Raw genomic sequence first — 72,089 nt, forward strand, 5'->3', positions numbered from 1 at the left:
AATCATCAAGTTTCCATTATTCATACATCAGTCTTCTCTATTATTTAGCAAGGTCTTTAATTAACAAATTTCTAATATACCATCTTGAGTCAAACAATTACTTTCTGATATTCAATATGGTTTTCAATCTTTTTGTTTTACATCTAACTTTTTATCCGTTATGACAGAACGGTTCCATTATGCATTAGATAAAGCAATGAGGCAACAGCTATTGCTCTTGATATATTTAAGGCTTTTGGTAAGTCTGGCATTCAGGTCTCCCTCCATCTCAGCTTGCTTCATATGGTGTTTTTAGAAATATTTTTGAGATGAATGATTCCTTTAATGACAGATGATGGTGATAATGATGATGATAATAATAATGATGATCATCAACATCGCCATCATTGTCATCATTATCATCATTATCTAAATTAAGACCTAAGATGTGCTGAGCATTGAGAGATATAAATATTTAAAAAGAAATTAATAGTAATTTTATCTTCAAAATGAATATTTTATGTTCAAAATGAACATAGTATCATCTTAGCATAAAAATTTTCAATGATTTATAAAAAAGTAATGTATGGTTTAGTTTTAAAAATTATTGCAGAGAAAATATTGTTTAACTAAAAATATTTATTTTGAGAAGAAACTTTTTTTTATTGGTCTTTTATAAACTTTTTCCAAGTCATCTTGGAAAAATGCTCCAATACTATTCTGCCATCATATGTTTGTCCAAATGTCTTTGGTAATGATCTTTGATAGTCTTGAGATCTTGATGGACAATCGCTCTCTTTGTTCATCACTCACAGTCAGAGGTTTTTAAGAAACTGGTTAAGATGTTTATTTGTATAATAGTTTTTCATTTTGCATACAAGATAATAAAGGGATCCCCAAGTTCCAAGTTGTGTTCAGATAAAAAGAAAATGTTTTAAAAAAACTAATGAATAAATTCTTTGATTAAAACTAAAGAATATGTTGAGATTAATAAAATTAAAGTTGACATTTGCAAGAATACTATCACTTCAATGTCAGTCATTATTTTTAACTAAATACATTTTCTATAAAAGATATTTTATAAAAAATAAAGAAAAAGATTTTATAAAAATAAATATATATTTGCTTATATATAAATAAAAAATATATATTATATATAAATAAAATAAATATATATTTGCTATTATATATTTGTTTTTTTATGTTTTTTTTAAAATAAGGATTATTTGTTGATCGAATGAAAGTAAACATGATTTGTAAACATTAATTTGAAAAGTTGACTATGAGGTATTCAGATTGCGACATTTATTATAAAGACCAAGAACCAAGAAAAAGAGCTTGCTTCGACTAAAACAACAATTTTTGTTTTTTTTTAAGCATTTTCTTTAATATGAACACAACTTTTCTTTGGAAAACTTGGGGATCCCTTTAACATTCAATCAATAAATCTGCATAGTTTTCAGCTTTATCAATTCCAAGAAAGTTTCAACTACATCTACAAAGGACAACCAAGTTTTATCTTGCCATCCATTGTTTCAATAAATTCTTTATCATTTATAATGTAGCTAATTTGTGACAATATAATATTTTCTTTCTAATAATTACGATTGTTCAACAAGTTGGCTGGAAAATTTGGTTTTTAATTTACTTTAAATATAAATAACTTCCACAACTTAATCTTTACAAACTTTTTATATTAGCAAAACGCTTTTAAATAAAGTTGCTAATAATTTTTAATTAAACAAAATTTTATTTATATTATTTAATTATATAAGATTTTTTTCTATAAGTAAAATAAAAAAATAAAATTATAAAAAAAACTTTAAATTTTATAAGTGACAACTTTAAGAGCACAGGTCTCTTTAATAAACTTTATATAAGAATCATTAAAGTTAATTCAATTAAAAAACTAGAAAGGTTTTGTTGAGAAGGAAAAAGACAAATCTTTTTGAATGTCGTTTGAATTTTTGATCTTTGCTTACATTTTTATATTATTAAAACTTATTATTTATTACTTCATTATTATTAAATAAAGTAACAAATCACTGCTAATGATTTTTATAAAAATATTAATGAATAATACATATATTTTTTTTTATATTTATATATATGTATTTTTTATAATGTCTTTAAATATTAAAATAAATTTATCAGCTTTTTTAAATAAACAATTTAATTATTCTTTCTTTTTGTTTATGTTACTGCGAAAAATTGTTAAGAATCTTTTTTTTTTAACTTTTAACTTTTTAATGTGTGCATTTATTAAACAATTGTCAGAGATAAGTTGTTACTTTACTTAAAAATATTTTGCATAATATTAGATCAGTAAACATTGTAAAGATAAATGATTTAAAGTTATTCCAAGCATAATTTAAAAACATGATAAATCTTTATAGTTTACTATTTATTTTAGTCAAGTTTTATTTTTATTTTTATCTTAGTTCTAGTTAAGTTATTTTTATTTATTTTTTTGTCGTTATTTTTTTTAAAGAAGATTTATTTGCTTCTTTTACAATAAGTTTTTTTTAATTTTCTTCATAGATAATTTTTTCAGCTCATTTTTATTTGTGTGGTCATATTATGACGTAAAATTACATGTGTTCCTGGCCAAGCTGAGTTGTAATAAACCTATTTCATTTCTGCTAACAATGGGTTCATTCATAATATTTGGCGTGCCTACTATGAGAGTGCTTAGAATTATTTTTGAATCCAGTGTCGCTTTTTTCTTGCTCATCTATCCCAAATGCATGGAAATTTAGTAAAACTTTTCTTGTCTGACCAAGGAGAAAGTTTACCATTTTTTAGATCTTAACAAGTAATTCAGGTGTGTTCTGAAAATATGACTAGTTAAAACACCATTTAATAAAGTTTTAGTGTTATGGTGTTATCTTGCAAATAATTTTAGTGTTATGGTGTTATCTTGTAAAATAGTACCACCATTTTAGTGTTATGGTGTTATCTTGCAAATAATAAGAATAGTTGATTGGTACAGAACCAAAAATATTGCCATTGTGCAAAGGGCAAATTTGAGGCTTTGCTTTGAGCTATCAATAAACATTCTCCATTCGGTTGTATTATATAAGAAATACCAAACTGTAATAGGAGACCTGGAATACCATTACAGAACAAATTAATGAACTTGAAAAAAAGTCTTAACAAATGATTCATCTCTTGTTTTAAAGTAGGAAACTTTTACAAAACTGTCGAAAAGGTTATTTTCTTTTAATCAAGAATGTTAATAAGTCTGCTGCTTGTTAGCAAGTCCTAAAAAATCACACTAAGTCATTGAGTTCTATCTGATTAAAACACTGAGGCAATTTTAGAAATGTTTTTTTCCATTATCTGCAAGTATTTACAAAGCAAAAATAGCAGTGGTTATCAATATTGGTGGTTCTCTTCATATGCTATGGGGACTAATAAAGGTAAAATTTTTTTTTCCTTTGTCCAATCTTGAAGTCTCTCTTTGTAAATATGACAAACAGTATGTGGAGCCATATTTACAAATAGAGACTTCAAGATTGGACAAAGTAAATGACATGTAAAAAAAAATCATCCACAAGATGTTTCTAGCATTTAAACAACTTTTTATTCAATATTTTACTTATTCACAAAGTGCACATAAAAAAATATTATAAATTTGGTAAATCTGACATTTTTATAACACCAAGGAACTGATAATCTTTTCTTTTCTTTGTTTAATTAGTTGAGTCAAAGTATCTGTATTTAGTAATTTAGGAAATAAAATTTAGTAAATATAATTTGCACAACAAGGTTTGTGTTGTATGTATAATTTATACTACATTGTGTATATCTATGTAAATCTATTTTATATGTGAATAGCAAACCAGAATTGCTTAATGGCCTATAGTTATTTAAAACCAATCACTTAATCCACAAACCAATCACTGAGTCACAAGATTTAACCACAAACGTATTCTTACTGAGTCACTACTTAATCTACAAACCAATCACTAGTTAACACTTAATCACAAACCAGTCACTGAGTCAACACTTAATCCACAAAACGAATTACTGAATCGACACTTAATCCACCAAATCTTTTTGCTTTGATAGATGCTTAGTCGTTGTTTTGAGAAAAATTACATAAATTTATTAAAAGTAATTGAATGTATTATACACACATTAATGTTCTGAAAATTATCAGCGGAGGGGACCCAAAATGTATTAAATAGCAAATTTTTTTTTTAGCTTCAAAGGAAATTACCTATAATTCATCTCTGTCTTTAAAAGAAATTCCTAATAGTTCATCTCTACCTTTAAAAGAAAAAACTAGTAGTTCGCCTGCTGTCTTGAAAGAAATTACCCATAGTTCATCTACATTTATAAAAAAAGGCAATGATGACCTTGCTAGTTCAAAAAAATCTGCAGAGGTAAAAACTTTTCTTTTTCAGATTTTGTATTTTTACGTTCATAAACTAACAAATATAACTAATAAATATCTTTTTAATGCTGTTTACTTTTAATAGTTAAAAATAGATCGTTGGGCAAAACTTCCTTTGATTGATACAGTACAGCGAATGATTCAGGGAAAGGTAACAAATTGCTTTTTAATACTTAGAGAAAATAAACAAATACTTCAATAATTTTAATTTATAGTTATATTCGCTGGTACTAAGTTACCTACCAAGATTGGTGGTTGAATCTTTTAATATTATCAAAACATGATTTTAATATTATCAAAACATTATTTTAATATTATCAAAACATTATAATTGTTTAAGATATAATAGTCTGATATTTTTGTTTTTTATTTTTTAAAGCCGTGTTGGTTAGAAGGTTATAGATCATTGTCAGAAAAAAGAAGTCTTCTGGATTTAGCAGTGAAAACTAATGATGGTAATAGCATATTAACAGTAAGATTTATTTTAAGTAATTTTTATTTAAGTAAAAGTCTTTCTAAATAGAATATAAACTTTGTGTTATGCTCTTTAGAGTGAAAAAACTTCATAAATAAATTGTATAATTTTTGTATAATGATTTATAATGCTTAGTACTTTTTTAAACACGATTTTTTAATTCACAATTAAAAATGTTATGTTGGGCACCACCACAAAACAATACAATATTTACTTTACAATACTTTTTTAATATGTTTTTTTAAAACAATTGAAGATACTATGTGGTGCACCACCACAAAATTGAAGATACTATGAGGTGCACTACCACAAAATTGAAGATACTATGTGGTGCACCACCACAAAATTGAAAATACTATGTGGTGCACCACCACAAAAGTCAAAGATTATTAATCATTTAATCAGTTTTAAATTACATAATCATTAGTCTTCTCCGTTGTAAATGACAAATTAGCAAAATTTTGCCTTTATATTGCATAAATATGTCATATAATAAATCTTAAATAAAAATTGTTATGAATAAGTAAATATAAAATATGATAAATAAAAATTGTTATGAATAAGTAAATATAAAATATGATAAATAAAAATTGTTATGAATAAGTAAATATAAAATATGATAAATAAAAAATGTAATGAATAAGTATAAAAGAACAAAATGGTCACATATAAAAAATGAAATCAATTTACCTGTTTTTGATAACCTGTTGATACTGCAGTAGTTGTTGCAGCAGTGGTTATTGGTGTTTTTAAATATGTTTAAGACATCACATTGTTTTTTGCAATGGTTTCAAAATATCTATTTAAAAGTTTAAAACAAAAATCAAAAGGCTATAAATGAAGAACATTAGAAAGCATCTGTAACATTTTCCACCTATCATACCTTAATTGGGATGTTTAATTCAAATTCAAAAAAGGTAATTAGAATCTGAGTCACTATTGAGGAACAAGTAGACATTATGGAACCACCTGTCAATACTTCCTGTGTTAATATATTTCTTTTAGAGAGGTGCCATCGCATAGCGCACCTTTATGATTTAAGTTCTTAAGTAATATAATTACTTAACCAATTTTCTATTTTGAACAGCAAAATAGGCATACCTGAAGGAGTTAAGCTTCAAAGAATCAATAGGAAAGTTATTTTATTCAATAAGGGTCATCAGTCTGACTCGATCAGCACTTAAATAAGTTTTGAACTCTCCTGGTAAATATGTTTTTAGCACTTCTCTATTAAAATTAATCCATTTTAGTTGGTGCTCAAAATGTTTAGCATAATCAGTTTGTTCAGCATCTCCAAATATCTTTTAAACAGAGTCATTTTTTTTCTACAGAGTTATTTCTTTCTTTTCTCTCTATAATTCAAACTATCCTATAAAAGGATATTCCTTTTTTGACATATTTTGTTTCACTACCAAGTTTTAATAACCGTTGGGAAATTTCTGCTCCCCATTATGTACTTTCAGTTAATGCAAATTAACTGCACCCATTGCCATTTTAAAGTACACTCATTGTCTTTTTAAAGTACATTTTATACATTCTTCAACTACTTCAGATGGTTACCTTCTTTTTGCAATTGACAATATTTGCTTGAAGTTGTCAAAGAGTAGCTTTTTTAGCTTTTGTAAGTGAGATTGAGTAGTAAAGTCCTCTATTATAAAAATCAGGTTTACAAAAGGTCGCAAATATCTTGAAAATATCTGTCTAATTTAATTTAGCGTACATATTAAAGCTGCCTCAGAAAACTATTTAGGCCAGTTTTCTTATTTTCCAAACTTGACCATTCAGTATCATATTGAACAAACTATTTAAAACACATGCTTTAAATCTAAATGTTTCAGAAGATACAGTTACCAGTGCACAGATCCTTCCAAGACAAGGCTTTTTTTGCCTGAAAAAGCAACAATCTAAGAAAAGTAATTTAATACAATACTCTATATATTCTTACTATCAGCTCACGACACCTCCACCTCAGCAACTCCCTTTGTTTACTCTTTATTTTACAATGTTTACTACTGCCCTTTTGTTTACTCTTTATTTACAATGTTTATCATCAAATATAGTTGAAAGGGAATTTCTAAGTATACCAACAGTAATGCCCTCTTTCATTTAATTTAATTTACTCTTAAAACTGACTGCGTAAAGGTGTTTATCAAGATAAGCAGCAGGATCTAAAGCCACTTGTTTCTATGATACCTGTATAATTTTCAGGAAGATGAACTTTAATGCAGATAATATAGTGTAACATATGACTTCAAATATAAGATATTCAAAATATTTGCCACAATGCTTCGGGGACACTAACATAATGACAATCTGACAAAGTATTTAGTTCATTCTTGTTAACTTGTTCATTTATCAAACATTGCATAATTGTCTTGTATATGTATTCATACAAATATTTAACTGCCTTTGCAAACATATAAGTTTTAATATTGACACGCTCCATATTTCTTTGATAACCAAAGATTGTTAGCATCATGAACGGTTATCAACATTATCTTATTATGAGGTCTATAGTGTGGATAACCATTATGAATGTGGCTAAAATTGGTACCTACTATTTTTGAGGGTGCTGAATTCAAAAATGTAGATGAAATAGTGAATTTTTGAGTAATAATGAATATTTTAATTTTTTGATAGTTATTTTTTTTATTTTAAAATGGCCAATCAAATTTTTTTTCTTCTGTTACCATGGGTTGCGCTTTCATTGATTCCCGGAGTTACCCAAGTCTCATGGATTCGATTTTTTTTTTCAAATGAAGTAGGTGATCCTAAGTTATTTTTTATAAAAAAGATGGTTTTGGTTTCTTAAAGCATAATAAAGATATGTCATTTTGAAATTTAGACAAAAATTTCTTTATTTGGCTTCTATTCTCTATTATAGATTTTATAGCGATACTTTTTGTGTGAATAATTTAAGTTCTAGTAGAGAAATATGACTGAAAATTTGTACCTGACCATTTTTAAAATGTTGAATACAAAGATGAAGAGAAATTAATGAATTTTCCTAATATTTTTAGAATAATTTTTGAATATTTATAATGTCGACAGTCCTTTTTTTTTCTTGTAACCGTACTGTAACTTGCATTTCACTTATTTTTGTAGTTGCCTACTCTCATTGTGAAATAAGATGTTTTGGAAAAGTTTTGGTCTCTGAAAGAAAATAAAAAATTACATCCTTGTTTGCATAACTTGCAGAATTCACGATCAATATTTTCAAAAGTATTCATGGAAATATAATTTACTATACAACACATTGAAACATATTTTGTTGTTCTAATAATTAGTATTATTTTAAATATTCGCGTAAAATTTTAGGTTACATGCTCAAATGTTGTGTTAAAAATTAAGAAAATAAAATGCAAACTTTTTCTCAAAACTCAAAAATGAAAAGGAATAACCCAAAAACTAAAAATCGAAGTTTATATCATTTAAATAATGAAAGTAAAATATTAATCAACTTTCACTGAAAAGATAAAACTTGTTCAAATAGAATTCTACATCTTCTTTTGAGATTTCGTGTTATGAAGCCCAGAAGATGTTGAAGGTGTTTTAACATCAGAAATTACATTCATTCTTGATTCCAGCAATTATCATCACTTGGCGAGTAGTATGACTAACTTAGATAATGTGGATGCATAAACTTTAAAATAATATCATCATTCTTTTTATCAACTTCAGAAACCATACCAAGCCAGTAAAATTGTTGTATTTGAAATAGGTATTGTGACATCATAAAATTGTCAATTTTAATAATTTCATATTTTTGTTTTTTGAAGAAATCAAATGTTAGAGCAAAATCATCATCATCGGATACCCTTTTCAATTGAATCCAGAAGATGGTATAAATTGATGGAAACTTCTTGTCCCAGAGAAGTGGTTGCTATTAAAAGTCTATCAGTAAGTTTGTTTCTTACTAGCTCCATTTCTTCAGCAGCGGCGTACAGAAACGTAATCATACTGATTAACTTTTGAAAGTATTCAAACATTACTTGAGAAGACCAAATATGACCAGTGGTCGGACTCTGCAAGATAGCTGTTGCAATAAGCCTTTTAACAGTGCCACCATTCCATCGCATGGGCTTGCCATGGCTTGTTGCAAAGAAATTCCAGATGCAACGAACAGAAAAATCTTGAGCGTGGTGACATTAATTGTAAAAATGTTTGCAGTTTTTATACTGCCCTGCACAGCCATCAGAAAAAGTAATGAATTTTTGTAATTGTGTGACAAAGATGAGTTTTTATATGATTAATGATTTTATGCATAACTTTATTGATAAATCCAACATCATGATTCAAATCATCTGAAATTACACAAAACAAAATATATTTCCAATTTCACTTTCATAGTAGATGACAATGGTTGAGAGAAAGATTAACTCTTGCTCCAATGTTAACTCTGTATCTCATCTTGTACTACAAAAGTGTAATTCTCTGCAAAATTTGCCAAGTCAATAGCCTGATCAGTACTAATTGTTTCTTTGAGATGCTTTAGATAGCTAGATTGTGATTTTGCTATAAATGAATGAGAAGTAATATTATCAAGTTTTTCACACACAGTCTTGACCAAATTCATTTAATTGAAGTTTTATTGTTAATGTTCAAGTTCCATGCTTTTTGTCCACTGTTTGAAATCCACTGACTGTTTATTTTCATCACTGTCATATTGTCTTTCGGTATCATCATTTTGTGTGAAATACTGTGGAAATAATTTTGGGCAGCTTGTATGCCAGGACAACTGATTGCATCGGTGAACTATGCAAAGTTTAGATTTTCTGATTTTTTTCTAGATTTTTTCTTCTTTCAACACTTACACAGTTCTTTTTCTTCTGGCATTTGCCTTGAAATACTCATTGTCACAGTAAAAAAGCTTTACAAGTTCTATAAACATCTTTGCTGATTCGATGCTGTTTAACCACATCAGGGTATGCTATGATGCCTTTTTTGTTCCAAACTGAAAACTCTTTCGCTGCTTTTCTGATATACCAAGATTTTGGGGTCAATGTCAAAATTTGAAGTTGCTGCCTTCTTTTAGAAACCTTAAATTTTTCTTTCATGCATTCAACTAGGAAGTCTAGATACCCAGCTTTGGTTTTCCTAAGAACTTCATTTTTTGGTGCAACGAGATCTAATGCAGTTTCATCCAGAGCAGTTCCCAAAGTTCTTAATAACTGCTTCTTCAACTTGCTTTATCTTTCTCTTTCAAAGCCAAGGTTCTGGTACGGTTCAGTGGAGAACATTCTAAGTTCGCATAAAGTACAGTTGACAAATTGATCTGTTGATTCAAGTATAATTTCTTTTTCCATATTATCTTCAGTTAAATTATTCCCAGCTCATTCTCTTCTGATTCTTCACATGATGCTAATTTATGTCTGCATTGTAGAAAAAGGTTTCCACCTGGAACACCTTTACTGGATAGGTACTTTGCTGTATCCAAGTTGATTTCATGAAGACTACCTAAAAAAGGAAAGAACTCTTTTGTATAAAAATTTTAATTAAATCTTAAAAAGTTTAAAGTTGTATGGCATTTGAATAGTGCGCTTTCAGAAGTTAGCTAAAAGGTTAAATATAGCTAGAAAGGTAATTTGGCTGCCAATAATTTCATTATTGTAACTCACAACATTTTCACAAGGCTAAAGTTATGATTACTAAAGTTATGATTACTAAAGTTATGATTACTAAAAGTTATGATTACTAAAAGTTATGATTACTAAAAGTTATGATTACTGAAAGTTATGATTAGTATTAAAGTTATGATTACTATAAATTTTCTGATATACCAAGATTTTGGGGTCAATGTCAAAATTTGAAGTTGCTGCCTTCTTTTAGAAACCTTAAATCTTTCTTTCATGCATTCAACTAGGAAGTCTACCAGCTTTGGTTTGAATTTCCTTAAGAACTTCATTTTTTGGTGCAACGAGATCAGATGCAGTTTCATCCAGAGCAAGTCCAAGCTTCTTATAATTAACTGCTTCTTCATGCTTTATCTTTCTCTTTCCAAGTGAAGGCTTGCTAGAGGTTTCGGTAAATGAACCTTTAGTGGAGACACTTTAAGTTCGGATACAGTTGAGCAATGATCTGTTGATTCAAGTATAATTTCTTTTTCCATATTATCTTCAGTTAATTTATCCCCAGCTCATTCTCTTCTGATTCTTCACATGATGCTAATTATGTCTGCATGAGAAAAAGTTTTTCACCTGGAACACCTTTACCGCATAGGTACTTTGCTAAATCCAAGTTGATTTCATGAAGACTACCTAAAAAAGGAAAGAACTCTTTTGTATAAAAATTTTAATTAAATCTTAAAAAGTTTAAAGTTGTATGGCATTTAATAGTGCGCTTTCAGAAGTTAGCTAAAAGGTTAAATATAGCTAAAATAGAATTTGGCTGCCAATAATTTCATTATTGTAACTCACAACATTTTCACAACAGAGTTATGATTACTAAAGTTATGCATCAACTGCAAAGTTATGATTACTAAAAGTTATGATTACTAAAAGTTATGATTACTAAAAGTTATGATTACTCAAAAGTTATGATTAAGTATTAAAGTTATGATTACTATAAATTTTCTGATATGAGCTTTGGGGTCAATGTCAAAATTTGAAATGCTTGCTGCCTTCTTTTAGGAAACCTTGGAAATTTTTCTTTTCATGCATCGACCTTAGGAAGTCTAGATCCCCAGCTTTGGTTTGAATTTCCTTAAGAAACTTCATTTTTTGGTGCAACGAGATCAGATGCAGTTTCATCCAGAAACAGCAGTTGCAAGCTTCTTAATAACTGCTTCTTCAACTTGCTTTATCTTTCTCTTTCCAAGTGAAGGCTTGCTAGAGGTTTTGGGTAAATGAACTTTTAGTGGAGACACTTTAAGTTCGCATAAAGTACAGTTGAGCAACTGCTGGATCTTGTTGATTCAAGTATAATTTCTTTTTCCATATTATCTTCAGTTAAATTATTCCCAGCTCATTCTCTTCTGATTCTTCACATGACTAATTTATGTCTGCATTGTAGAAAAAAGTTTTTCACCTGGAACACCTTTACACGCATAGGTACTTTGCTGTATCCAAGTTGATTTCATGAAGACTACTGGAAAAAAGGGAAGAAACTCTTTGTATAAAAATTTTAATTAAATCTTAAAAAGTTTAAAGTTGTATGGCATTTAGAGTGCGCTTTCAGAAGTTAGCTAAAAGGTTAAATATAGCTAAAATAGAATTGGCTGCCAATAATTTCATTATTGTAACTCACAACATTTTCACAAAGCTAAAAGTTATGATTACTAAAAGTCATGATTACTAAAAGTTATGATTACTAAAAGTTATGATTACTAAAAGTTATGATTACTAAAAGTTATGATTACTAAAAGTTATGATTAGTATTAAAGTTATGATTACTATAAATTTTTCTGATATACCAAGATTTTGGGGTCAAAATTTGAAGTTGCTGCCTTCTTTTAGAAACCTTAAACTTTCTTTCATGCATTCAACTAGGAAGTCTAGATCCCCAGCTTTGGTTTGAATTTCCTTAAGAACTTCATTTTTTGGTGCAACGAGATGAGATGCAGTTTCATCCAGAGCAGTTGAGCTTCTTAATAACTGCTTCTTCAACTTGCTTTATCTTTCTCTTTCCAAGCCCAAGGCTTGCTAGAGGTTTTGGGTAAATGAACTTTTAGTGGAGACACTTTAAGTTCGGATAAAGTACAGTTGAGCAATGATCTGTTGATTCAAGTATAATTTCTTTTCATATTATCTTCAGTTAATTTTATCCCCAGCCACTTCTTCTGATTCTTCACATGATGCTAATTTATGTATGCATTGTAGAAAAAAGTTTTTCACCTGGAACACCTTTACGCATAGGTACTTTGCTGTATCCAAGTTGATTTCATGAAGACTACCTAAAGGAAGCAACTTTTTGTATAAAAATTTTAATTAAATCTTAAAAAGTTTAAAGTTGTATGGCATTTAATAGTGCGCTTTCAGAAGTTAGCTAAAAGGTTAAATATAGCTAAAATAGAATTCTAGTGAATAATTTCATTATTGTAACTCACAACATTTTCACAAAGCTAAAAGTTATGATTACTAAAACATGATTACTAAAAGTTATGATTACTAAAAGTTATGATTACTAAAAGTTATGATTACTAAAGTTATGATTACTAAAAGTTATGATTAAGTATTAAAGTTATGATTACTATAAATACCTTTTATAACTTTGTTATGAGTATTAATGATATATATTAGTAATTATTAATCTAAAATTAAAAATAATTTTTTTACTGAAATTTGTTATTGTTAGCTGTTGTTTCAAAATTATATTTAGGCGACATAATCCATCCCAAAGCTATATTTATACATTACAGCAGGCGTTGCAAAACTATATTTTTCATGATAATTCACTTCACAAAACTTTATTTATATATCAAAACCAACCTTAATAAACTGTTTTTACACAATTAAACCCATGAGAAGTCAGGCTATTTGTTTAGTTACCCCGTTTTATGATTAAGTAATATTATACCATTTTAAAGTTCAAAATTATTCTAAAACATTAGGAGTTGTGTTAATTTCTCTTCATCTTTGTATTCAACACCTTTAAAAATGGTCAGGTACAAATTTTCAGTCATATTTCTCTACTAGAACTTAAATTATTCACACAAAAAGTATCGCTATAAAATCTATAATAGAGAATCGTAGCCAAATAAAAGAATTTTTTGTCTAAATTTCAAAATGACATATCTTTATTATGCTTTAAGAAACCAAAGCCATCTTTTTTATAAAGATAGCTTAGGATTACCTACTTCATTTGAAAAAAAAAATCGAATCCATGAGACTTGGGGTAACTCAGGGAATTAATGAAAGCGCAACCCATGGTAACAGAAGAAAAAATTTGACTGGCCATTTTAAAATAAAAAAATAACTATCAAAAAATTAAAATATTCATTATTCAAAAATTCACTATTTTATCTACATTTTTGAATTCAGCACCCTCAATAATGGTCAGGTAATAATTTTTAGCCATATTCTTCCACTAGATTTTAAATTATTCAATTAAAAGTACTACTACAAAGTTCATAATGGCGGAAGTGAAAAAAATAGGGCGTTTTAGGCCTAATTTCAAAACATCATAACTTTTGAACCTATTGGATTTGGGAGTCAAATTTTGCATTTTTTCATGTTTCATTAATAGGTACCACTGGTTTTTACTGGTCATTTTACTTCTCTTTTTTTGTTATATTGATAGGTACCACTGGTTGAAATTTGAAGAAATCTGAGAGGGTAACTGAAAAAAATTTCAGTATTTTGTCCCACTTTTACATGGAATTACCCATAATTCTTTTCATAAATGATTAAGCTTAAAATGGAGTGAATATTAGTAATTGTAAAATAAAGATGATGAAAGTAAAGGCGATTGAAATCTTAATTTGTTCTTTGAATTAAAACGTAAAATAAATCGATTATATCTATAGAATTAGTACTGTGAAGGAAATTAATTAATAATTGTTATCAAAAAATGTAGTTCACCTTTAGTATAATGGGCTTATAAAGTAATAATTAGCAAGCTATAAGGCTGAATAATTAATAAAGTTAATTATTGGAAACTTATCGATCTAATTGTGAATACTTTATAGAATGAACCAATAAATGATTAAACTTTTTGGATAATTTACAATTAAAAAAATTACATTGCAAACTAATCGAGTTAAAGAAATTAAGGTTTTTCATGAAATTTATATAAGTAATTTTTTTTTTAAAAAAAGCAGTTATTTAATGCAAAGATTATTTAACTAGTAAAAAACAATTTATATCCAACATCAATGAACCCTATAAACATTAGAATAAGTTTATGATTTAGACAAAAAGTAAATAAGTTTAGAATCAGCTATATTTTAAAAATTATGTAAAACTTTATTTTAGAAAAATTATAACTTTACCAATATAGTCAATTAGATCACTTTTGTGGAAAATAGTAATGAAATTCTTTTAACATGTTATGAAAATTTTAAGAGTAATAATATTAGCATTAGTAAAATGAAATTTTTCCTATTTTCTTTTATTTAAATGAAATTGATAAAGTATGCAATTTCTCAATTTATAAGGAATATATTAAAATTTTTTTCAAGAAAAATTTTAATTTATATTTTGTAAAAATCTAAATCAACTTAAGATAAATAATAAAATAATTTTTTCTTAAGGAACTTGGCAAAATAAAATATTGAATGTTTACCAAAAACATAGCCCTCTAAAATATTGAAGGTAAAATGATAAAAAAATGCCCAATGATAAAAAAATAATTATAACCTAATTTTAATAAAATTAAATGGATGATTAACTCTGTAATAAAATAGCATAATTAGTTGTCATTTAATTGATGGAGAGAATGAATGAATGGGAGAGAATGAATGGTTACAAAATTCTTTTTTGTTAAGAAAAAAAAATTTTAAATTGAAATAATAGTTAAGACACTATTTAAAATTGTAAGACGAAGAGAACCTATAGAGCTTTACAATAAAAAAAATTTTTAATATTTTTAAAATAACAGAAATAAAACAAAATAATAAATTTATTTATTGTATAATTAAACAATTTAATAATTAACTACAAGGCTATACTACTGTTATCATAATAGATAATAGATAACGATTAGTAAATAAGCTACCTTAGGGATACAATATAATTTTGTTTTAGAGTCCTTATCAAAACAAAAGTTTGTCACCTCTATGTTGAATTAAAGATATCCTAATAATGCATGTTCGACCTTTAAAATCTTACATGATTTGAGTTCATTTCATTGCAAGACAGGAAGGTTTCTATCTACAATTATAAAATTACTTTAGACTTTTAATACAAAAGGAATAAAGTTAATTAAAAAAACTAATAAAAAACTTTTAAAAGAATCTAAAAATTTAAAGTAATTATTTAATAAGTAGTGTTGATTAAGCAGACTCAAATAGTCTTCAAAATTATTAGTATTGGTATGAATCCAATACAGAGGGTTTTGTATTTCAAATGAAAAATTTAATATTTTTAATAAGTTTTTTCACTTGTTTATTATTTAATAATTTTGTTTATAAAGATATTCCTGAAATAAATCAGCTTTCTTTTCAGGAAAGTGCTTCATCTTGTAGTAATAATTTAATATTTTTTCATGATACAATGTTTTATATGATTATTCTTGTATTGGTTGTTTTTTCATGATCATACAATGTTTTATATGGTTATTCTTGTATTGGTAGGGTGATTTATTATTTTCTGTGATTATTAATAAAAATTATAGCAAATTTTTATTAGAAAACAATTTTTATTGAAATTGTATGAATACCTGCTATTATATTAATTATTATAACTATTCCTTCCTTATTTTTTTATTTTTTCATAGTTTTAAATATAAGAAATAATTTTATTTCAAATAATTTAGAATTAGCTAAAAATAATTTTAAACAATTTTCACAAAGTTACACAATATATTAAAAGTATAATATCTTCTTATTTGATCATTTTTTAATTACTAAAAATTCGGGATTTTGATTTTGATTTAACAGCTAAGGAAACAAACTTGTGGTAAAAAATGACAAAATTAAGGATAGATTATGTTAAAACGCATTAATTTAATAACGGGAATAAATTAAACCACAATACAGCAAATTAAAAGATTTAAAGATTTACAAATTACATTCAGAATGTTTTTAAAAACATTCTGAATGTTTTTATTTTATTTTTTAAAAACGAATGCTTTTATTTTTATTTTTAAACTGTAAAACATGCGCGGAGAGTAGCTACATCGACTATCTTAGAGCCTGATTCGCAACGAAGTGCTGCTACATCGACTGACAAATAGCCAGACTCGCAATGGAGTGAGGGTTCGGTTGACTGAGGGTTTCAAATATGCAACTCATTTTTCACCATCAAGTTATAAAGATATTTGGGTTCAAATCATAAGATTTTGGGGTAAAATTCCTTTTATTGTCCATAGAAATGCCAAACTGAGTTTTAAGAGAAGGGCATTTTTATAAAGATTTTAGAAAACAGAAAAAAATTTAATTTAAATAAAATAATGTGAAAAATACTCTAAAAACAATTTTAACAAAATATTTCTCAGCAGTCATATAAATATTAGTATTTTTATTACAAACAAGTGTTGTTTTAAAAACTTCTGTGAAAGTATGTTTCTTTTGAGATCCAGGTTGATATACTTTTAAATAATTTTTTTTTGACCATATTTGACCATAGGGATTTCACCCCAAATGCTAAAGAACCCAAAAATTTCTAAAGATTTTTAGGGGCAAAGACATCAATTCTAAACAATTAATAAATATTAGATTCATAAATATTTAATCATCCTATTTATCTTCATTAAAAGACTTTAAATAATTTTATATCTTTTTAGTACTGAACATAGAAGACAACAAAAAAGCTTCTTTAGATCTATCGGCTTTAGCAGAACAGAATCTATGTTATACTTGTATATGTTATACAAGTCTTACACAATTAATAAACTAAAAACAGTTCCAAGCCCAACAAAAACAAATACTGCACTTAATTTTAGTCATAATTTTAGTTTATTAGATGGTTTTTTCCAGTCCTTAACTTATCATCAAAAAAACACACATTAAGTAAATAGCATCTGTTTGAATTGAAGTTTATAAAACACACTTAATTAAATATAAAAAAATATATACTCTTTAACAATTTCAATAAAATGTATGTTTTATAAACAAATACAAAAAACATTTAGTTACTCTATCAAAAAGTGTTTTGTGTATTAAAAATCTCTCATAAAGTTTAAAGATATTCACTTTAAATGTAAATATACAACTATTTCAAAGTATTATGTGGATTCATCACAAACTTTTAAAGTCTAGAAAAAAAAATTTAACTATCTTGTTAAAGGGATTTTAAAAGCGCTCCTCATGTCATAAATTTATATTGTAATTTTAAAAATCAAATTTGACAAAAAGTTATTTTGACAAAAAATATGTTATATTTTATAAACAATAAGTCTTAAAAAAGACTCTGCAATCCTTTTTATAATAACAGATATGCTAACAAGTACTTTGTTAATGAAGGTACCTTATTGAAAAGTTGATATTTTAATCATTTGCAAAAAAAGTTTTATCAAAATTCAGTTGATTTTCAACTCTTGCATGAAAGTTAATGAAAGAACTAAATCAATTGTTTCTTAACTTTTGCATGGAAGTCAAGGAAATCAAAAGTCAATGAATGCAAAATTTTAGCTGTTTCTTAACTTTTATAATGAAAAATGAATTGAATTAACATAAATAGCATGTTGAAACCTTACCTAATACAAATACACACAAACACAAACACACATATATAAATAAATATATTGCACTAACAAAATAATTTCTTAAAAATAACTTAAAAATGTCTATATTATTTATATCTTATTGAACACCAGTGTGTTTATCTAAAATGACTTACTAAAACTAGAAAACCAAGATTCATTCAGGTTAACAAGAAACTTTAATAAACTGTTTTGGTTTTTATTGGCTAATCCACAAATCATTGATAAGCAACTCTTCAGCCTCTCATTGGCCATAATCTCTTTACTACTTAAACAATTATATGCATATACAGATGCACAAAACTCCATTACAGTCAAATGTGCAAATTGATAATAACAACCAAGATCAGTTTCAATCTTTTCTATAAATCCAAAAAAATTACCTTCATTTTTATAAAAGTCACTATAAAATGCTTGAACTTCTTCTTTGGAAAAAATTATTTTATTTTCAACAAACAATTTATATGCAATTTTGCAAATAATCAAAATATATTTTTTGTTGGAACTATCTTCCATTATCTCATAAACCAATTTATTGTTTTTAATAATGTGTTCTCGTAAAAAATATAAAAAAATATTTCCATACAAATCTGTCATTGTTAAGAAAGAATTTGAATAAAAATTTTTTGAATCACTTATCATTTTACACATCGAAGACAAATAAAACGGAACAGATGCCATGGCTTTTGCAATTGGAGACTCCTTTAAAGTTGTTTTTACAACTTCTTTTTTTTCTTCTATAACATGATTTTCTACATAATTATTTATTCCATTTTCATTAAACCCCATTATTTGAATGGTTAACTTATCGCTATGTTTTGCGGATAGACATTGGTACTGATCTATTGCATAAACTCTACCAGCAATAACATATTTGTATTTTTGAACTTCTTTTAAAGCATTAACAATAGGATACTTACAAGTTAAACTTGAATTTAATAACTCATTCATATATTTAAATTCATCTAATCCATCAATTATAAACAGTGCAGTATGATTACTAATGTTAATGTCATTAACAATATCTTTGTAGAAAACATTTAGCAATTCATTAATATTAGAAATATTTTGATGTTGATTAAGCCTCCTACATTCCAAATAAAACACAAGTTCAACATTTTTCCAAATTAAACCATTTGACCAATCAAGCAAACATTTTCTAAGCAACCATGTTTTCCCAATACCAGCTATTCCAGATATTAATATTACTGATTCTTCTTTTGTAAATATTTCACTATATGGAATTGGTGTATAATTCATTTGCTTTTCAAGAAAATCTTTTCGTTCAACACTAAAAACAGCATCCATTTGAGCATTTGCTGCATTAACAACACATAGATCAACAAATTTTTGTATCAGATCAACATTTGCAGATGCTTTTGATAATGGTTGAAGTTCACCAATTTTCCCATAATATTTAAGATAATATTTTTTTAGTTCAGCCGACATCCTCAACAAATCTAAATAAAACAAAACAATTTCTAGTAATGTCATGATCATGATTTTGCTAATGTTTATGATTATGACGATGATGATCATTATTACTATAATTTTATGCAAATGTAAAAGATTTATTACATTAAACTTGACATAAAACTCATAAAACTAAAAGTACTATTATTAGTATTTTATTTTATTTTTATATTTTATTTATTATTAGTAATTTCATTACAAATAAAGTTCTGAAATTTCTTAACAAAAAATTCCTGTAATTAATATGAATTAAATTAAATTTTATGAAATTGATTTTTATTGGTAGTTATGAAAATTGAAGATATTTTAAACCAAAATTATATTTTGAGTTAATTTTATCATATTTTACAAACATTTTTATTTGTTATCATTTGCTACTTAAACATAAAGTTGTTGGTTCAAAAACTTTTTAAATATAACTGATTATTAGTTAAAAAAACACTTTTCTTACTGAAATTTCTTGGAAATTTCTTAAAAAAATATTAGAATTTCTTAATAAAAATTTAATAACTTAAGCTAATTGTTAGCAAAATTAAAAAAAAAACGATAAACAACAACTTCAAAAACTTTAACACGAAACTATCAAAGACTATCATAAGATTCATAGGAGAAAATCATAAGGTTCATAGAAGGTAATCATGAGATTAATAGGAGGTTATCATAAGATTTATAGGTTACTATAAGGTTCAGAGGAGGTTATCATAAGATTAATAGGTTACTATAAGGTTCATAGAAGGTAATCATAAGATTAATAGGAGTTTATCATATGATTAATAGGAGGTAATCATAACGTTTATAGGAGGTTATCATAAATTCATAGGAGGTTATCATAAGGTATCAAAGATATTATAAGATTAACCTGACATCAAAAACATCAAAACACAATAAAAGGCCTCAATATTTCCTCAAAAATGTGTTAAGAAACAAATTGAAAAAAAAAAAAAAAAAATTAAAAGAAGGCTGAAATTAAAAAAAATTAAAAGAAAGCTTATAATTTTATCAAAAAACTTTGATGAAATTATAAGCTTGATAAAAGAGCAACTTCTCCGTTCAACAAAAGAACTATTGTACAAGTTCTCAAGTCAGAGATTACTATGCTAAGATTTTTAACAAAAATCTCTCAAAAAGTTCTCAAGTTAGAGATTTAGAGATGCTAAGATTTTTAACAAAAAAGGATTATAAGCTACTTGTATGAAGTCTTACAAAAATATGTAGAAGATTTGCTTAAAAAGTTTTATGGCTCAAGTGATGTCGAACTTATGCATGAAAAAAAGATTATGTAAGCATTGTAAAGAATATTAATAAACAAAAAACAAAAACAAACTTTATTTGTGTAATTTATAGAAACTGAGGAGCCCATTTATTAAAATTTAATGCGAAAAATAAAGATAATATGTTTTGTTTAAGGAACCAACAAAATGGTGTTTAATAGTATGACCTTTCCATTTCATTAAAAGATTGCGGTTTAATTCATCTTCACATAAATTTCAGTTTCATAAATTAATGTATAAAATCAAAGTTAAAATCAAACTAAAAAAATTATGTCTGTTGTATAAAATATTTATAAAAAAATAGCTTTAATGTTTAATTCAAACTCATATTTCATTCGTTTGATTTCATTATGAGGAGCCCATTTGTAAAACGCGTCCAAGTTTGAAAACAACAAAAAACTAAACTACTTTTAGTTGCGCATCAACAGAAATTTTTCTTCATCCATTTTTAGGACCAAAAATTTTTTAATTGGTTCCATATTTAAATAGATGATAGCACTGTTCCTAAATTTGACCGCCAGGATAAAAGTAATGTCACTCAAACAAATTATGGTTTAATATAACACTTAGGACCATAAAAGTTGTTTCTAATTGTTTTTAAAATCAAAGTGACCGTGGCACATAGCTTTTTTGAATTTTTTAAGTGATTTTTTCTATTTTTAACTATTTTTTTAGATTTTAATTTTTTTTTGTATAATTATTTATTTTTTACACAACATGAAAGATTTTATTTAAATCTAATGAAAAAAGTAAGAAAAAAAAATCATTTTGACTATAAAACAGACAAAAAATTCAATATAAATTTTAATATATGACAATTACACTCAATTTCTGGCCATTTTTGAAGTTCATTATTTGCGCCATTTTAAAATATTAATACTTTGCGCCACTTTGTACAAAGTGTTCTGAAAAAAGGTTGATTTTTGAAAGAGTATTTACGCTTTATGTTAATTAAAACTAAGATAAGAAAGATCAAAAAATGTAATAGATCAAAGATTGAGAAAGATATCGTTCTTTAAGCTGCTGCAAATTTCTATTTTTTTATTATCTCATATGTATTTTTTAATATTCTTTTCTTATAAATGACTTGTTTTTTACTTGACTATTTTATGTTTTTTATTTTAGTATATATAATACATTATACATATGCTATATATTACATGCAATGCATGATTATCTTTATATAATCCTTAGCTTTATATAAAATGCTATCCTTATTTGATTGAAAAGGAATTTTTAGATATAAAAAATATCTACTTTATATATTTATAATGTCAACTTCATCAGTGTGTCTACAACAAGTTTGTTGGTGTTGTTGGGAGCAATACGGAATAAATTCAAAATCTCTACAATATGTAAACAGCACAGTGAAAGAGTTGATGAAATCATATGTGTTTCATGGATATTCGAAACTAATAAAAGATTTTCCAACAAATATATGTTCAAGTTGTTGTAGAAATCTGAATTTGCTCAAGACTGGAAAAAACCCAAGAAAGGCTTGGGGAGAAAAGATATCCAAGGTAAAGATAATATTTATTTAATTTTTTTTTTTTTATATAAAGTTATGCAATGGAGGTATATTTGTAATACTAATAATTAATCTTAGAATTTTTATTCTGTTTCTATTTTTTTAAATTAAATTTTTATTTATAACAAAGTTTTTTGGAATAGTATTAGTTTTTAAGAATAATGGAACATCAAATTAGTTTAACGAGTTAATTTTGAAATTATATGTTTAAACAAATGCATTAATATTTATATAAATTATATTTTCAAGATTGATTGGACAAAAAAGACTGGGAGGATGAATGTTTAAAATAAATTTGAAAACAGAAACAGAAATCAAAACTAAAAGGATTTTATGTTCTGACTGCATATTTCTCTAGCATTGGAGCAGGGTTACCACATCAGTGTGGGAAAGAAACAGCTGTTTCTCATAAGTTTAGCTTTTGATCTTGGTTATCTTTAAGCTGAAAAAGTTGCAACAGGAATACTTAAGAGAAAAATGGAAACTGACAAAATAGCATATGGATCCAACTTTTTTATATCAAAAAGTGGAAAACCACTAACTATAAAGGTTGGTACGACTGAAAACAAAACTGATAGGCGATCTATCAGACAATTATCTGTTTAAATTGTACAAGAATTGCAAACTGTTTTAGAACTCTCACTAAATAAAGCAAAAGATATGATAGCAGTTCTATGAAAAGTTATGGATAAAAGATCATCCATTGAATCAAATATCTTTGAAAAACTAAATGAAATCAAAGAATCCATCTCAAAATTTTATGAATTTGAAAAGGTAATGTATTATATAAGTATTGACTAATTACAAAATACCAAAGAAAAATATTTAAAATAATAATTGTTATTTACATTGAGTTCTTGGGACCAAATGAATCTGTTCTTCGTAGAGATTTTGTATTTGTCCAAGAAACATCAAATTTCATTTTAAACATAATTGAACAGCGGAAAATGGATCCATTTAGTACTTTTGTCTGTATTTCTTTAGACTCAGGGGGTTCATTCTTGAAAGTTATTGTAAATATATTTGATCCTGAAGATAATAATGTAAACTCTGGAAGTTTCTAAACAGTGGAGTTCAAAGATGCCAGATACTTGGAATCACAGAAAATGTTCCAGAATCAAATTATAATTTACAACTTATTCTGGAAAAACTAAACTTGCAGAATGTTCAACTCAATATAGCCTTTGATTTAAAATGTGCTAATTCAGTATTTGGTTTATCATCTCATGCTGGTTTGAGAGCATGTCTTTGGTACGAGGGGCTCTCAACAACAGAGTCAGGAAAATTGAGATCTCTTGAAAGCCTGGATTATTGGTACTCCAAATATGCTAAGACTGGATTCAATAAGGCCCTTATGAAAGATTGTACGAATGTAATAAATCCCAGAGTTATCTACTTAAAAGAAGATCCTAAAACTTTAATACAGTACTTTGTCGCTCCACCAGAACTACACCTTATGATAGTATTTGATTCATTACTAGGAACTCTTTTATTAGATTTATGGCCTGGTTTTGATGAGTAGTTGAAATTTAAAAATTTTGTTCAAAGAGGTTACCAAAGTCGAGGTTGGGATGGCATCATCTCAAATGCTATCATTAAAAATCTTAATGAATTAGAGCTTGCCATTAAAAACACTCATTATCATCTAACTCCCTTTGTTGAATGTCTTAAAAACTTCAGATCTGTTAAAGATGCGTGCTTTGGTAACACTTTAGAAACTGGAAATGAAGAATCTATATCCAAGTTAAAGAACTCGTTTATCTCTACACAAGAGCTGGCTTTAATCTTTGGTAAAAAACTAAGTTTGACTTGGAAAATTCATATTACTTTGTGCCATGTAGTTTCATTTGTCAAGTATCATAGATGCGGTTTGAAAGATATGCTGAACAATGTGGTGAATCATTACATGCCAAGTTTAAACCAATCTGGTCTAGATATAAAAGAAGTGAAGGACATTCAGAGCATAGCGATAAACTTTTGGCAGCTGCTAAACATTTTGGAGGAAGTAGAATAACGTAATGTGTGTGTAATAAAACACACACACCTAATGTGTGTGTTTTTTCTTTTTCAATTGAAAAAATAGAACTTTATATTTATTGTTTCACTATATTATTACTTGGTAAAAAAATGACAATTAAAATAATAAAGAAATAAAAGCTGATATTATTTTAAAATTGTGATTTCAGCGCCGAAAAATGATGGTAGACTTATTGCTCCTCCCACTTTTGATGCATAGTTAAATAAGGCAACCAACTATAGTTTATTTTCCTGAAATATCTCTAATGGTTGGTTGCCCCCATTCTTATGCAGACCATAGTAGCCCCTATTTCCGACTACTATTTTAGTCCTTTAAAATAGCCAAGAAAAGTTAAAAAAAGCTATGTACCACGGTCATTTTGATTTTAAAAACAATTGGAAACAACTTCTATGGTCCTAAGTGTTATATTAAACCATAATTTGTTTGAGTGACACAACTTTTATCCTGGTGGTCAAATTGGGGAACAGTGATAGATTTAAATATATAAAACGTGGAAATAGAATTAACTCAAATTTTTTTTTTTATGACTTTTGCGCGTTTTGCAGATGAGCTCCTTATATAGTTACATATAGTTTCTATAAATTATACAAAATTAGTTGCAAAAAACTGGCCAGATTTTTAAGTTGTTTTGAAAATATTTCAAAAAACAAAAAACAAAAAACGCAAAAAAAATTAATTGGACCGATATGAGACAGTTACAAAAAAATAATGAAACTAGGAAAAGAAAATAACTTTTAATGTGAAAAAACTTAAAGCAAAATAAATTACGTTTAGAACAAATATTTTCGAAACATCTCTCTTTTATAAGTTTTTTTTTAAATTAAGCAACATTTTTTATATAAAGTAACATCTTACGAGTAATTAATAAGCAAACAAATGTTCTTTTATTTATCAAAGAGTATAATATAATTTTTATTTATATACTCAAATCTTATTTTCAGTGCTGGATTAAGAAGGGTTGGGGTTAGAGGGGGCTATAGATCCGGGCCCTGAAATAGTCAAGAAAACCTTTTTTATTAGCCATTTTTATGCTGCTGTGGCATATAAAAAAGGCCTCCAAAATAAAACAAGCCCCCAGCCCCAATAAGTCCAACAAGATTCAAATAAAACCAAGGCTAGTTTTAGTTTTATTTGAGCTTAATTATTTTATAAATAAAAAAGTCAATTCTTTTAATAAATATTTTATGCTTTGCGTAGTTTGAAAAGTTTAACATATTTGAAACAATTCTTCTTAGTAAGATGAACAAATGAATAAATTAAATCATTGAGTTACTGTAGAAATTAATTAACTAGATAGAAATCAACTTAAAAGGTAAGAAACACTTTAGAAAGTGAAACTGCTACACAATACCGCCGATGATGCTTAGTGAGTGGGCTTTTTCATTTTAGTATTTAAAACAAAAAAAAGTATAAAAGTATATAAGTAGAAAAGGGGTCCAACAACAACAACAACAACAACAATTATTTTTCATAAATCATTTTTACAATAGTTTTGATAATAATAAAATAATAATAGTAATAATAATATATTATAATAAATACTACTACTACTACTACTACTACTACTACTACTACTACTACTACTACTACTACTACTACTACTACTACTACTACTACTACTACTACTACTACTACTACTACTACTACTACTACTACTACTACTATTACTACTACTTCTACTAAATAATAATAATAATAATAATAATATATTATTATAATATAAGATAAAAAAATTAATACAAATTATGGTAATAGTAATAATACATATGTTTACAATAATTACAATGAAAAAATAATAATAATAACTAATATTATAATGGTAGTTATAAGCATAAAATTATTTATAATAATAAGTTAATGATTTATTTAAGATGGTGTCACACATACAGAAATCTGAGGAGTGACACCAATTTTTAAACATAATATAAGTATTAATAAGCAAAGAAATATATTGAAACATATGGACCGTAAACACATAGATTAAAGCACATGAAGCATACATTAAAACAAACATGTAGAAATCATAATTTGCAGATTTAATAATAATAAAAATAATTAAAAAAAAAATAAACGAAAAGTACTGATGAAAATTCAAGTAATGACGAAAAGAAAATTATAAGAATATTTTAATTGTAAGGATAATAGGTCTAAAGGTAAGAATAAAATTTTTTTCAGAACGTTTTTTAAATTAATATTGTTTAAGATGGAGTAAATGTATTTTAGGATATAGTTATTTTGGACTCATTCAAAATGCATGCAAGGCTCCTGTTCCATTCACAGATTAACACTAATTAACAATAGAATTTTTACCATACTTCTGGATTTTAAAAGATGGTACATTTAGTTTTCAATTGTGTATATTTCTAGTAGAGTAGGAATGTAATAGTCTACTTTCTGTGAACAAGTTTGTGATAGGAGATTGTGGGTTTTTATTTAAGGAGTCAAAAACAAAAAGAAGATTAGCATACTTTGCTAGTGCTGGAAATGTTGAAATGAAAATATTTATCAGTTACTAATATGTTTTTAATTCTTAAAAAATTTTCACTGATTTTCACTTTTGTTTTGAGAAATTTTTTTTGTTGATAACAAGTGAAAATTAATAAATGGGAGAGGGGGGCTTAATGAGCTTAGGGTGGATGGGAAAATTTTCTAAAAATTAATTAATAAACATCCGCCTCACCCACTTCTATCAATTACTCGAGAGTTCACACACACAAATATATTTTTTGTTAATTCACCTCCCCAAGGCCAAGAAGGCCACTATAGACGAGGAGGCTACTTAAGTGTGGTTATAACCCTCTCTCAACTCTATAACTCCGAAACACGAACCATGGCGAACAAGGTCGCTGCGCGGAGAAACAAGTTAAGCCCGGTACTACAAAAGATGTGGTGGGGATCGAACTCAGAACCTCTCGCTTATGAAGCAAGTGCTCTACCACTACACCACTACTGCATTATATATATATATACATATATATATATATATATATATATATATATATATATATGTATATATATCTTCTATATATATATATATATATATATATATTTGTGTTCTGCCATGACCTCAGGTGCGGTGCTTGTTCATCCGCGAGTTACTTTGCATGTTTATGTTTAGTAACCAGAAGCTTCTTGTATGTTTATTTCATAGTTAGTTTTATTAACTTTGATGATTATTAATAATTTGATTAAAAATGCAATTATTGTTGAAAGTCTTTTTGTTTACAAAATAAATTGTAAAAATTGCTTTAAAAGATTACATTAGAATAAAAAACAGATACTTAAAATTACATTTACTTAAAAAATACACACTTTTTTAAAAAAAAATAAGAATATCCTAATAAACAATAGAATTTTTACCATACTTTTAGGTTTTAAAAGATGATACATTTAGTTTTCAATTGTGTATATTTCTAGTAGAGTAGGAATGTAATAGTCTACTTTCTGTGAACAAGTTTGTGATAGGAGATGGTAAGCTTTTGTTTAAGGAGTCAAAAACAAAAAAGATTTGCATACTTTGCTAGCGCTGGAAATGTTGGAATGAAAATATTTATCAGTTACTAGTATGTTTTTTAATTCTTAAGGCCGATTTTCACTTTTGTTTTGAGAAATAATTTTTAATTATTTTTCAAAACAAAGGGGGCTTAATGAGCTTAGGGTGAATGGGAAAATTTTCTAAAAATTAATTAATAAACATCCGCTCCACCCACTTCTATCAATTACTCGAGAGTACATTTACATAAAAAATACATACTTTTTAAATAAAAAATAAGAATATACAAATAAAATCTATATTGTATAACAAACTTTCAAAATTTTAAAAATTTAAAAAATATATATTTTAAACATTTATTTTTGTAAACAAATAATGATAGTTTAAAAGATTTACGGCTTTGCAGATGTGGCTCTGAGAATGAGCCATAGTATTAAAATAATAGTTTGATAATATATTCTTAAAACAACTTACGCTTGGAATTTCAAAACTTAACAAGTCTCGAATAATACAAGTTTTAAAATATTTTAACAGATTACATCTAGAACATTATTTCACTTAGTCAGTGTATTCTTTAAACCAATAGAATTAGTTTGTTCGAATATTTGGCAGGTTTTTAGTGTTCACGAATATTCTTTTTATTCTTCCGCACCAAAATGTTTTGAAGACATTCAAGTTTATGTATGTTTCCATGTATGTCATCAACAAAGGTTTGACCATAAAACATAGAAACATGGTCGGCCATTTTTTGCCAACCTTAAGCACTTCTTGGTCAGCAGTTAAGTCAGTATTGCCAAATACCAACCCTAATTCTGAGGGTTAAGTCTATGATGGTAAGTGGTGGATCAACATAAACTAAAATCAATCAAGAAGTTGATTTTGAAGTTAAGCTTCTTCAAAAGTTCCCATCAACATGTTTTGACTAACACAAAAGTTCCCTCAACATATTTTTACTGGCCTTAAATAGAAGACTAATGTTTTATTTAACTATATTTTCTAGAGCTTGCTTTAGTTCTAGTGAATACTTAAGTTATATAATATAACTTATAAATTATTGTTAATTTATTTTTATTATATATATATATATATATATATATATATATATATATATATATATATATATATATATATATATATATATATATATATATATATATATATATATATTAGGGCTGTTCATGTGAACGCAGGAAAAAAAAATTTTTCTCGGATTTGAATGCATAGTTGTTTATTTTGTGCCATTTGACATAGTAATTGACTGTGGAAAAAATCTTTCCAATCAGATAATGTTTAGGGGGTGCTCAATGACCATAAAGTTTTACGAAAAACGTCAAAAACGTGTAAAAAGTTCCAAAGTTCCAAAAATTTCTAGAACCTGGTTAGTTAGATTTTTTCCACTGAAATATTGTCTGATTGCGTGCTATATAGATTAATTAAAGTGCAGCAGATTAACTGTCATCAGGGCACCAGACTAAAAAATGTTTGCTAGTGTTTAAAACAACTGTGTTTATATCATTTTGTTAAAATTTGTATTCATAATTTTAATACTATTATTTAACTCAATTTAGAATTTGTTCAAACAGAATAAAAAGGTTTACAAGTATAAATATTATTTTTATTTGGAATTTCAGTTTGACAACAAATGTATTAATATTTTGATAGTACCTAACCTTAGTAACCTATTACAGAAAACTAGCATGGTAGTCTGGTAGTGTATTGTTTGTTATTAAGTGCAGATAATAATAATTTCTAATTTGAAAATATTTATTTAATTTCTTTAGTAATAAATATTATAATATATTGCTGCAGCTGCATAAACCAACAACTGAATGATAAGTTTGTATAATATGGTATTGAGTTTTGATTTTCTCATAATATTTCAGTTATCATTGAAATGGCAGCATCATCTCGTGTTGGCAGCATCATCTCTACACGACTTCAAACCAAAATCTTTTTAATTGGACAACCAGAGCCAAATCTTCCAGATAAAGTTCTTCCCTTAACATCTGATGTTTTAAAAACATTTTTTTATCATCTTAATTCAACCAAAAAGTCAGTGCCTGAAAGTCTTAAAACAACTGTTGATGAACTGATTATTATTTGGAATAAAGCCCGTATTCCGACAGCATTTCATCCGAATGTAGTCTTAAAGTTGAAAACTTTAGTCCAGGAATTTAAATTAATAAAAAAAAATAAATCCAGATTGTCAGATTCTCAGAAATCGAGAGAGAAATCATTTACAGACACCATTGGCCTACTTTTTGACATTGCCCACAAGGATGCTGAAACCATGATCAGAATTGAAGAAGATAAAGAATTTTTATTGGATCAGAGATGTCAGAGAAAAATGGTGATGTTTGGAGAGGACAAAGAACTTTCAAAATTAGAAGAAAGAAATGAAGCAAGGAAACAAGCAGAGAGAGAACGAAAGCTAAAAGAAGAGCAAAGACAATCTGGTGCGAGTGCAATAGTTCCTGTTATTGAACCTTTACATGACGAAAGTTATAGTGATGACAACGATAACGATACTGTTGATAATGACAAAATGGTTGATAGAGATTTTGAGATAGAAATCCCTGTTTATTACAGACAACAAGTCAGTAAAGCAAGTTCTTCAGGGTCAGCTGAATCAAGTTTAGCAAGTACTCCAAAACGACAATGTATCTTAGATACAATTCTTGACTCGCCTGATGTTTCATCAACATTAGACAGAATTAATCTATCTGACACAAAATTTACTATACTAGCAGCAGCAATTGCAAGGGCTGGTGGACAGAACCTCGATGATGGATCATTGTCACGTTCTACAGTCCGTAGAAAACGAACCTATCATCGATCAAATATTGAAGCCACTGTTCGAACTGAATTCTGCGATTTGGACAAACCACCATTAATCGTCCACTGGGATGGCAAACTGATGATAGATCGTACAAATTCTGCAGCCCCTAAAGCAAACGTTGACCGGCTATCTGTAGGTGTGACAGGTCACAATGTTGACAAAATACTTGGAATAGCAAAACTATCAGCTGGAACTGGAGAAGCCCAAGCAAAAGCAGTTATTCATCTGCTTACTTTCTGGGACATAATTGGTGATGTTATTGGAATGAGTTTTGATACTACAGCCTCTAACACTGGCTCCAAAAATGGTGCATGTGTAGTTCTAGAGAAACATATAGGTAGAAATTTGTTATATTTCGCTTGCAAACACCATGTTCATGAGATCATAGTAGCAGGAGTGTTTGGATCACTATTTGGACCATCATCTGGTCCCAACATACCTCTTTTCCAGAGATTTCAGCAATATTGGCGCAAAGTTAATCAAGGAAATTTTAAACCTCTGGATGACATTCGAATGAAAATACCCCTGGTGCAAGAACTACAAAATGAAGTGATTGCATTCCTCAAAGAAAACCTGCATGTTAAAATGCCAAGGGATGACTACAAAGAAATCATGGATCTCTGTCTGTTAATACTTGGAAAACTGCCTGATCAAGAAGAGAAAAATTATCATTTCAAGATCCCTGGTGCTTATCACATGGCTCGCTGGATGGCCAAGGTTATTTATTGTTTTAAGATTTATTTATTTCGTGAAGAGTTCAAGTTGACCACAAAAGAGGAAAAAAATCTCTGTGAATTTTGCTTATTTGCCAGTTAATGACTTGTTTCTGTTTCAGCAACTTAAGCAGTTTGCAGTTGTGAATAAAACGATTTCCGAAGCAGCAGTCAAGAACTTTCAAAACCATTTGTGGTACCTTTCACCAGAATTGGTCCTAATAGCTTTGTTTTCAAACAAACTTCAAACGGAAGAGAAGCGAAAAATGATTTCCAACATGAAATTTCACGGTGAGAACTGGTCTGAAAGGTTGATCAAATTAAAGAACATTGAAAGTCTAGAGAAGAAATCTCTGGACATGCTGGTGACATCAGTTTCAGCAAGTGCGTTGCGGTCAATGAAGGTTGATATTGATTTTCTGTTCAGCAACGATCCAGCTACCTGGAATGATTCCCCAGAATACCAAGAAGGAAAAAATTTAGTATATTCATTGAAAGTAGTAAATGATGCTGCCGAACGATCTGTGGCTTTAATGTCGATGTTTAATGAACCGATTACAAGGAATGAATCTGAAATGCAGAGGTTAATTCAGGTGGTTGAGGATCACAGAAAGCGAGTGCCAGATGCCAGAAAGTGTACTCTGAAGAGTTATAGTCCTCGCTAGCATTAACATTGCACGAACTATAACATTACGATAATTAAATGTTAATTGCTCATATGTTTTTTTGTTTATAATTCGTATTTTAATCAATGACAAAGAGTCAAAAATCCTAGTGTTTTATTTTGGAAAAATTCTGATATAACAAAAACCGCAGAACTTTTGTCGTATTGCAGTATTTTATTTCATTAATTTCTCTGCTAATAAACCAGTTTAAAGTGGATGTGGATTGTAATTTGTATTCAGAATTTAATATTTAGAGATAATTAAAACTGATCAAATCTGAAAAATCTAATTAACCGGGTTTTAGAAATTTGTGGAACTTTGTTACTTTTTCCATGTTTTTCACATTTTTCGTAAAACTTTATGGTCATTGAGCACCCCCTAAACATTATCTGATTGGAAAGATTTTTTGCACAGTTAATTAATATGTCAAATGGCACAAAATAAACAACTATGCAATCAAATCTGAAAAAAAATTTTTTTTTGGACAGCCCTAATATATATATATATATATATATATATATATATATATATATATATATATATATATGTTTCCATGTATGTCATCAACAAAGGTTTGACCATAAAACATAGAAATGTGGTCGGCCATTTATTGACAACCTTAAACACGTCTAGGTCAGCAGTTAGGTCGGTATTGCTAAATACTAATCCTAATTCCAAGGGTTGAGTCTATGATGGTGGATTAACATCATAACTAAAATCAATCTAGAAGAAGTTGATTTTGAAGTAAGGCTTCTCCAAAAGTTCCCATCAACATGTTTTAACTAACCCAAAAGTTTCCTCAACATATTTTTACTGGCCTCAAATAGAAGACGAATGTTTTATTTTCAACATATTGAAAAAACTATATTTTCTAGAGCTTTCTTTAGTTATAGGGAATACTTAAGTTATATAATATAAGTTATTGTTAATTTATTTTTATTGTATTTGCAAAACTTTTTTACTAATGTCTTCAATAAGTGATTTATCATTGAAATTATAGTTCTTTATGTTAATGTTATTTTTCCAGTTAGATCTTTGATGACATGTAAGCTTTTAAGTAACTTAAAATGTTAATAGCATTAAAAAAATAGGTGTTTTGAGATATTGGGGGCCTAAAACAAATTATGTAAATTTGTTGTTTTAATAATTTTTAAGCATGCTCTTTTCTAATTTTAGTATTTTAAGTAGATTTATTGGATTCTGCTTCAAAAAAGCATAATAAATGTTTATTTATATATTTTTGCTGTCTTTTTTTATTTGATTAAAGTAAACGTTTTTCAAAAACTGGGTCATTTTAGGAAACTTATAAAAAGTCAATATAAAAGCCAATATAAAAATAATTAACTGCTAAAAATTTTTATCTAAAATTTTCCACGCAATGTTTTTTTAAGAGTCTTTTGTTTTTATAATAACGTTTTTTTAATATATAAAATAAACATGAAACAAAAAGGAAGATACATGGTTGAATGGACTATGTGATTTGATGTGGAGTTACCCGAAACAGAGTATAATCAGTTTAATGTTACAACAAATTTTATTTTAATTGAAATAAAAAACACATTTTCAGGCTGTAAAAACAGATATAGTAGGCTTTTTAAATTATAGTTGTTATGTTTTAGAAACCATTATATAGTGCCAGTTCATTATATTTTAACTAATTTAAATACAATTTATATAGGGTCAGTTCAATATATTTCAACTAATTTAAAGAAAAATTATGTGGCACGCCATCTTTGGTTTTTCTGTTTTTTATATTCTTTTTCTCTATTATTTCAATAGGTTAAACTTGAAAGTTCAGAGTACAACAGTTCCAAAGTACATAGTAAAAAAATGGATGTTTTCATATGGAACTGCTCACAACTTAAAATTTTTCAAAACTTCTGTCAACCGTTTTCTTTTTAACTTATTTTTGTTTTCTAATAACAATCAAATTAATATTGGTTGGTTGCAGTTGAGAGTGAATTAGAATAAATAATAATTAAAAATATATATGACAATCTGCTTCAAAATACTGAGGCAGTTTTTAGTAATGTTTGAAAAATCATTCTGAAAGAAGACTACTCACTAGTATAGAAGAACCAATTTGGGAATTTTTGCTTTAGCTAATTAAGTTTTTAGATTTTAATTATGTTTTCAGATTTATCAGATTTAAATTTATTCTTAGAGTTCTCTATATATCCGAAATCAAATCAGCTGACTATACACGGTTAAATGATTTGAGAATGTTGCTGCTAATTATAACATTTTTTAGTCATTATTCTGTTTGTGTCAGGTGCTTACGAAAAGCTTAATTATTTCAAGTATCCAATAACAACCGATATACATTAGTGTCTAGTTAGTGATATTTTTCCACATTACAAGAGCCTGAGCTCAAAAACACAAAAAGGTTTTATTTCTACAGGCTTGGAAATAAAGGCATACAATTTCACGTCATAGTATGACGACGCAAATACTATTTGATTTTGAAAACTTGACCACGGCTGTTATAATGTTTTGAAAATTTTTGTACATTTTAAAAACGCACAAAAAAATCTTAACTATGAAGAAACTTAAGATAAAAACTTATTGTAAAAGTAGCCAATAAATCTATCAATAAATTAAAACGGCTTTCAAAAAAGTTTGTCTTTTTCTTTCTTCTTAACAAAATCTTTCTAATTTTCGAGTGAACTTACCTTAATGATTCTTATATAAAGTTTATTAAAGAGACCATCGCTGTTTAAAGTTGTTGCTTATAAAATTAAAATTTTTTAAAATAAATTTGACTTTTTTTCATTTTACTTATAAAAAAATCTTATATAATTAAATAATATAAATAAAACTCTAAACAAATCCCACTTTAATTAAAATACTTTAATTAAAAAATAAGGACTTAGAATCAGAAACGAAAAAAGTTTAGCTAATAATAAGATTAGTAATGAAAGATAAAATTTTTGTGAAAACTATAGATATTAGTTGAGAAAGCTAATTCATTGCTTTATCTTGTGCTTTCTTATCAAGTTACAGAAAGTAAACAGTTTATTAACTTTTTGTAATAAAGAATATTTGATTTTGTAATTTACAGTTTGGTAAAGTTACTGTTTATTTACTACAATAATTAAAATGATTAGCTACTTTATTTAACAGCATCTTGCTAATATTAAGTTGTTAGTAAAGATAAACATGTCAAAGGTATTTATTTTCATTGTAATTAAAATCCAATTTTTTCAGAGCATTTGTTAAAAACTGTGGTTAAATTGTCAAAACGAAATACTATTTGCATATTCATATAAATTCTTGAAGTCGCTTGCCTTCCTTATCAAGCCTTTTCTATCATACTAAAAATAGATTGAAAGATATATATTTTTTTAATTGTTAACTAGTTTATAAAGTAGAAACGTACTAAAACAAGTTGTTTGTAACTAATTTTGACTTTTTTTAAAAAAATTCTTTTTCTTATTATAGAAGTCTTTAATACACACATGACAAAAATAGGTTTTAAGTTTTAGGTCAGAGTTCCCCAAATACTTTTATGGAACTTTTATCAGTGACTCTTCAGGATACTGAATCTAGAAGCTTAAAAATCAAAAGGTAGCCGTTTTTGAAAAAAACGATTTCAAACTTTTGTATATTATTTTATAAAAGGGGAGGGGGTGACAGTTGTAAAGTTAAGGTTTTCCTTATAAAAAGTCAATATCAACACTTTCTAATTATATTAAAGTTAATCCAGTATTGCAGGCAATTAAATTTTGATCATCTTAAGATGTTAATTTTCCTATAGAATTGTTGATGGAAGCATTCTTTACTTTATATAGTAATTTATTTGTTTAATATAATAATAGAATGTTTCAAACCCTAGTTATTGTTTCGTTATTGTTAATATTAAACATAAATTACTTTATTAGAAAAATGCCTAATTTATTATCTAACAATACAGTAAACAGCAAAGAAAAACGAGACCATTTATTGAATCAGAAAATTATTTGTTGCTGTTGTTTGAAGAAATGCTTAAAATGTATTCCAGTCACGAAGTTATTAGAGGCTTACATAAGAATGTATGTAAAACCTGAATATTCAATATCTGTGTACAGTTATCCAACAGGTATATTCCATATTATAATTAAATAATGCAATTATTTTATTAAAAAATACTTTCTGAAAATAATCATTATTTAAAAATTAATTTACTTTATGTAGGCATTTGTCCAACATGCAAAAAGTATGTAAACTTACTGAAAGAAAGTAAAGACATACCAAATGTAGTTATAACTCGATGGCAATCTTCCCAATTATCTAGATGTGTAAGCACTAGAAATTGTGAAACATGCACAGTTTGTTCAATAGCTAGATCCAGATTTCCACATATGAAAAAAACAAAGAAATTAGTAAGTTCGAATAGGATGTGTAACGTTTGCTTATGTGCGATTAAGAGAGGAATTCGACATCAATGTAATGAAAGGAACGTGTATACAAATCTTTCAGCTAAGTTATTTAATGCTTCAAAAAAAGTTCAGAAAAAAGTCACTTCAAATGTTTTAAGATCGATTATTAAAAAAAAGAAACTTAAGCATGGAATCCAGACACATCTAAATACTGGTAATTTGTTTATTAGATTTATTAGTGTTTTCGAATTGATTAAATTATCTAAAGTATTTTATTATTCAGGTGGGTTGCCATTACCTATAACTATTGGTGTTCCTCAATTAGTTATTAGGAAAGTCAAATTTGAAAAAACTGAAAAAATGATTATTCGACTTGGACTTTGGTCAATTCAAATCACGCATCCTTCTGAAATCCTTAAGGAAAAGTGGAATTCGATTTAAGGCGAATCTTGAAAAAAAACATTGCAAAAAAAGTAAACTCCTATCTGAATTTTATGTGAAGACAATTTTTGCAGAAGAAAAAAAAAAAAAGTTGTCAACCGATGTGTCAAGAGACCTTGTTTATGTTTGTCAATTAACCGAGCTGCTTAACTTTGTAATGACTTCCAGAAAGCAAAACCTTTTCCAAACATTAATACGAATTGGAATTGATTCAGGTAAAAACATTATTAGATGGAGAAATATTATGCAACTTATAGATAATATAGAACTTAATAATATATATTTTTTAAATTAAAATAATTATTTTGTAGGAGGTGGATCACTTAAGGTAACTTGTAACCTCTTTGATCCAGAAAAAGAACGATGCGAAGATCAAAGTTCTCATGGAACATACTCTGGAATTAACCATTCCATAGTTCTTGCATATTGTAAAAACTTGCAGGAGACACACAAAAATTTAGCCATTTTATTAGATCTTCTAAAGGTAGAAGATTGTAAATATGTTTTTGCAGCTGATTTGAAAATAATTAATATTCTTCTTGGAATTTCAGTAAGTTATGATTTAAAATTAATTTATTATGTGACTTTTAATTAGTTAATTAGGATTTTTCAAAACACATAAGAAAACTTAGTCTCATGGCGGTATGTATGCTTGTGCTTGGTGTGAAGGAGAATGTGAACTTTTTGGTGGGTTGACAAGAACATTTTTATCATTGGATCTATGGCATCAGAGGTACATGGAAGCTCGTTATCGAAGTTCTGAAATGAAAGATTATAAGGTGTAAATGTTAATTATTATTTAATTTTAAAATTTAAAAATCTTTTTATTAAACAAAAAAATATTTTTTCAAAACTGGTAATCAAATTAATAAACTTTGATAGAATGTGGTGAATGTATGCCTAATAAAGGAGAGAAACAAGTCAAAACTAGTTCTTGAAGTAATTCCTTTGCCGGAGCTTCATATGTTAATGGGATTTGTAAATCATATATCAACTTATATAATTTTTTATTGGCCTGAATACAAAGACTGGGTCAACTCACTTATATGTATTAGAAGAGGATACCATGGGGGAACATATGAAGGCAATACATGCAGAATTATTCTTAAAAACTGCTTTCACTAAGGCTACCAATTGAACTCTTACCACTTCTATGTCCAATGAGAAAATTTGAGAAATTAGTTCAAGGAACCTTCGGAAGTTATCTTAACCCTTGTTATCTTCAACTAATAACTAACTTTGTTTGTTCCTACAAAGCCACACAAGAGTACTGTTCAGAGGTACAGTTAAATATAATGAACTTGCTTTAAATTGGCTTTGTATTAATATACTATTATTATTATCTTATAGAATATTTTATTAGTTTCTAGGAAAGAAACTTACTGTGACCTGGAAAATACATATAATCTCAGCTCACTTGCAACAGTTTATTGAACTTACTGGTCATTCTCTTGGACGATACAATGAACAGGCATCTGAATCGGCTCATTCAAAAAAGAAGCCAATAATCGAACGATTCAATGTTTCACAAACAAGCTCAAAGCACTCTCTTAGAAGCAGAAGAATTGCTGAATCGTTCAGCAGTACTAATTTATAGATTAAAAAATTCAGATATTTTGATATATATTTATAAATTTTAAACATTGGATACAAATATTTTTTTTAATTGTTAGCTAACAGTATAAAAAAATCTTAGTTTTTTTAAACATTTGCATTTTGTAACATGAATAGTTAATCAGGTATATGAGTTAATATGGTTAATAAGAATTGTCTTTTTAAAAGAATTTGACATTTTTTCTCTTCAAAAAAAATTCCACTCCATTTCAAGGCTAATACAACTTTTTTAATGTTTGAGATAACTAACTTTGAGATAAATTTTAGATAACTAAAAATTAACATCTTAAGATGATCAAAATTTAATTGCCTGCAATACTGGATTAACTTTAATATCATTAGAAAGTGTTAATATTGACTTTTTATAAGGAAAACCTTAACTTTACAACTCTCACCCCCTCCCCTTTTATAAAATAATATACAAAAGTTTGAAATCGTTTTTTTCAAAAACGGCTACCTTTTGATTTTTAAGCTTCTAGATTCAGTATCCTGAAGAGTCACTGATAAAAGTTCCATAAAAATATTTGGGGAACTCTGACCTAAAACTTAAAACCTATTTTTGTCATGTGTGAATACCCCATATATATTATGAAAGTCTTATAAAAAACTATTAGGCATTAATTTCAGAAGATATCAAACAATTTAATACCCCATATATATCATGGAAGTCTTATAAAAAACTATAAAGCATTAATTTCAGAAGATATCAAACAATTTAATACCCCATATATATCATGGAAGTCTTATAAAAAACTATAAAGCATTAATTTCAGAAGATATCAAACAATTTTAAATTTGAGACATAATACTCCCTAACTGTGGGTTTAAATCGAGTTTTTGGGCTAATGGACATTATATTTTTTGAACATATTTGATTTCGAAAGTGCAACAAGCTGCTTATATATTTCCCATTTATTGCAGACAACAGTAGCTGATCTGAAAAATGACCTGTAAACACTTTTAATGAATGGAAAAAATTAAGTTAACTTCATTTTGGAATTTTTTAGAGAGTTTCTGATTTTTTCCAAAGTTGAGGAGGGTATAATTATTCTCGAATATCATTAAAGTTAAAAAAAAAACTCTCAAAACAGAACTATTCTGATAAAAGTCTAGAAAAATTATGTCGTTAAAAAAGTAGTTTCTTTTTACATAAACTGAGGGGGTTATAAGATTATAAGATTATGTCAAGTTTATAAGATTATGTCAAGTTTATAAGATTATAATTTCTAACTGGTTGCAATTTTCTCAATTTACATACTTAATGAATTCACTTTTTTATTATTCTTACACCACCCCATGGTAAAAGGTGTAAAACACAGTAACCATCTTTACTACAGATAGATTTATAGAGACATTTTACTCAACATAAATTTTATTTATTTATCTAATTGCTGTGGTGAGCAAATGATCACTGAGTGGTAATCCACTTTAGCAGCAAGTTTTATTAGTAAAAAAATTCCTTCTACTTGAGTCTCAGAAGTGTATCTATATCTAGAGATCTCAGAAGTATACCTATGATTGTGGATATAGTCACAAACACAATTAACTGGACCAGTGGTTGACAAAAGTTCCTTAGGGAAGATACTGTATTTAGCTGAAAAGAATTATTAAAACATTTAAAAAAGTTAATTAAATTGCTTCTTTCTCTTCTCATAAATAAGGTTGTTAAATTAAGTCTATTTAATCTTTCCTCATAAAGAGGCTCTGAATATCCTAGAATTAATCTTCTTGCTCTATGTTGTACTCCTTAAATTCTATTTGCTTTAGAAACACGCAGATATATGACAACCATATTTCAGATCGCTTTTAAACATGATACCAAGATCATTTACACAATCCACAGTACTCAATAGATAATCAGAAACGTTATACTTATTGATATTTTTATTTAACTTTTATTGACATGCATTATTTTATTTTTATAACATTTTTCTATATTTAGTTGCCATTCATTTTTCTATATTTAGTTGCCTTCAGCCATTGCACTAATTAAAAAAAGAATTTATGTCATCCTGTAGATCATCACTACTGTTATTACGGATTATGTGGAAAACTTTGCAATCATCAGCATAGAGCTTGCATTGATTTTTTAGTTTGTCCAGAAGATCATTGATATAAATTATAAACAATAATGGTCCGAGAACAGAGCCTTGCCATACACCACCTAAAACACTAAACCACGTAGGCGCAATGTCTTCAAAAACAACTCTTTGCCTTCTATTTGATAAAAAAGACTCAATCCATTAAAAATGAATCCCTTTATACCGTACATTTCAATTTTTAATATAAGTTTTCTATGGTGAACTCTGTCAAATGGTTTAGAAAAGTCAGTAAAGAGAATATCAATAGGATAATCTTGATCCACTGCTAGAGTTACAATATCTTGGCTTTCAAGTAAATTTGTAAAGCAAGATTTACCTGGTAAAAAACCATGCAAATTATTTGAAAGCAAACTTTTAGGGTTAAACTAAAAAGGTAAAAATAATCTTTGAAGAGGATGCGGAACTGCTACAGAATACTGCTGATGAAAATTAGTGAGTGTGTTTTTTAATTTCAATTTAAACCCACTTTATATATCTGTGTGTTTTTATTCTGTATGGGCTTTTGGAATGTTTTTTGTTCATCTGTAAGTCACTTTATATATTTGAATGTTTGTGTTCTGTATGGATCTTTGGTTAATGATTATTAATAAAATTTCATTAAAAATGCTTTTAAAAGTATTGTTTATAAAAAAAGTTAAAACTTTGAGACTATAAATTTGATAAAAATCATCACTCTGTATATGTTGATGGTAAATTTGAACTTGATGTGTCTGAAAACCATAATTATTAACATCAGTTTTCTGATTCTGAAGATGCTGACTTAAAAGAAACAAATTATATTGGTTTCTATTGGTGTCCCTTTGAATTAAAGATGAAAACAACCTAGTAATCTAGACTAATCAAATCCATAACTCAATTATTTCTACCAGTCAAGTTACTCTAGTGAAAGCAAAGGAAAGTAGCATTAGTGTGAAGAGGTATTTTCAACCAACTCTTATTAAACTGGCAAAAACTGTTCCGGGAGTGATGCCAATGACCTGGCATGCATGCTACATGGGTTCACTATAGATAAAAACTACTATAATGTGCTCAGTACTTTTTGCAATCCTTTATCAGAAGCTACAGGCACTAAAACACCATCTGATATTGTTATTGTGTATGAGTCTGTAGGCTCAGAATATACCACATTCTGGGCTTACAGACTCATACATGGTCTGAGCAGAACGTGGAGGTTAAAATTACTCCTTGATACTGCTTGATTAAGTACTCTTTGATTTTCCTTCTTCCAGTGGTGGTAACACTGATATCAAAAAAATGTTAGATTGATTTTTTAGTCCAAAAGAGAGTCAATCTGATTTATATTTAAGTTCAACATACTCCTTAGAACCAATCAGCATAATGATGAAAATAAAAAAGTTGATTCTAATCAAGTTTTTTTAAAAGATTTTTATATTTTAACTTATATTAATTAAAAATAAAATAAAATATAATAAAAGAAACCCTAAATGCCCTTTTCCAATAACAGTCCACCTATTCCCTGGGTTTTTTAAAAAAGCGACATTCTGGGCATTAGGTACAAGAAAAACATTTTATTCAAAAGAACATAAAAAAATAAAATGAATATTTCTATTTTAACACCACACATTCTTAAGAAAATGAAATGAAAGTCAAAAAATAAATAATAACTGAAATAACTAGAATTCATTATTATCCAATTAAATAAACAAAACAAACAGAAATCCAAATGTTCATAACTATTTTTGGAATATAGTAAATGTTAAAGTAATTAAGAAAAAAACAGTATTGTAATTAACTTTTTTTGTTGTTGCTTTTTTTGCTTTCTTTTCTTGGCAGAAAATCTGTTCACTATTTCTGGACAATTTAAAGTCACTAAATGATTTACTAAAGTTATTATTCCGAATAAACAAAAACTTTCACATTAAAAGAAATATGGAGCAAATTTATGTCCTTTTCTTTTGTTTGTACAATTTTTTTTTTTTGGATTTTTGTTTAAAAAAAAATAATTAATTTTTTTAAAAAACTTTTAAAAATAAAAAATGAAATAATAAAAAAAAAAATTAAACAAAAAAATAATAACCGAAATAACTAAAATTCATTTTTATCGAGCTTTTTAAAAGAACAAAACACACAGAAACTCAATTGTTAATAATTATTTATTAACAATTCTCCAGGTCTCTATTTCTGATAGACTTGATGTTTCTAAATTTTAAGTATTTAAAAAAAAAAACAAAAAAAAACAGTATTAAAATTACCTTTCTTGGCAGAAATGCTAGTGTCTATTTCTGATGAATTTGATGTTTCTAAATGATATATTAAAGTTATGACTACTAACCGGTGTTGGGGTCAAATACATTTGATCAAATACTAATACATTAATTCTAAATTCTTAAATATAATCATATGTTATCAGAGTTTTCCAAATACAAATGCAAATACAATCATTGATATTTTAAAAAATACATATAATTTTAATTTTGGACCTCTGGTGTTGTGCTAGGTGGTCATTCGCTTGTAATTGCAATAACCACTTGAACAATTACTGAAACTATTTAATGAAAATAGAAGAATTTGACAACAATGATATGATAATGGTAAAACAAAATAGAAGAATGAAAACAAGTCTTAAGAATTTGATAGAATTTTATTTATTTAGGAATTTCAAAATATAAATACATTGTATGTAATTTGAACGATGTTAAACAAAAAACTTTTTTAAAGTACCAACAGTGATTGTCTCACTTTTCAAGTTTTTTTGCTTTATTTTCAACTAAATTTAACTACCTAACCCTGAGTCTACAACTCTACTACAGTCAAAGAAACTAATCGAACTTTTTTTCAACTTTTATTTTATTCACAACTCTCTGTTTTAAACTCAAAAGCACAAACATTGTTTAAAAAGACCATCAGATGAAGACATATAGTAGGCAGGTAGATTTAAACTACAAACCTATATTTTGTGAGCTGAGTGTACTCCCATTAGTCTACTAGCTAGTAAACTATAATCAACTACTTTGTCACTTGATGTTCTGTACTCATTGTTTATTCATTATTTTTAAAACTATTACATTACTATTTAATTTTGCTGTCTTATAATGTTTAAAAATTAAAATATTTATTGATATATTATTTACTCATTAGATTGCTTTAAGGTTGTAGACTTTGAATTTATAATTTCTAATAAAAATTTTTAGTATCATTTTACGCTGCCCAAGCATGTAAAACAATGAGTTCTATCACCATGTTACTTCATCTTGTATAACTGAATGTAATGGTAAATTTATCACTTGGTAAATTTTATGTAACATTCCATAAATGAAGGTATAAATGTTTGACAATCGTGACAATCAAGCCTTAGCAATAAAATCATTCACATTTCTTTGATGTTTCAAAAAGCATGTCAGACTGACATGCATTTTTGACATTGTCAGTTGTATATATTTGAAAAGTATGGATAACACATTCATCTAAAAAATAAAAAAAAATTTTAGTTATTAAGGTGTATCAAGTAGACTTTACTGTCTTATTACACAGCGACTCTTTTTATTAAGAATTACAAATAGCAGTTGCAAAAGAGACAATTTTCACAAAAACAAAATATATTAGCCTAAAAACCAATTAAAAATCACAAAAATAGTCTTAATCTTCCTTAAGATAGCATTAGTAGGAAGTTTGAAATTATTAAGAAAAGATTTTAGTAAGTAGTTTGACATTATTAAAGAGTTTGATAGGAACTTTTTCCAATATGAGCAACAACCATGGTATTATGTTTATCAATAAAAAAAAAGTTTGCGATCTAACAAAAAAGGAAGGGAAAAGATGAAGTTTATAGGGCAAGATAACAACTAGCTAACAACTTAAAAGATTATATGAACCAAGAAAGCAAGATGAAGAAAATGAATTCCAAAGAACTGATGTTTGAGAAAAAAAACTGAACGAATAAGAGTTTTTGAGCAATTGTCACAGTAAAAGAATGAGAATTAATTGAATGACAAGTAACACGAGAATGAATTTTAGTAGATGGCACTAGAGACACTAGCTCTTTAGAGCAGTGCCCATTATAGTATTTGTCAAAAAGAGAAAGAGAAGCAACATTTCGACGATGTGATAATGGTTGGAGGTTGGCTGCAAGAGCAGGTCCAACTATGTTTACAATGCGTTTTTGCACCTTGTCTAAAAGAGAAAGGGCATCATTAGAAGAACCGCCCCAGATATGGCAACAGTAATCCATACAAAGCCGGATTTGAGATTTATAGAGATAGAGAATAGAATCCGAATTAAGGAAGTGTCGAGCTCGATAAAGAGATGCAACCTTAGAAGATGCTATTTTTGCAACTGATTTGATATATGGTTTCCAAGAAAGATTGGAAATAAGAGTTAATCCTAAAAGATGAAGAGTAGATGACTCATCGAGTACATCACCGTTCATAAATAAAGGGAGATCTAAATTATTGCGATAACGATTGGCTAAAAAAAATTGAATTTTATCATAATATAGCATGAGAAATGCTAGCTCTTTAGAGCAGTGTCTGTTAGTATTTGTAGAAAAGAGAAAGAGAAGCGACATAGGATCATATGATAATGGTTGGAGGCTGGCTGCAAGAGCAGGTCAAACTATGTTTACAATGCGTTTTTGCACCTTGTCTAAAAGAGAAAGGGCACCATTAGAAGTTCCACCCCATATATGGCTACAGTAATCAATACAAGGATGGATTTGAGATTTATAGACTGTCAAGCATGATAAAGAGATGCAACCGTAGCAGATGCTAATTTTGCAATGGATTTGAGATATCGTCTCCATGAAAGATTGGAGTAAGAGTTGATCCTAAAAGATGAAGGGTAGATTACTTGTCGAGTACATCACCATTCATAAATATAGAAAGATCTAAAATATTGCTGTAACAATTGGCTGAAAAAACTTGTTTTTTTTTGCTGTAGCAGAAGTTAGATCCTTTTCAAGCTCAAATGCACCCACCAAGCAATCAGATAGTGTTGGCTTCTTATCAAAAAAAGAATAATGATAGTATCATCAGCAAACAATATCACCATTTATGTGAGAATATCTTGTAGATTGTTAGTGTAAATAAAAATGAGTATAGGGCCAATGAGAGAACCTTGAGGATCCCATGAAGTACCAGGATATGAAAAAGAGTGCTGTCCATTGAGGACAACCTTTATGCTACAATTGGAAATAAAGGATTCAGTATTCTTAAAGATGTTACCTGATGTACTGTAACAAGAAAATTTATGAAGAAGACCACCATGCTAAACTTTATCAAATGGTTTAGAAATGTTGAGAACAAAAACCTTAGCCTCTCCACCTTATGTACGAAAAAACTTATCGGCAAATCAGCTGTAGAACAAGAAGATCGAAATCCATATTTATGATCAGAAAGTAAGATTTTAGATTCAAGATGAGAGAATAAGTGTTCATTAATTAAAGATGCAAAAATCTTGCGTATGATAGGAAGAAGACTTATGGGATTGTTGTTAGACGATTCATATTGCTCTCCAGAATATTTGAAAATAGGGATAACAGATGCTGCTTTCCATCATGCTGGAAAACAATATTCAGATAAGCACTTGTTAAACAGTTTTAAAGGTATAGACGACAGCTCCAGAGAACACTTCCACAAGACTACAACAGGCATGTTGTCCAGACCACAAGCTATAGAAGAGTCCAAGCAGGAAATCGCTTTAGATACAGAAGCTGGAGTAATACAAATGTCAAGCAATCGATCAAATTGTTTGTCGGCAAAATCAAGTAGAATACAACTAGTGGAATCAAGAGATGATATTGATAAAACATTCATAGCAATCAATTCAGCTTTGTCTTTAGGTGAGGTGACAAAATCTGAATCATACAAGAGAGGTGGAATAACAGATTTGCCCTTACTATTGATACTGTTAAAGATTCTCTAGAAGTCACGAGAGCCTAATTTTTGAGATAAAATTCATGACCAGGGAATAGCGGACTTTGGGGTTAGACGAGACCTTTTTACAATGGTTTTTAGCAATAGTAAACAGAGGCTTGTTTTCTGGAAATTGCAATAGGAAATTGCAACAAAACAATGTGAGGAAAATGTAGAAAAGTGAGGCTTGACATGGAATCATCAGAAAGGAATAAAATATTCCATGCCAGCTTGAATCCAAAAAGTTATGTAAGAAAAATATTTATCACCAGCAGGGTTGTTATCTGTCAAATATGTCTGAGACATATTTTCTGCCGACATAAAATATGTTCCACATATTTTCTATCGACACATTTTGACATAATTTTATGTCTGAATTATTTTCTGCTGACATAAAATATGTCAGACATATTTTCTATCGACATATTTTGACATATTTTTATGTCAAAATACGTTGACAATAAAATATGTCCCAAATATTTTCGACAATAAAATATGTCCCAAATATTTTCGATTGACATATTTTGACATATTTTTATGTCTAAATTATTTTCTGCTGACATAAAATATGTCAGACATATTTTCTGTCCCAAATATGTCGACAATAAAATATGTCCCAAATATTTTCGATTGACATATTTTGACATATTTTTATGTCTAAATTATTTTCTGCTGACATAAAATATGTCAGACATATTTTCTGTCCCAAATATGTCGACAATAAAATATGTCCCAAATATTTTCGATTGACATATTTTGACATATTTTTATGTCTAAATTATTTTCTGCTGACATAAAATATGTCAGACATATTTTCTGTCGACATATTTTGACATAATTTTATGTCTGAATTATTTTCTGCTGACATAAAATATGTCAGACATATTTTCTGTCGACATATTTTGACATATTTTTATGTCTGAATTATTTTCTGCTGACATAAAATATGTCAGACATATTTTCTATCGACATATTTTGACATATTTTTATGTCTGAATTATTTTTTGCTGACATAAAATATGTAAGATATATTTTCTATGGACATATTTTGACATAATTTTATATCTGAATTATTTGCTGTTTGATATTCTTGAAGAAAATATCAATCTAACAAATTTATTGCGCATTTCAACTTAATTTACAGAGTTAAGCAAAAATAGTTTAACACATTTGTTGCTTTTTTGCAATCAATTATAATTGAAGGTCAACAAAAAAAAATTTTTTTTCTGGTGCCGAGCAAACCAACTTGCTTTTTGGATTGCATTTCACATTTTGATTTCAAATATGCAACTCATTTTTTACAATCGCGTCAACTTGTAAAGATATTTGGGTTCAGATCTTTAATATTTAGGGTAAAGTCCCTAATATTGTCAAAAAAAAAGTTGTTCAAAAGTATGTTAACTTGGTCTCAAAAAAAGCATATTTTAGAAGATAGTATAGAGATTTTAAAAAACATAAATATTTTTCCTTAAAATTTTTTGACAAAAAAATTATTTGAAAAAACGCTAAAGACTCTTAAAAAAATGTCAACAAAATGTTTTTCAGCAATAATACAAAAAATACTTATTTTTATTACAAACGAATAACATCTTTAAAATATCTATAAAATACGCTTCTTTTGAGACTCAGGTTGACATACTTTTGAACAACTTTTTTTTCGACAATATTAGGGACTTTACCCCAAATTCTAAAAATTTGAACCCAAATATCTTTACAACTTGATGACGTGATGTTAAAAAATGAGTTGCATATTTGAAATCAAAATAAGAAATCCTACATAAAAAACAAATTGTTTTTTATGTAGGATTTTTTCTTTTTTCTTGGCACCAGAAAAAAATTTTTGTTTTTGTTGACCTGTGTTATGCTTCATAAAACTTTTATTTTAAATCCTATAAGCAAATATCTTTTGTTTCATAAAGGTCTTTTTCTGCTCTTTTTAGCGATGTATCATTTGATAGTATTGACAAAGTATTTTTAGCGATGTATCATTTGAGAGTATCGATTAGTATTGATGCATCATTTGATAGAATTTGATAGTATTTGATAGTATTGATTAGTATGGATTAGTATTGGCGATTTCCCTTATTAGAATGTAAAAACCATCTCAAGCTGAGTTTTTATTACTGAAAATGGTTTTTATTAATATGACTAAACTTAAAATTATTCTCTTGATTAAAATAATATTTAAAAAAAAACATTTTTAGTTATTTTTAACTAATAGTTGATTCATTCAATAAATTATTTTCTATTTTTGACTTTAAATCGTAAGGAAAACGAAAAAAATAATTATTCCAATATATATTTCATTCAAAACATTTTATGCAAGTTTATGGCAGTTAATTATGCTGTTATAATGCAATTGTCAATTATTTTATTGTTAAATAAATCATAACTATTATAACTAAAAGTATATTATTCGTAATTAGTTATAAATTATTACCGGTTAGTCTTCTTAATATGAATTTAATGAGCTGAATATAACTTTTGTGAAATATTTCAAATTCTTCAGCTTAAATGAATATAATTTGCCACGAATTTTTTGAAATTCTGTGAACCGTTTTTTTCATAGAATCTTTTGAATTCAATTTTTCATAATGAAATCTTTTTCAGGATCAACTAATAATTAAAAATAACTGAAAAAGTTTTTTTTTTATTATTATTTTAATCAAAGAAATAATTTTAAGTTTAGTCATACTAATAAAAACCACTTTCAATAATAAAAACTCAGCTTGAGATGGTTTTTACAATCTGATAAGGGAAAGCGCCAATACTAATCAATACTAATCAATACTATCAAATACTATCAAATGATGCCTCAATAGTCAATATTAGTCAATACTATCAAATGTCAATATTAGTCAATACTATCAATGTCAATATTAGTCATAATCAATAAATAAGTCATAATCAATAAATAAGTCAATAAATGCCAATATTAGTCAATACTATCAAATGATACATCGCTAAAAAGGGCAGAAAAAGACCTTTAATAAGCAAACTGATGTTTGCTTATAGGGTTTAAAGTAAAAGTTTTATGAAGCATAATTGATTGCAAAAAAGCAACAGATTTGTTAAACTATTTTCACTTAACTCTGTAAATTAAGTTAAAATGCGCAATAAATTTGTCAGATTGATTTTTTCTTCAAGAATATCAAACAGCAAATAATTCAGATATAAAATTATGTCAAAATATGTCCATAGAAAATATGTCTGACATATTTTATGTCAGCAGAAAATAATTCAGACATAAAATTATGTCAAAATATGTCGATAGAAAATATGTCTGACATATTTTATGTCAGCAGAAAATAATTCAGACATAAAATTATGTCAAAATATGTCGACAGAAAATATGTCTGACATTTTATGTCAGCAGAAAATAATTTAGACATAAAATTATGTCAAAATATGTCAATCGAAAATATTTGGGACATATTTTATGTCGGCAGAAAATATGTTTGAAAATATGTCGACAGATCTGCCAGACATATTATGTTGTAACAACTCTGATCACCAGTAAAACCCAAGTGCAATCACAAAGAAAATCAAGGAAAGAGTCCCAGACAGCTTTAAGGCAGTTTAAAAAAGTATAAGGATAAGGGGATTCTTATGATAAAGAAGAATGAGATAATAGTTTTAGAGAGATCAAGTCATGATCTGAAGCAGATAAGGGTGAATGTGGAGAACTGACTAAGATCAGTAACAAGACATAGGTCGAGTAGATAAGGTAAATGATTCAGGTTAATTGGAAAATGGGTTGGAGAGTTTTCCAATTAATTCAATTTTTTTTCCATTCCCCCTCGGTTAAGCCAATATATTGGCTTAACGAGGAAGAATGGAAAAAACGTTATGCCAATAACAAACAATCGTTTAAACACAAAAAATATTCAAAAGAGACTATGCTGTCAAAATAAATTTGGGATTTAAATGAAAAAAATAAAAATTTTAATTTACAATGGTCTATTCTAAAATCTGCCCCTGCCTATAATAACATTTCCAAAAATTGTATGCTATGTTTGCAAGAAAAATTTGAAATAATTACCCATTTTAATCAAGAAAATTTATTAAATAAAAAATCTGAATTAATTTTAAAATGTAGGCACAAAAATAAATACTTCTTAAAAAATTATAAAAACAAATGACCAAATTAAACTACCCCCATTCGAAAGAAAATTATTTAATAATTACTTTCTGTAACATCCCGTTAACAAAAAAATATAGTAATTAAAAATTTTTTTATAACAATTTATAACTTCCTGTAAAATATTTTTTTCTATAAATTGAATTTTTTTTGAGATTTAGTAACTCTTCCTGATGATCCAGCAATGGTGAAACTCCAAGTAGAAGATAAAAGTTAGATAAGTGTTTTTTACTAATTTATATATATATATATATATATATATATATATATATATATATAAATATATATATATATATAAAATATGTTAGTGTATTCTACAAATAGAGTGCTCAATGTTCTTTTTTTTTTTTTTTTTTTTTTTAAACATCTTCGCTTCCAACAAGGCTGCAAGCAGCCACTGATTAAAGTTGGAAGTTACTGTGAGAGAAAAGATGAAGATTGTAGAGCAAGATAACGATTGACGGACGATTTAAAAGATTGCAAATTATACGAATCAGGAAAGCATGATGAAGGAAGCGAATTCCAAAGAGCTGATGTTCGAGGAAAAAAACTAGACGAATAAGCGTTTTTGGAGCACTTAGGAACAGTCACAGAAAAAGGATGACATGATCTTAAAGAACAGAGCAATAATAAATTAGTAAAAACACTTATCTAATTTTATACTTGTCTTCAACAACTTTTTTTGCCATCAGCAGGCTCATCAGGAAGCTTGAAACAAGTTGTTGAAGACAAGTAAAAATTAGATAAGTGTTTTTACTAATTTATATATATATATATGTATATATATATATATATATATATATATATATATATATATATATATATATATATATATATATGTTATATAAGTGCATATATATATATATATATATATATATGTTATATAAGTGCATATATATATTTATATATATATATATATATATATATATATATATATATATATATATATATATATATATATATATATATATATACATTTATATATATACAGGCTTGGACAGGAATGGAGTGCGATGGAGTGCTATAGCTGACCACGCAAATGATTTTATTTTTTGACAACTTGACCACGGTAGTTTATACAATTAAATGAATTTCAATCATTTTAGAAATGTGCTGAAAAAAGAAACGCTAGCTTAAACTATAAGAAAAAAATATTACTAATAATGAAAAAAGAAAACAATTCCCTCCGAAAATAAAATATATAAGCACTAAATAAAAATTCAAAAAACCCAAACTTGAAGCAAAAATTACTTTTTGTTACGTTTTTATTTGCATTTAAAATAAATTACTTAAAAATTTATCTTTTAAAGCATTTTATTTATAGGTTAGGCAAAACACTTATACAAATTTTTCTAATGATTGCAAATGAAAGAACAAATTTTATTTAAATTACTAAAAAACTGCTATATATATTATTTTTAAATTGTTTTTCACATTGATTTTTTCCAAAAAATTGTGAAAAAATCTGCTTAAAAAAAATACTGTAGTCTATTTAAAATAGTTTATACTCTGATTAGGTAGTAAAGTTGAAAAAAAAGTTTTAAAGAAATCTTCATAAAAATAGAAAAAAAACAAATAAGTTATTCCATTGCAACGGAAGATTTAATTCAGTTTAAATTTATCATTAAACATGCCTACATAAAAAAATACATTATAACATTTGTTAATTTACATTAAATTTGTTTATTTTAAACAATCACTATATTTACTTATATATATATATATATATATATATATATATATATATATATATATATATATATATATATATATATATATATATATATATATATATATATATATATATATATATATATATATATATATATATATATATATATATATATATTCAAGTCACAAATTTCAGTTGCATAGAAAAGCAAGCAATTAATAAATATAAAACCACTGTTATACTTACCAGAAAAAAATTCAACTAAGTCATGTCTTCTGATTTTTTTAAGTACCTCAACAAAAGCATCATAGTTATCAATCCCTAAAACCATACGTTGTTCTAAAACTTTTATTAATTTAATAGGGGTTATAATCTTTTCACAATCACCGACACCAATTTGTTCTGAATAATAAAATTTAATGCCTTCGACATCTTCATCCAACAAGTTTTTTGTAATTTTCAGCATAATACTTTTGTATTTTTTATTATCCATTTCTTCAAAATGCTAAATAAAATTTTTTTCATAATATATTAAATTAATAAACATCGTGTTTATTTAAAATATAGTATAATTATGCTGTAATGGATTAATGTTTTTAAATATATTGTTATGCATATATTATTGTAACATTAACGTTACAAACATATGCTTGTAACAAATATAAATCCAAACTTTGTATTTAATAAGCAATTTTTATATAAATAAACAGATAGCTTGTGCAAAAACCAAAAGCTCTTGTAAAAAGCAGTTTAGAGAAGCAGCTCATCATGTTTGTTTTAGTAGAGCTTTTCTCTGCTCTCACACTCTCACGATTACTCCCGCCGAGGCCTGATAATGTTTCCACGGTTATCAAAGTGTGATAGCGGTTCTAACGCGTTTAAGTCACATAAGTCATGCCAGGAGAGATTGCCTACAGATGGGTCTTTACTCCATGGGGAGATTGCTCTTACTCCAAATTGCAGCAGTGAATACTGTTAGTTGCTGATAAACCCAGTAAGCGGATTGAATTTCACTTTGCTCCATTATGATGTAATTTTCACTGAAATCCATCTGATTTTAGAAGAATTAAAAATGGATGAACAGTTAGTTTATAAACATAACAAAAACATTAAAACAAAATTTTTAAGTTTTGTTATCTGTACTACAAATGAAAATCCAATTTTACTTACTTGTACAATTAATTCACTTTTGGACATTTGTTGCTAATATGTCAGAAAATGAATTGATTATACAAGTAAGTAAAATTGGATTTTCATTTGTAGTACAGATAACAAAACTTAATAATTTTGTAATAATCTTTTTGTAATATTTATAAACGAAAATAATAAAACATTTAAAAACTAAAAGATAACAACACGAAATTAAAAACCTTTAGATTAATTCAAATTTAGTATTAAAAATTACTTATAAATTCATTGCCCTCGAACTTGGATAAGAAGTAAAATTTTATGAGGTATTTTTGTTCCCAGTTTTTAATCATTGAGATTTTTTTGAAAAACATTTTTATTTAATATAAGATTATACTTAAATTTAAAATTTGTACATATTCTAAAAATGAAACATCATATGTCAATGCAATTCTTGCCACTATAATAGATGTTTTTTTACATTAAAAAAAACTATATTACACTGTACCTTCAAGTGACTTTGATCTGAAATTGCAACTTCTTTGTAGGAAATAAGTTTAATATTTTTTATTCAATTCAATACACCACTTATATAGTAGTTTTTATATAATGCTGTAAAGTATTTAATATATATATATATATATATATATATATATATATATATATATATATATATATATATATATATATATATATATATATATATATACATATATATATATATATATACATATATATATATATATATACATATATATATATATATATATAAATATATATATATATATATATATATATATATATATATATATATATATATATATTTATATATATATATATCTATATATATATATATATATATATATATATATATATATATATATATATATATATATATATATATATATATATATATATATATATATATATACAGGCCTTGTTTTAAATAAAAAAGTGCTTAATGCATTAGCTTAACGCGATATTTGACGTCATAGGCTTATCTTTATTTTTTTTTATAAACTACTGCAATAAATAAATAACCGCAAACTGGTTTAATTTAACAATCAACTCAATTAACTAAAACAATGTATAAATGTTGTAAATGTGAATATATTATGAAAAGTTTGTTGTGTTTTCAATAATTATTTTAATATCAATTTTAGTTCAATATTATGAAGTAAAATATATATATATATATATATATATATATATATATATATATATATATATATATATATATATATATATATATATATATATATATATATTCATTATTTTCTAAAAATTGTAATTGCGTTATTTAATAAAAAAAACAATTATTTTTTATTTTTTAAAACTTCGGGAGTAAAAAAAAATATTAACATATTGATAAAGGAAAACCCTTGTGAAAAAATTACTTGAACAGCGATTTTGTTTTGACTAGCAAAGAATAAGTTAGGTTTTTAAGATAATTCGTATATTAGGTATATTTATGTTGCTCAGCGTTTTCACTTGCGTTATAAAAAAATACAAAAAAGTTTAATGCGTCTTTTGAGCATATTTTTGCACTTAGTAAGATCGCGTTCGCCAGGAATTTAATGAATAAATGTTTTACGTTATCTTATAAATGTTTTACATTTAAACAAATCACAAAAAAACACAGCTATAGAGAATAATCGTTTTTAACAACTAAATTTTTTTTTTTTTTTTGAATTTTATTAAACAAAAAAAAAAATTAAATTACATAAAAAAGTCTTCACTATGCAAACTCTTTTGTTAATAATTCTCAAAACAAAAAACTTTTTAAATATTTCTATGCAATCGTGCAAACTTAAAAAAATACTCAAATAAAACAATATAAGTATAATTAATAAATCGTATCGTATCTGTTTATAATAAGCATTTGTTAAAAATTGTTCATAAAAAATTAAGTTTCTTAACTTATAAACAAACTCAAAAGTATTTTAATTTTATTACAAAACTCTTTTTTTTTGTTAGCAAGCAATTTATTTTAGAGTAATAAAATAAAAAGGAGAATAAATATGAGGTAATCTTTGTTAAGAAACGTTCAATTTATTTATTGAACAATATTTGTTTTTATTTGCGTACCTACTTAAATAAAATATACTGTTAAAAAAGTCAAAATCAAGCTTAAAGAATTCATTTATCAATATAAACTTATAATTTTTTATAATTTTTTAAAATATATAATTTTTTTTTATTACATGATTAGTTCGCGAAGACTATCTGTTAAAAGATCATCGTCACTATCAATGTTTTTTGTAATATAGATTTGTGTTGAGTTTTTATACTGTATTTTTTATTAAAATCATCTGCAAAAAATATTTAGTTAAGGATTGGCGAACTTTTTTCATTTTGTAAAATATTTAGATAAAAGGTTAGCGTAAAATTACGTTGAATATAATCGTTATAAAAAGATAAGAAATATCATCGCAATAAAAAGTTACAACAATTAATTTTAACGTAACTACTTTCAAACTTTTGTAACGAATATTTTTAAATATCGTCATTCAAAAGTTAATGCGGTTTTTTTAAAAATTAATTGCTTCTTTTATCTTACCGATAATTGAAAAAGTTAAAAAATGATAAAAAGTAGCTTAACCAAAATCGCTCTACGCGTACGTAAAAATCGCTTAAGGCGTAACGGTTTAAAACAAGGCCTGATATATATATATATATATATATATATATATATATATATATATATATATATATATATATATATATATATATATATATATATATATATATATATATATATATATATATATATATATATATATATATATATATATATATATATATATATATAGAGGCATGAATCTACTTATTAATACCTCGATCTTCTGAAAATTGAAGTTTACTTCATATAATAAGAATTTATAATTAATTTCTACAGCTAATTTATTTCTATGCACATAGCTGAAACAATACACCTGTTTCGGCCTCAAGTGAGAGAAGTGATCAATGTGGGCATTATGCTTTATTTTACATTATATACAACATCAAATACAATTAAGTTACTAAAATAAATTTTATTTTAGTTAAGCTAAGTAAGTGTAACAATTATAATAAACCTTGGTGAAAATACATAATATATTTGTTTTAAATGCCCTCTTTGTTAATTGTTTACATGATTTTTTTTTTAACTTCATACCAGTGTTGATGCTATGTATTGGAGTATGAGAATATACAGAATTCGCCATTGCATTTTTTTTTTTTTTTTGCTTTGGTGAAAATAGAACTATGCCAAAACAGCTTAACACAAAGCTGCTTAGCTATTTGTTAACCAAAAAAATAAAATTTGTATTTATTTAGCAAAATAAGAGAATAAACTTTACAAAGTTACAAAACTTATTTAAATTTTACAAAGTTGAAAAACAATTTATTAATTAAATTAACTAATAATTAAAATTTGTTGGCTTTACTGAACAACCTATAGATTTTCATTTCAGTTTATTGCTTATTATATTTACCATTAAAAAAATATTATAAGCTGCTATAGAAAAAAATAAGGATAAAATATACCATCATTTTATTTATTTTTTTGATATTTAAAACTCTATATTTATTTTTACATTTCTAATTCAATATTTGTTCAATATACTCTAAGCTTTATTATGATATATAATTTGTCCAATTTTTGGTCCATCTTTCCATATATCAAAAGTCATCCCTTTAAAATTGTATAACTTTTGCAATACTTAACCTGCAGAAATGATTTTTAAATTTTTTTGAAAATTTAAAGTTGCAAGGTTAGAAGTATAGGTTTATTTAAAAAATATTGTTTTATTATAACATTTCAAAACTTTCTAACATCCCTAGTATAAACTTTGTTTTATTTTTAAACTTTTTTTCCCCTAATAATAAATGTTAAACCCAATACAATAATAATACATACTTAAACATTTTTAAATAAAATGATTTAAAACTATATGTAATAATAGATCTTATATTTTAAGGATTTATTATTATATATATTATATTAAAAAGATTTACTCATGCTGTTTCAGTATTATATTGAGTATGAAAGAATATAGTAAAAATAAAAGAATAAAAGTAAAAACCCTTGTTGCCAAAACAATTTCATTAATTTATTTTTACAATGTAAATATTGTGAGTTATTTAATTTAAATATTAAAATTTTAAATCTAAAACTTACAGCTATTTATGCAATGTTTTATAATCAAAAAAAAAACCCATACTTTTTAATACAACTTTCTTTGATACCAAATGAAAAGGATAAAATCTTTAAAGAGATTTAAAGACCAATCAATATCAAAAGTTTTTGCGAGTGGTTTTTATTGGTACAGACATTTTGCGCGAAACTTGAATTTTATTTATAAGAAAACAAAGCGTATGTTTATGTACCTCATCCTAGCTTTTTTTTTTTCATTATATCTTGAGATTATACTTTCACATTGATAACATAATATCAAAGTGATATTTGAAGATAAAATATAACAAAAATTCGACAGCCCAACTATAATTGTACTTCTGAATAAAAATTATTAAAAAACTAATCTATATGTAAAATAATTTCTTAAACTTTTTTTGTAAAACACCAAAATCAAACAAGCTCCAAAAATAATTTAAAGAAGTTATGAAATATAAGTAATCTAATTAGTAAATAAAATAAAGGGAAAATTCTTCTCAGAAAATGCTGCTATGAAAATTATTTTAAATTGGTTTGTAGTTGAAGGTACTTTTGATTTCATTGCAGGAAAGTAAGTCGTCAAGTACAGCCTACCAATACCTAAATAAAAAATACCTAAAAAAATAAAAAATTACTACTAACATTAAGAAAGGTGTCATATTATTGATATTTTTATAACAGGTAATGTTTATAAAAACTAATAGAAATAAATTATTTTCATATTTTGAATATCCCCAGCCGGCACAAGTCGTCTATTAGACGTCTATTTCACTACTCATTTGTCTATAGACGTCTAACACAGTTTTGAGACATCTTCAAAACGTCTCAATAAAAGATGTCTTTGACACGCTCTCTTGTAGACGTCTTGAAGATAGATGTATTTTTTCTTGCGTGTTAAAATGTTATATTTGCTGCGTCTTCAAGACGTCTAAAACTAAGGCGTCTTGTAATTTATTATTATTTTTTCCATTCATCTTTCATTCAAATTTAAATCAGCGTGAATGAAACGGCAGCCATGTTTTTTAAATAAAAGGCAGAAAAGTTTATTAAGTAAAATTGTTATCAAAGCAGTTACGGTAAAAGAAATGATACTTATAAAGACAGTTACTGCTTTCAGAACATCCTTAATGTATCTTTCGAAGATAAAACGATATATATATATATATATATATATATATATATATACATATATGCATACATATATGTATATATATATATATATATATATATATATATATATATATATATATATATATATATATATATATATATATATATATATATATATATATATATATATATATATATATATATATATATATATATATATATATATATATACATATATGTAGGTACGTGACATGAAATTTTTAAATTGATCAAACACTAAATTGTTATATATCATTGGAAAGGTTTTTAATTCAGTTTTTTAATGGTGAAAAAATTATCAAAATTGAACAATTCTACAAAAAGTTATAGCATTTTGAGTACCGAATTTTTGATATATGGACTTCTTGAAGAAACTGTGATCAAATTTGAGGGTTTTTTAACTTAAAACGTCATAACTTGGTCAATTCTTATCGAAATACATACAACTTGGTATCAAAAGATAGGTCTAACAAAGGGCAATATATATATACAAAGATGGTACGAAGGGCGCTAGAGGGGCGTCTACAAAACTCTTTATTATAATGAAAAATGTAGATTTTTTAAAGAAAATATCATTATTTAATTGAAATTCATAATTTTTATTTGTATTTTTTAATATATTCCAACAGGGTACCATCAAATATGATTTGGATACTTTAGGTTGATTGGCTAGAAGTCCTTTTGGCTTCGAGCGCACCCTCCGGGTAGGGTGGGTTAAAACTTAAATATTACTTTTTTGTAATAATAAATAGTATTTATATAAAACACAAATTTTTCATAAAAAAATCAAACTCAACTATATACAAAAATTAATATACAAAAAGATTATTTACAAGTATCAACTTAATAAATATATACATACATACTTTATATACACCTATCAAGAAGTGTATATAGATTCAGCTAAGTGAATCTATGTAAACTTATTAATAAGTATATTTATAGTTGTTAATAACTACATTCCTGAATCCTCTGCCACCCCTCTTCCATCATCAGGCCCATATGCGGATGGCCCTTTTTGATTTAGGCCCATATGCGAATGACCCTTTTTGATTTAGGCCCATATGCGAATGACCCTTTTTGATTTAGGCCCATATGCGAATGGCCCTTTTTGATTTAGGCCCAGGGTGGATTTGGCGCCAAACCAAGAAATCACTCCTAGACAAGTTTATATTTTAAACAAAAATATTAAATGAGTGTTCGAAAAATTAAAATGAAAAACAAAAGTTAAAACACAGTAAAAAACTTACCAAGGAGGTCTTGGTTTTCACTCTGGGTGCAAGATGGCAGTGATGATGTGGATGAAGCTGTTAATTTAATTTTAAAAATTTTTAACATGAAATAAGTTTAATAAAAAATATAAAAAATAATGTTCATTTAGTAAAAAACAATTTAAAAAAACAAATTTACAACATCATTAAGATATATCTACCAAGTTTCTCCCTTTTGCGCCTCTTTCCTCCTTTAGTGTCTAGAGTGTCTTTAGTGTAATAGAAAGTGAGAAATACCTTTTATATTGTCGCTTCAATACAACTTGCACAGCATCAAGACAAGCAGAAGTCATTTTTTTAAGCTGGTTATCAATGAAGCTTTTACGAGTGTTAGTGGTTAGCAATGGAGCATATATTGATTTTAAAATGTTAGGGGCAAGAGTATTCCCAAAACAATCTGTTCTTCTGCAAAACTGAGCAGCTGGATTAGATTTACTATTTGTAATTATTAGCAAAACTTTTTTTCACCAACTGACTACCAGAAACATGATCAAAAGTTGCATCCTTACCTAAAACATAAAACTTTTCCATTCAAGGCTCAGTAGGGAGTTTTCCAAACAATGCAAGCGCGTACATTTCTTTTATTGCAGTTTTATTACAAAATGCCCCTCATAGAATTGCAAAATTTTACATTTTACTGTTCCAACAGTGAGGAAATGTTTAAACTCACTGTAATGCTTGATAAAAATGAAACAATAATGTAAAAGAATATGAAGCTGATTTCCATGATATCTAGGAAAAATACTTCGTAGTAGATCGTTTTCATTTAAAAATTTACAAATCCTTTTGGATCACCTTTGACATCTTTAAACCTCATTTTGTTCATGGCTAAAACAATTTTAACTGTCATTCAATCATTTCCAAATAACTAACAACTCTCACACTCAAGAGAACATTCAAGCGACATGAAACTGCACACTCAAGCGACATAAAACTGCAATTGTGTCAAGAGGGTGCAAATAGCAGTTCAGCTCATTCAAATTCTTGCCCCAGGTTACACAAACTTTGCATATAGTAAGATGGTTTACTGCAACTCTGTTTATTAAATTCTGCAATTGTGTTAGATATATTTTCAATAATCGAGTTATGACATTCATCAAAGCTACTTTGGTAAAAATCTGAATAAACGAATGCCATATAATCAATTGAAACGCATATACGACTTTCATAATCAAATGCTGTTTCTTCTGGTAACTGATCTAGAGCAAACATAAGACATTTATCTTAAGATGTTAAGTTAATGCTATTAATGTGGACACTTTCCTGTGTTGTAGCATCAAACCCAAGAGTAGGATTATTATTATGCGTGGCCCACTCTGCTACTTGCAAATCTGAAATACTGCCAAGTTCACGAGCTCTTTGCTCAACAGTACTTCGATGAGGAATATTATTAAAAATAACACCCATATAATATCCTATTTTGCTCATAAGATATGGAATGTTACTTGTTGGTTATATTACACAACATCATATTATAAATTATTATTCTTATTTGTAATAAATATGTTTTTTCATCTTCTGGCATAATTACATTTCTTTCCTCCTTAATCTGGAGCAAATCATTCTCCAAACTAGCAATTACTCTGTTACTTGTAAAAAACAGCAGATATTATGCTTAGTTTGAGTTGCCTTAACTTATGCTTTTCATTTAATTTCAAAGCTTTTTATTCAGCTTTAAAGTGACGAATCTGCTCACTGTAATTTTATTTTTTGTGTGTGTTTTTTCAGATCTGGTATTTCTGCCTTTAAAGCTTTAATTATTTTTTCTTTTTTATTTAACATTTTGTCTTAGAACACGTAATTGGTTTGGCATGCTGTTTAATTCAGCTTTTAAAAGTGCTAACTTGTTCCAACATTATTTGTAAGTGTTACCTTTTTTTGTTTTATAGGGCCTAATTTCTCTCTAAATATATGTTTAGTCACGTCTCATTCGCTATAACCTGCAGATGTTGATGTTCAACTATTTAAAGGAGATAAAACATTCATATTGGTATATGAAACATCTGAGAAGCCTGATGATAATACAATATTAGGCAAACTTGATATATGGCTTAAAAAGGTTTATTGCAAAATTCATAAAAACGCTTACTGTCCTCAGCCCTGGTATAATTTCTAGACCAATTCAATGATTTATTTATGAGACTTCTAACCTGATTTTTACATTGTTTCTATCTTAAAATGTCTAGTGACTTGTTGAGATGTTTTGAGAAACGAATCACTACTTTTTGTAAATAATAAAAAAATATGTCCATTTCTACCAACTGTATTACACTCGGTATTAGAGTCAATCCCTATTTGCGACAATTCAAAATTAGCAGTTAAATACTTTTTGAATTCACTATAAAACACAAACTTTGTTTTTTGCCCCATGATAGCAGAAAAAAGTTTCATTTTTAAAAATAAAATAAAATATATTTAAATAATGGTAAATATAATGACATTAAATTCCTCCTGACTGCAAGTGTATCGCATTATTGAAGCTTAAAAAGTTATCTAATTAGAGTATAATGTTAAGGTGTCTGAGTATGCTTTTTTTTCAATGAAATTTGGCAGGTAGTAAGAAAAAAGGTTATTAAAGGTGAGAGAATATATTAGAAAAATGAACCAGCATTTTTTCGATATATACTTGATGTCCAAACAACAACAAAATTTTACCTAATTGGAGTAGAGTTTTAAAGTGTCTGAGTATGCTTTTTTTTCAATGAAATTTGGCAGGTAGTAAGAAAAAAGATTATTAAAGGTGAGAGAATATATTAGAAAAATGAACCAGCATTTCTTCGATATATACTTGATGTCCAAACAACAACAAAATGTTACCTAATTGGAGTAGAGTTTTAAAGTGTCTGAGTATGCTTTTTTTTCAATGAAATTGGGCAGGTACTAAGAAAAAAGGTTATCAAAGGTGAGAGAATATATTAGAAAAATGAACCAGCATTTCTTCGATATATACTTGATGTCCAAACAACAACAAAATTTTACCTATTTGGAGTAGAGTTTTAAAGTGTCTGAGTATGCTTTTTTTTCAATGAAATTTGGCAGGTAGTAAGAAAAAAGGTTATTAAAGGTGAGAGAATATATTAGAAAAATAAACCAGCATTTTTTCGATATATACTTGATGTCCAAACAACAACAAAATTTTACCTAATTGGAGTAGAGTTTTAAAGTGTCTGAGTATGCTTTTTTTTCAATGAAATTTGGCAGGTAGTAAGAAAAATGGTTAACTAAGGTGAGAGAATATATTAGAAAATTTAACCAGCATTCCTTCGATATATACTTCATGTCCAAAAAACAAGCAAATTTTTAACAACAATAAATTCGTAATAAATAAAATATTAATTCAAAGAAATCCATGTAAAATTAAAGCTTCATAATTCTATTATTCAAAAAATATCTATGTTGATACATATTTCTAAAAAATAACAGAGCAAAACAAGTTCATACCATGCAACTTTTTAACTATCTTGAAAAAGCGTGTCACAGAATTTGGCCGAAAAAACGGCTTTGTAAAATCCGGATTTACGCGTACCTAATATATGCATACATATATGTATATATATATATATATATATATATATATATATATATATATATATATATATATATATATATATATATATATATATATATATATATATATATATATATATATTAGGGTGTCCCTAAAAACAACTTTTTTGAAAAAAATCTGCTCCCACCCCTTAAATGTGTTCTATATAATACGAAAACACTAGGTTTAAATTTTTTTTGAAAAAAACATATTTATAGAGGTCCCCCAAGACCCTTTAATATTTAACGGGTCCCTAATATTTTCAAAAAAAAAGTTTCTCAAAAATAGGTCAACCTGGCACTCAAATGAAGCGCAATTATATTAAAATTTCAAAAATAATATTCATTTTGAAAAATAAATTTGAAGTTTAATTTTATTTATCACAATTATCATGAAAAATTCACTTATTTCATTTTTTGCTGAAAAACAAGATTTTTACGTAGTAAAACCTAAAATAACTATATTATTTCAAAATGAATGTTATTTTTGAAATTTTTATATAATTTCGCTTCATTTGAGTACCAGGTTGACCTAATTTCGAGAAATTTTTTTTTTTTAAATATTAGGGACCCGTTAAATATTAAAGGGTTTTGGGGGACCTCTAAAAATATTTTTTATTCAACAAAATTTTAAACCTAGTGTTTTTGTATTATATAGAACACATTTAAAGGGTGGGAGCAGATTTTTTTCAAAAAAATTGTTTTAAGGACCACCCTAATATATATATATATATATATATATATATATATATATATATATATATATATATATATATATATATACATATATTATATATGTATATATATGTATATATATATATATATATTACATATATATACATATATATATACATATATATATATATATATATATATATATATATATATATATATATATATATATATATATATATATATATATATATATATATATATATATATACATTGAGGATTCTATTTGTAGAATATATATATATATATATATATATATATATATATATATATATATACCTTTTAATTGTATTTTATTGCAACATAATAATGTTTAATGTCTTCATTTATATAGATTAGTGTCAAAATTGTAAAAGTTTGTGATGTATTAAAATACTAATAGTACTTCAATTATTTGAACTGATGGAATTACTTTATTATAACAAAAAATTTGTATTGTTTTTTTACTTCCTTATTTTTGACTGTATAAAATGAGGATTTTTAAATAACTCATATGTTGAGAAAACTTTTACTTAAAAGTTTTATTTGTCTTTTCTGTTTTTATTTATTGTTATATATATATTATATAAAAATTATAAATCTTTTTTTTTTTGAGATTTATTATTTTTAATATTTTGTTTGCTTTTTGTAATAATCAATTTTACAAATAGTAATAAAATTATCAATAATTTAATTGTTGTTTTTATTGATATTCATCCTCTTGTTATCATTGTTATTATTACTATCATTGTTATTATTATTATTAACATTTTGGATTCTATTATAACTGATTCCAATTATAATAGAATCAAATATCAGTTTTAAAGTGTCTATTTCAAACTAGGAAAATTAAATTATATTCAGGGATATAAATTCTGGGGAACCCTAGAATATACATCCGTGAATATAATTGTTTATGATTGTTAGGTATTTACATATAATTGATAGGTTATTTTTTTTTAGTATAATATTTTTTTAATTCAATTTATTTTTTATTAGTTCTTTTATTTTTATTAAAATTTAAATTTGCTATTTCTTACGGGTTTTCTTATTTATTAAATTTTTGAATATTTCGATGTGGTCTATGTGTGGAAAGAACACTCTCGAGTAATTGAAGATGCTATTCCTCATAGTTTGATTGAAACAGATGTATTGCGTTGGCCACCAAAAGGATTTTCATGGAAAAAAGCAATGAGTAAAAATATTCTTTCAAGTGATAATTGGCTACCTTTTTCAATTTTAAAAATAAAGTTGACACATGGTCAACTACTTAAATTTACTATTTTAATATTTACTTATTAATTCAAACATAACATATGTATCTATATATTTGTATTAGTTTAATAGTTTAAAAATATTTTATAGCTGATAAAACTGAGTGTGAGTATACATCTCAGGATAAAGGAACAAAAGAGAAAGAAAATAATGGCGATGAGATTAAGTGTTAAAAACTTGGAATTGATTTACTAGTGTTTCATGATGATACAAATTCAAAGCCCTTTGGAAATAATAATACTTCACACTGAAAGCGAAAAATACATTTAATAAGTGATTGCAATGATTGTGACGATTCAACACCATTCAATTGGAACCACCATCTTTTTTGGATTGTTCATGTAGAGCTTTGGATTGTTTATGTAGAGCTTTGGATTGTCCATGTAGAGCTTTGGATTGTTTGTGGCTCTTGATCATCTTAGAATACTAAAAGATGAGGATAATGTCCAAAATGTGATGAATACCATTGATGCAATGAAAAATCCATTTACTATTGAAAGCAAAGAAATACTCAATACCTTAATAGGTTCTGTTGCTCCCAATGATATCGAATTTGATCTTCGAAATGCCCATGATATAGGTGATAAACAGTTTACCTCATTCGAAAAAGAGAAACTGTTGTGTGAAGATCCTGATATATTTTCAATAATAAAGCAAATTGAAAACATTTTCTAGCTTAAAGCAAGTAACAAAATCTAAGTATTTAAATGGTAAATTAGTTACATTAAAGAATGAGAGAGACTTATTTGCTACGCTAGTGCTAATTGGTAAAGATTGAGAAATCGACGTAAAGGCAATTTTAGCATATTCATTGAGAGTGTATCCAATGCATTTATCGACAATCACAGGGTCACTTGTATAAACATGTAAGGTCAAGTTACTAAATGTTATTGAATCAAAATGTAATAATATTATTGAAATCTCTATTCCTACAGACAACGCGCTACTCATTGATGCCATAGCAATTTTGCAAAGCTTCAAAGCAATACCAAATACGTTCAAGGAGCTAGCAAATGAAGTACTTAAACAAGTAACACGATTAGTTGCTTACCATAAATCATCTCCTGTCGACTTTGTATCTGATCGCTACCCATTAATTAGCACAAAGAATGCTGACAGAGAAAAACGTGCACAATTCAATGTACAAGCATTTACCATCTACTGTGCTATTCAACAGGTACCAAAGCAGTGGAAAAAATTTATGTCTCTCAGACAAAATAATGAGGAACTAATAAATTTTCTATACATGTCATGGTGTGAGTGTGATCCTCAAATTCCTGGCAAAATAACTCTCTACGTAACACACACGAACTTGTGTAACAAAATTCAGTCGATTGACAACCTTATTGTCGTAAGTGAAGTCCATGAGCTTGTCAGTGACCACGAAGAAGCTGATTCTTGGTTGACATGCATCACATGCGTCACTACACTATCAAAATGTTGTAGTTAGAAGTCCTGATACTGATGTATTTGTGTTTGCTCTGTCAATTTGCCTTCCGTCAACCATATACTTCAATTCTGGAGTTGGTAACAAACGCTGCATCATTAATATAAAAAAATGTGAATCTGATTTTGGTAAAGGTTTGTCGATTGCTTTGAGTGGCTTTTATTTGTTTACAGGTGACGATTTTTGTTACTTTAGAAAATATGGTAAAGTTTAGACGGATTAAAAGCTGTGAATTCGGATTTTTAAATTTATTAAAGATGTTTATATTTTTAGTTGGTATTAGGATGCGACTCAACAACATTTTATGGTTAAGGAAAAGCAATAGCTTTCAAAGTCCTACGGAAGAAAGCAAAATATTTAGAAGCTTTTAAAACTATAGGTGATTCAGTACCACCATCTGATGAACTAATAAATATGCTGGAAAATTATGTCTATGATTTATACGGGGCTGAACAAGAAAAAGCAGTTAATATAGCATGTTACACATTATTTGAATCTGGTAAATTTTTTGTATCCTAAGTTTGCTCAAGCAGAACTAAATGAGCATTTCACAGTTACAAGTACTTTCAATATTAGTTTTTTCATTTTTGATAAAAATGACAAAAAATTTATATTGAAAAATGTCTCACAGATGGTGTAGTTCGATTTCAAAACACTTGGTATATAATTTTAAATGTGTAGTGAATCACCTCCACTTAATAAAATAAATACTTGGGGGGGGGGGGGGGGTATTTTGTTGGTATTATTTCCTAGATTCCCAAACTGTTTCTTAATTCATGTGTTTATCTGAAAAATTAAACTGCTCAATTAAGATGGTCGATTTGAAAATACACGCATGAAAAATAAAAAACTAAAACAATGAATTAAAACTAAAACGAAACTTTGCAGATTAGAGTTGGTTCAGTTATGTATGTTTCGTTAACTTGTAAGCAGTTTGGAGGTACATAATTGACATTTTTAACATTTATGTTATGCCATTACTAATTGAAGTATCATAATATTTATAATGTAATATTAATAGTCCTTTTTGTTTTAGTTAAAACTTTTTCCTTTTAGCTTCAGTTTGAATTGGTTTATTATTGCAAGCTTATAATGTAATTATTAACCATTTCTTGAGGGCTGCGAATGATAACGTCTGTTCACAAAAAATCCGGAATGAAAAATTGTTCTTAATTGAATACAAAATTAATCGATTTTTGACAAAAATTTTAACTAAAATGAGTGACTGAACATTGTTAACTATTTTATAACCGAAAGTGGTCCTAAATCAGCGGCTTTTCGAACTTTAGTTTTGACTGAATCCATTAGGTTGAAAAAGTAGTCTGGATCAAACTCTTTCAACTTTAATCGAATTCTATTCTTAAGGTGGTCAAGATTTTTCGCAGTAAATCCATTCCCATAAACTTTTGCTTTTAAATGTGCCCAAGAATTTTCAATTGGCCTTAACTGCGGTACATTTGGGGGGTTATCTTTAGCGTCAACAAAGTTAATACCTAAAGTGTTGTAAGTTTCTAATGTGTGTTTTGCATAATGACATCTCGCTCCGTCAGGCCAAAATAAAATTTTCATGTTTTGATGCTTGGAATTTATAAATGGCAGAAGTCTTTTTGTAATACATTCTTTAGAATAAGTTTTTGCATCCAGTGCACAGTTTTTTACAGCAAAATAAGGCGATGAATGACCAAAACGACTGATTGCAATCCAAACGAGAACTTTCTCGTCAAACTTTTTTTTGAAGTTGAATTTAATGTTAGGATCAGTTTGAGAACTATCCTTTGTATAGTAGCCAGAGTTTTGTGAACAATTTGCACCATTTACACAGAAATAAGATTCATCGTCCATGATGATTTCAAACTCATTTGATGGCTTGAAAAAAGTTTTTGAAAGTTTTAATAAGTTTTTCTTTTGTTTAATTTCTTGCTTTTCTGTTGTTTTTGGTGCATTTTTTCTTTTGGTATACTTTAGTCCATGCATACTTAATAATCCATTTACGTATGAAACGCTTATCTTATATTTTAGTGCCAATTTTCTTTGCGAAATCCCGATTCTCTCTTCTGCTCTTGCAATCATGGACTCTCTCTTTTCTGGTGTAATTTTAAAAGGTTTTCTGCCGCAACTGATTTTTCTATTCATTGGCAAATTATTTTCAGACCTTTTAATTATGTCATAAATTGTAGATTTAGCGATTCCCATTTTCTTAAAATGATCCACTGTAAATTTCTTTCCACTGTTTATGTTTTGTTTATAAAAATTTCCAATCACATTTCTAACATCGTTCTCTTTTAGATGCTCCATGTTTATTTGAATTAATTATTTAAACTCAATTTTGCCACAAAATGAAACTGTTGTTGTTGACCGATTAAATTTAAAAATTTCGAATCGAAAATTCGAAATTTAGAACAATTTGTGTACATTTGAAATCAGTCCGGATTTTTTGTGAACAGACGTTAATAAAAAATTTGATGACTTGAATATAGTTATAGTTTTTGATTATTTTAAATTTTGCAGAAAAACATTTCTAAAATAGAGTTATTAAGTAAAGTTTTTTTTCATTTATGTTATGACATTTTATGCCTTTCCAGGTCTCATTTTTTGAAATGTATTTTTTTACTCAGTTTTATTAGATCAATTATGGTATATTTATTTATTCAGTTTTATTAGATTAGTTATGGTATTTTTATTTACTCAGTTTTATTAGAATAATCTTGGTATGTTTTTTTACTCAGTTTTTATAAATTAATTATAGTATATTTATTGGGTTTAAAGACAGTTTTTAGTTTAACTATATTTGTTGAATCTTTAATCCTTAAGGGGGAAACCCCTCTAAATTTACCCAAATTTTATATGCTTGGTTTGGCTTCTTTACTTATCCAGCGAGCGAAAAAAGTCTGGTTTATCAAGTCAGATTACAGTTTTCTGTTATTCTGAAGCTTTTAAAGTTGTCAACCTTCTTAATTTTTTTAAAAAATGAGTAAAGCGTGTAAAATAAAATCAAGAACAATAATTAAAAAAAGGAGGAGTGGTTTCTTAGGGAAGAAATTTAACAGTCTTGGCAAAGAAAATATTGAAATGGAGTTAAATGATAATAACAATTTTTTGTTATTATCATTTAACCTCCTTCTGTAACAATTTTGATTGATTCAAATAATGCAACTGTCAATAATAACTCTGTAAATAACGAATCTGGATTAAATTTATTTTCTACATCTGTATCTGCAAAGAAGGTAAAGCCAATTGAATGTTCCAGAGCTTTTACAAGAATGAAAATATCTGGATATAGGATTATAGATTGCTCTATATTATCTGACATATTTAGTGCTTTAGCATGCCCTCAATGTGGCGAGTGTTCATCCTTGTCAATTTTCCGAAAAAATGCAAGACAAAAAAGGACTTGCCTCAAAGTTACATATCAAATGCTTTAACTGCAAATATGAAAATGAGTTTTATACTTCAAAGCAATGTAACAGAGGATATAATATTAAGTGTAGAACAGAACGCAATGCGTGCACTTGGACATGGACATTCTGGTATAAAAATATTCACCACTTTAATGAATATGCCACAACCAATGACTCAAAATAGTTATGATAAGTTAGCTGTGAAAATAGGTGCTGTCACACAAAAAGTTGCTGAAGATACCATGTTTGATGCAGTAGCAGAATTGCGTAAACATGTTGCTAATGATGAAGTTTTTGATATTGGTGTGTTTTGATATTATATGTGAATTTTTTAGGAGACGGGGACAGTAAAAGTTTCATTAATGTCATAGATACTTACCCTGGCATTCAAGTTAATAAGTCAGAATGTGTTGGACACTATCAAAAACATGTTGGTACACGACTACGAAATTTAAAGAAGAGAGAAAAAGGTGCCGGTGGGCGTGGTTGTCTTACAGATGCAGTAATCGATTGTCTGCAAAATTTCTTTGGCGTTGCTATTAGGCAAAATGCTGGAAACTTAGCAGGTATGAAGGCAAGCGTATTAGCTACATTATTTCATGTTGCATCTTCAAAAACAAATAACTTACACTTTCCAACAGTCGTTAATAGTTGGTGAAAGTTCAACTTTGATACAGCAAATAAAACCAACACTTACAAACCGGGTCCAGGTCTTCCAATGAACATAATTTTGAAAATTAGACCTATTTTTGAGGATTTTAGCAAAGATTCAGAACTAAAAAAATGTTTACATGGGAAAACTCAAAACGCAAATGAATCGTTCAACAGTATGATTTGGAACCGATTACGGAAGACCAGATATGTGTCACAGATATGTGAAATTTGGTGTATACGATGCGGTAGCAAATTTTAATATTGGTATGAAAGCTTCAGTGTTTATGAACAATTAAGTATGTTACCAGGTGCTTTCATGGTTAAAGGTTCCAATAAAATAGACAAAAGAATAAAGCAATCTAATTATAGAATGAATGAAAAGAATAAGTTGAGGTGACAGTTAAATAGAGCAAAAAAATTTTTAAAAATGACAATAATTTGGAAAAAGAGGGTATAACTTATGAATCAGGAGGATTTTAAATACTGTTTTTTAGATTTAATGAGGTTAATGGTTGCTTTTTTATACATTTTTTGGTGCTATTTAATAAAAAAAATTATTAATTTGTTTTTTTTTTAATATGAAGTATTTAAGACGCCGGCCAACATTGCTCGCCAACCATTCAAGAGCTGTTTCTAAAATTTTCAATGGTTGTTTATTAACTGGTATAGAGTGTTTTAAGTTGAACAGTTTTTTTTTTTTTTTTTTTTTTCTACACCTGCTGTTTATGCTGTTTTAGTACCATATTATTGAATATTGTACTTTGACTTCAAAATACCTAATTTTATATTTGTAAAAAAAATTCTGTTCAACTTTCACTCTTCTATTCTATACAAACACCATATAAAAGTTTCAACTTGAGTTGTTTTGCTCCCTGACAACAATATTGGCCGGCGTGAAACATGTTTTTGCTGTTTTTTGGTAATTTTTTATGGTTTCCATAGCAACATGTTACCATTTTTTTTTTTTTTTTGTATTGTTTT

At 26.8% G+C, this 72,089-nt stretch overlaps 2 protein-coding genes and 1 long non-coding RNA gene across 4 annotated transcripts; 2 read left to right on the forward strand and 1 right to left on the reverse strand.

The window, feature by feature from the left end:
* Nucleotides 1–3,385: 3,385 nt before the first annotated feature.
* On the forward strand, nucleotides 3,386–4,904 carry LOC136075441 (uncharacterized). The gene is made up of 4 exons (XM_065788600.1): nucleotides 3,386–3,401; nucleotides 4,189–4,370; nucleotides 4,467–4,532; nucleotides 4,761–4,904. The coding sequence occupies exons 1-4, from the start codon at nucleotides 3,386–3,388 to the stop codon at nucleotides 4,902–4,904; spliced, it is 408 nt and encodes a 135-aa protein (XP_065644672.1).
* Nucleotides 4,905–16,983: 12,079 nt separating this feature from the next.
* LOC136075007 (NACHT, LRR and PYD domains-containing protein 13-like) lies at nucleotides 16,984–54,115 on the reverse strand. 2 transcript variants are annotated; one of them, XM_065787201.1, is made up of 4 exons: nucleotides 54,010–54,115; nucleotides 52,620–52,878; nucleotides 42,904–42,951; nucleotides 16,984–19,615 (listed from the first exon to the last, which is right to left on the reverse strand). In XM_065787201.1, exons 2-4 carry the CDS (start codon nucleotides 52,864–52,866, stop codon nucleotides 18,279–18,281), a joined length of 1,632 nt encoding a protein of 543 aa, XP_065643273.1. In that variant the 5' UTR covers nucleotides 52,867–52,878; nucleotides 54,010–54,115; the 3' UTR covers nucleotides 16,984–18,278. The 2 variants fall into 2 exon arrangements, with proteins under 2 accessions (XP_065643273.1, XP_065643272.1); XM_065787200.1 differs by having other exon boundaries at nucleotides 52,620–53,424.
* LOC136074723 (uncharacterized) lies at nucleotides 35,965–36,580 on the forward strand. The gene is made up of 2 exons (XR_010635373.1): nucleotides 35,965–36,253; nucleotides 36,349–36,580. It is a non-coding gene; the product is annotated as an uncharacterized LOC136074723 (long non-coding RNA).
* Nucleotides 54,116–72,089: the final 17,974 nt, after the last annotated feature.

This window comes from Hydra vulgaris, chromosome 01 (assembly GCF_038396675.1).
Source record: "Hydra vulgaris chromosome 01, alternate assembly HydraT2T_AEP".
NCBI classification, from domain to species: Eukaryota; Metazoa; Cnidaria; class Hydrozoa; order Anthoathecata; family Hydridae; genus Hydra; species Hydra vulgaris.

Coding starts and splice junctions, on each gene's coding strand:
- LOC136075441 (XM_065788600.1), top strand. Junction 4,371..4,466: donor GTTCAAAAAAATCTGCAGAG/GTAAAAACTTTT, acceptor TACTTTTAATAG/TTAAAAATAGATCGTTGGGC. Junction 4,533..4,760: donor AGCGAATGATTCAGGGAAAG/GTAACAAATTGC, acceptor TATTTTTTAAAG/CCGTGTTGGTTAGAAGGTTA.
- LOC136075007 (XM_065787201.1), bottom strand. CDS start 52,866: ATGGATAATAAAAAATACAAAAGTATTATGCTGAAAATTACAAAAAAC. Junction 42,952..52,619: donor CTTAGTTGAATTTTTTTCTG/GTAAGTATAACA, acceptor TATATCATTTAG/AAACATCAAATTCATCAGAA. Junction 19,616..42,903: donor TAGCATTTCTGCCAAGAAAG/GTAATTTTAATA, acceptor TGTTTTATTTAG/ATTTGTTGAGGATGTCGGCT.